The following is a 72089-nucleotide window of genomic DNA, read 5'->3' as shown; positions in this document are numbered from 1 at the left end:
ATAGTAAGTCAGACGGCATAAAATATATTAGCATCACTGACGACTCAATTGTCAGTATGCTGTGAAAATCTAAAATGGAAGAATATAATCAGTTTCAACCATTATTCAATCAAAATTTGTTTAGTAACTAGTTCTTCAAACCAGCAGTTTTATAATATATATATATATATATATATATATATATATATATATATATATATATATATATATATATATATATATATATATATATATGGATATTCTATCTTAAAAAGTCGAGTAAATCTTTGAAAGTAATTTCAGAATCAAATAATCTTTTTATTTTCAAAAGATTTTTGGTAATAAATTAAAGGCAAAAGTTGGACATTAATGAATAAAAAAATAAGGAGTTGATATGCCATAAAATAGATAAACCACCCTTCCCTGTAGATTACAAACTGGTTGTCTTCAAATCCAATGTAAACAAATATTTGTCGCAAATGAACCTTATCAGTAATTGAATTTTGGTCATTCCGTTCATCATTTATCGGGCTTTAATATCCTTCGTCATTTAATTGGCAATCTATCTATTTCTTACATTTTGCTATTACTGGTTAAACCAGATTGTTCACTGACAAAGGGCATTCTTATGACTGTTTTCTAAGCCTTACCACTTCCGTGCCAGTTCCTGACAAATTGAAAGCCGATGTTTTGTTTGTGACACTATCACTAGAAGATTGCCGTACAGGGCTAACAAACTCTTTGTATCCGGTTTTTGGTTTTACATCAGGTTCTATCTCCTAGATGGATTGCCTCCACTACGGCTGAGGAGCTTCATTTACTCTCCATATGCTGACCATTTGGAATATAAGATGGAGACTAATAGGTGACCTGTAACTGTATAGGGTATGGACATTAAGCTTCCTGAAGTATAATACCTACTTGCATACCTAAATATATACAGCATACAGTATTTATAAATGGTTACTCATCTTGAATTGGCCAGACTTAGCATTGCTTAATTTCAGTGAGAATTGGTGTGCCAACATGATTATACCATATATATTCATTAATCCTTATCTGCGAGTTGCTTTTAGCCTTGATAAGTTATGACGTATTAGTGCAAATGTTCCTGAACCATTTACAATGAGTTTGTACTGAAATTATCTAAAATAAATCGATATTCCACAACACAAACTCGGTGAACTTCTTTTATTATAGAGATGTATCGGGTTGAGAGATAAAATTCAAAACTCGATTGATATACAAGTTTATAGATTGTATAAGATCAATTTATAAAACGTCAACGATATTCGTTTTTAAATCTCATAACTCCTATGTGGCAGGGAGATCGTGTGAAATCAAGGGCGAACGAGATTTTTATGCTTACGTTGTGAACTCCGCTATTCAATTTAATTATTCACTATTTTTTGTAGATTTTCTTGGTTCAGGGTTAATATGTTTTTATTCAAATTTCGCTTTCTTTTTTATGGGGGTAGATCACTGTGCTCTTTTTTTTTTTTTTTTTTTTTTTTTTTTGACTTTTTTAAGTGCGTCCTTGCATTTTTATGGAAGGCTTTGTCAGTCAGTCGTTATATTTCAGTTCAAAATATGTTCAACATTAATTGTGCAGATTGAATTAACAGGCATATCTTAGATGCGTTCAAGCATTACATATGGTAATGCTGTTGGTTGTTTTTTTTTGGGGGGGGGGTCACTCTTACGTTTGAAATAGCATCTTGTCCCACTAAAATAACATTTTCCTGGTTTTAGTCCTGCTTAAGTTTGAAATTGCATTTTTCGTTTGTCTGTCCACTTAAGTTCGAACTAGTATTTTCGTCAGTCTGAAAGGCTTTATTTTCAAATAGCAGTTTCTTAATACTTCATGTTTAAGTTAGTAATAGCATTTTCGCTAGTCTTAAAACTTATGTTTTAAATAACATTTTCAGTCGTCTGTCATTCTTCAGTCTGAAATTGTATTTACGGAGGTCTGTCATGCTTAAGTAAGAATATCATTTGCATTGATCTTTTAGGCTGAAGTTAGAAATAATATGAAGTTTAGAATGCTTTTTGTTGATCTGTCACGCTTAAGTAAAAATAGCAGTTTCATTGGTCGGTTATACTTACGTTAGAAATAACATTTGTGTTTCTCTGTTACGCTTAAGTATGAATAGCATTTTCTGTCGCGTTTAAGTTTTAAACTGCATTTCTGTTCGTTTGTCACGTTTAAGTTAGAGATTGTATAATAGTATTAAGTAATATAGCATGCTTAAGATAGAAATAGCATTTGTATTGGACTTTAGTTTAAAATAGCATTTCTATTTGTCTGTCAACGCTTAAATTTCAAATCCATTGAATGGACGCATCTTAAAAATCTCCGTTCGTGTTTTTATAATTTTGAAGATTCATCTCAGTATTTGATGCTGAAATAAAAAAAAAATCCGCCGCGACATCCCGCTGCTCAGAAATGCCATTTTCTTGCACTTTTTTGCAGTTTATTTTTATTGCTTTCATGCGTTTATCTTTTATGCTTTTATTTTCCATCCATTTTTTTCTTTGTTTTCCGCATTTCTTTCTTCCGGTTTATCAAAAAAAAAAAAAAAAAAAAAAAAAAAAAAACAACTTTAACGACTTCTTGTAGAAGCTTCCTTTTTTATGTCTGTACACTTTGTTTGGCTGTTAAAGTGTACATGAAAACATTAAGAGGCTTTGGATCTCATCATTTCTCTGGTTCAACAGGGCCACACTATGGACCCCTGCCTCTTCCTCCTCACACTGATCACGACTCCCCCCTCCCCCAAGAATCTCAAAGCCATAACCTCTTTTGGTCGGTGAATTCCATCATTCATCTATCTTCCAATAAACAGAGCCGTTGAGTGAACAGAAGTAAACTTTAAGTTGAAATATAAAACAAAATTGATAAAAACGATATCTGATACAGAAACAAAGACAATCATATTAGAATATCAGGTTTTTGCAAATACATTCTCGTTTTTTTATATATATAGAGCTTTACTCCAATGCTTGTGATGCAATGTATACATCAAAGAGCTATCAATGACTCCATTATTCTGTTAATACCATTAAGAAGTATTAAAAGTATTTTGGCCGAGTTTACATTAGAAATGATGGGGGTGGATTACACAATGAAACAGGACACTTTATTGTAAAACACCCTTAATTTTATCTTTTATGTAACGAATAGCACGGCTATCCGACATCACTAGCGTATTATATATATATATAATAAGACAAGTAGTGCAAAAAGCAATATGTCCGTGTTAACGTTGTAAAGATTAATGGAAGAATATAAGTGTTTCAGAATTTTTTAGATGTGGATTAGTAAGTTGGGATATTTTTTATTTTTTTATAAGACTAGTGTTCTCATCAAGTGACGGTCTTCTAGGGATTAAAGGTTTAATCCTTAATACGGACGATAGTAAAAATATAATAACGTAAGGCTTCTACTTATTTATTATCTAGCATAGCTGGAGTACCTATTTACTATGCCTCCCCACAGGACAGAGTTAGACACCAGGGTCGTTTTATAACGTGGAGTAGGTGTTGTTTTGTATCAGTTCCTGATAATCAGTCCAACACTTTGTTATTGTCGGACTGAGGTATGGTTCTGTTTATTCCTAGGATATCAATCCTCCCAAGTGTTACCTTCTTTCTGGGAAGGAGGTGGTTTATTGTTTAATGCACCCCATGCCAGGGCATCTTTGGTTAACTGTAATGCACTTCACCTTGTCCTCAAACTTTTCAAAACCTCCACCTGGCATCGTGTTAATCTTCTGAAGCGGAGGTAAATAATATTTAAAATTTTACCTGCTTGTGACTGACGAAACGAACGCAAGTTACTCCTGGTGATTAAATAAAGTGTTCCACTCGGAATTTCCAAGTTTAACATGCAAACAAGGCGCACCCAAAAAAGGTTCCAGGTTACACCAGCTGAAACCTTACCCAAGATGAAAAAAATAGTCTGAATAATCCAATAATATAAGTAATTTGCATCACGCAATAATGTTATTTTTTATTTATTTATTTTTAATTTATTAGTTTTATTCTTTATTTATCCCAATAAATATTGCTGGGAGTCGGGCAAATAAATAGGACCGGCGATATTATTTTTTTATCTATTAAATTATATTACACGCATACTTTTATCACAAAACATAATATTTGTAATATAATAGTCTTATACGATAAGAAAATGTTTTGAAATAGTGTCAATCAACATTTTTAGGATTCCCCTAAAGTTAATATTAAGTATTCTATGTTTTCCATCAAATACTGCACCAGGAATATATAAAAACAAGGAAACTATTGTTGATTGACTGACTGAGAGGCCATTTTCAACATGGCATATACTTTTTTACATGGATACTAGTACGTTAAATATTAATAATTAAAATCTGAATAATGGAGACCGAATTATTAAAGTCTTTTTTCTTATAGGACAAAGAGGAGTAGATGCTGTTTCAGTTTATGCTCTACACTCTGGTCGTTGGTAAGCTTAGAAAATACTGAGCCTACTAAAACCTGATAGTCAAGATGCCAACACACAAAGACACGCAATAGCAGGCGACGTCAATGAGCACATCAGTTGAAATAACGAATCTGAGAACATCATGGGTCCTCATGAGTTTAATATAAAAACCACAGAAGGATTAAATGTACTCACTCCATGTCTCAGCCACGATCTGGAGTTTTTATATTTAGGAATGATTAGTTAAGTTTTGTCCTCGTTTAGTTTTTTTGGTTCTTTTTCCTTCATTCCTTCTTTCTGTTTTAACAAACTTTCTGAACTAAGACGACTCAACAAAAGAACTAAAGCAGTCTGGAAATTTACCAAAGAAACTGCCGTACCCAGCACCAGAGTGGGTCGAAGAAACTAAGTGGCAAGTTACAATGTGGAATTGGGTATACTTGGATTTTTATCCTAATCACCATGATTGCATCAGAGTTGGAAAATATACTCACCCGTGTTACCAGAATAATTGGTACTAAATACTGATGTGTTCTGCTTACGAAATTTATAAAAACAGACATTCTTTTTTGCTATTTCTTGAGAGCTGACTGTCTGCAAGTACGTCTGCATTCTGCTTTTAAGTAGCTGGGCTCAGCAGCAGCTAGTAGTTTCACCAGAACTTTGTTGCTTGACACAGTTTCATTTAGCATCGCTCATCAAATGCCAACTAGTAAAGATCATTTTGTATTGACCCAACTTAATTATCCTAAGATAGCCTGTAATCCTCACAACCGATCTTTTTCGACAACAAACCTGTCTTTCAACCACTACCGTAAATTTTATATAACTCACTCCATGCTGGTAGGCCGTTGGCTTACCATTAATTCTCGTTGATCATACTTCAGTCACACCTGATACGAAAAATCCAAAGTCAATAACAATATCACACCGATGCTGAGGGACCATCTATTCTATTAAACCAACATCACAGATCAATTTATATTATTTGAAATACGTCAGACATAAAACTTGAAATCCTATTTTGATGAAATTGAAATCATGTGTAGAATTTTCGTAAGAAGACAATGGAATTTCTATATGATTCTTTATGAGATAAATATAGGGATAGAACCACTCTAAAGTTTTAAATATGTATATTTGACTATTAGCCGCTAATTAAGCAAGTTTTCTAAAATTCTAGTTTTCATCGAGTATACTAGCGGTGAAACTAGCGGGGACAGTAACAAAAAGAAAGTAATATGGTGTTATGAACATAAAAGGTATAGGGCTCCTTATTAAACTCCAGACAGCATCGAATACTACTGCTAGTATTTTAAATAAATTTGAATGAAAAGGCTGAATAGGAAGCTATCAGGGATCTCATTAGAGATGCCCCATGGGGAAATATCTTTTCTTCCCCTGCTGAACAGTACGCAAATGAGACCACTGAATGGTTCAAAACATCAATTTAAGCACATGTTCTCACGTGGAAATTTTATAGGAAGCCCCACTCTCCCCAATGGTTTACTTCTACTTGTGCAACTGTCATTGCACAAAGTCAGCATGCTTACCACAGATTTAACCGACATATGTCCAATTCAAACAGACAGAAGTATATAGAAGCTAGAAGTAACTGTAAGATAGACATAGCGACAGCTAAGAGAGAATTTAAAATGCATCGAAGCACAAAAATTAGGAAGCCGTGATTTCTGGAAAATCTACAACAGTGTAGTAAATAATGGGCAATCAACAATTCCTCCACTATCCAACAATCACGAAGTTGTTTGCTTAGAAACTGAGAAAGCTAACATGCTTGCCAGTTGGTTTGCCTCCAACTTCATACTGGACCATGCTAACCACCCCTTCCCTGACTTTTCTTTGCAGACAGACGCCACGCTAGACGATCTGAAAATCACCCCTTCTCAGGTGCAAGTTATCATAAAAAACCTTGACACTTCAAAAGCATGTGGACCTGATCTCATCCCAGCTGTGCTATTAAAAAAATGCTCCGCCAAAGTAGCTCCATTTCTCTCCCAACTCTACAACAAATGTTTTAATGAATCTTTTTGTCTGGACTGCTGGAAAACATCTTCTGTGGTACCAGTTTTCAAGAATTCTGGCGAAAGAACTGACCCAGTAAATTATTGCCCCATTAGCCTCCTTCCACTTTTCGCCAAAATATTTGAGTCCATAATTAGCCAAGCTTTTGTCCATCACCTTACAGATGCTAAGCTTCTGACCGACCAACAATATGGATTTAGGCAAGCCCGTTCCACAGCAAATATCCTAACTGTAATCTTTGAACGTATATACCATTCACTGGACAAAGCGGGGGAGGGTAGAGCGGTAGCTCTAGATATATCTAAGGCTTTTGACAGGGTGTGGCATGAAGGCCTTCTCAGGAAAATCAGATTATACGGTATCACTCGACGAATACTTAACATAATTAAATCCTTTTTAGATAACAGAAAAATCCAGTTTGTCCTCGATACTCGTAAATCTAAACAATATGATATAAATGCAGGAGTACCTCAGGGGTCTATCCTTGGACCTTTATTATTCCTGATATTCATAACTGACTTCCCTGACGAAATTGTCTCTGAGATGGGTATATATGCTGATGACACCACGCTCTATAACACGCACAACAGGAAAACAAATGAACACGTATCTAAGGAAATGACAGAAACACGCGAGAATGACCTCCAATCTGCAGTGGAATGGGGACAAAAATGGATGGAGACATTCAATGCTACCAAGAATAAACTTGTTTCCTTCAATAATTACAAGAAACTTTCTCTACCACCAATAGCAATGACTTTATCTGAAAGTACTTCTTTTAAACTCCCCGGCCTAACGTTCACAGGAAACATGAGTTGGAACAATTACATTAAGAGCATTGCCAGGACCGCTACGAAGAAGTAGGCTCTCTCTACTGTGCTAGAAAGCTACTAACGCTCAAAAATATCCTGTACCTCTATAAGGCTATCATTCGCCCATGTATGGAGTATTGTTGTCATATTTGGGCTGGTGCATCTGCTACTAATCTCTCGCTCCTAGACAAGATCCAAAAGAGAGTCGCCAACCTAATGGGTCCTGCCTCTGACCCACCGACGAAATGTTGCATCCCTCTGCCTGTTCTACAAGTATTTTAATGGTGAATGCTCTGACGAACTTTAAGCACTTGTACCCCCACGATGTAAATACCCCCGACAAACCCGACAGGCAGTTAAATCCCACATCTTCACAGTAGAGATCCCTAGATATAAGAAATGTTTCTACTTCAGTAGTTTCTTCCGCAGAATCGTTCGACTTTGGAATTACCTTCCGGGTCCCTGCTTCCCCAACTATACCGACATGCAGAAGTTCAAGTGTGACATGAACCGACATCTTGCTGCTCAACTCCCTACATAGTACCCCAGTAGCGTATGTCCCTGATAGTAGCCCACTACACTAAAGTGAACTTGTTCGGGGTGAAAATGTAATAAAAAAAAAGAAAAAAAGCTTTTAACCCTTCGGGATTGTAGGTGTGCTGCTTTTTTTCATGCAGCGTATGTTTGGTAAGAATAAACTGGTGGTCACACCACTATCCAGACCACATACGGCATCTAGTGTTCTCAAATGATCAACATTTTTAGTACTGACGTTACTTAACTTTGGTCATTTCATGAGAACTGTTTATCAATATAATCATGTCGTATATATTTAAAGATATTAAAAATTGTCTTATTATTTGTTTCATTTTTTGCTTTTCTTTAACACATCTTATTAATATGGCAATGATTTATTGTGGTTGGTTCACGGTAAAACATCATTATTTGACTTTCTTTTAAATAAAAGATTAAAATCAAATTTTCATTTAAATTAAAACGAAAAAGATTTAGAGTACTTTGCAAGAATCGCAATTGGTTAGCATCGATTTCACTTTCAATAGGAGAAGAGCTAGAAAGAGCAGCACCCAAGCATTAACCTTTCTTTCACCTTTACTACCCAGTATGCAGAGGGCGGTTGGGTCAGGATTGGTGTGTGGCTTGGGTGCCGAAGGAGTAATGGATAAGTGTTAAATAATAAAAGAAAACAGGTTTCGATCATCGCGTTAAAAGTGCGACACGGCAAAGTCATAATATTTTATTTATGACTTCCCGACAAAAAAAAATAAATAAATAAAAGCGATTACTTTTTTCTTTTTAAAGTAAAACAACAAGAAATAAATTCTCTTTTTCCGTTTCTGTTTCTTTTAAAAAAATGATCGATCATAAAATAAAAGAAATAAGTTATTGGCATGGAAAAGCAGAAGCTGCAATATATATATATATATATATATATATATATATATATATATATTTATATATATATATATATATATATATATAATATATATATATATAATATATACATACACGTCCCTAAAAAATGGGGCAATATTGCGTAAGGAAGGAAACTATCAAATGCTCAGGAAGCAAATAGTATCAGCAGTACAGCTAATTATCACTGAACAAAACAATAAAAATAAACGACATACTATCGTATATATATATATATATATATATATATATATGTGGTGTGTGTGTGTGAGTGTGTGTGTGTGTGTGTGATTGTGTGTGATTGTGTGTGTGTACCAGCTGTACCCGGCCACGCGTTGCTGTTTAAAATAGAACACAAAAAATGGCTAAATGTATGTTTCTTATGTTAATGTCAATATTTGTGGATACACAATATTTTTAGGTGTCCTTTTTTAGTCAGTTTTCCATTGTGTTGTTAACGTCCCATCTTACGTAACAAAACAAACATGGTCGAAATCATTTTTTCGTTGAATCATAGAAGACTGAAATAATTGTGCCATGACAATTAGGTAGATAACATTGCTTATTGTTGAAATTGACAAAACATAGAAGTAGTTGTCATGTTTTGTTTTTTGTTTTTTAATAAATATCAACTTTTCGGCTAGCCGATTTCTTATCGGCCGACCCTTTTTTTTCACACAGTGATCACCACTTATCAAGACCCGGAATCACTCAGGGATAAGGGTTATTGCAAATATATTACGTTAGTGTGGAGACTTGATGAAGTGTTTACTTAAGGGGGCGGTTCATTAGGAATTTGTTAACGTTGGACTTGAAGACATCCAAGTTGTAGTCCCGGTGGGAAGCAGGCAGACGGAACATGAACACCCGTATATATCTTTTTGGTACTCTTTCAGAATTTGACCAGGATGCAATGATTTTTCATCAAGTTCGGGCCCGATCGGCAGTCACCAGATTAAGCCGAGCAAAGTAACAGATACAAACGAATTTTAATAAAAAAAACAAACCGGAAAAAATAGAAATACAATAAATAAAAAATAACAAAAACCTACTGCATATTTACTTAATATATATATGCATATATATATATATATATACATACATATATATATATATATTTATATATATATATATATATATATATATATATATATATATATATATATATATAGGTTTTATTTTTTATTAACGTATTTTTCTGTTAAGTTACATTATTGTTTCTGCTACACGACCGTTTTTTGGCCGTCATGTAGCTTCCTCAGACTTTTACAGAAATATATATATGTATATATATACATATATATATATATATATATATATATATATATATATATATATATTGCTCAAGAAAAATTGCATTTTGTTTATTTATTTTATTATGTTTTTTGCAATTTTTTATCAACAGAAGTTGGATTTTTTTCCAAGAAAAAATGAATTTGTTTTACCATAAATTGTTAAGTAAGAGTTTTATTCAGAAAACTTACATTTGGGGGGGGGTATAAAAAATTGGCAGTAAACCTTTTTGTAAACAGAATTTTTATAAGAAAAGATAATTGCTTTTTATGAAAATCGTAAATTCTTAGGTGCAAGTAGAGAAAAGTTTTTTACCAAGAGAATTAACAAATTATTTTGTCAACAGATGCTATAAAACAAACAGAAAAATACTCCCCCGTCATCCAAGAAATAATTTTAAAAATTACATGTTTATATACAAAATAAACAGAAAAAATATGTCGAGTTAGTGTTTCAACATTTGAACAACATTTGGCTTCATAAGGTGATTGCTAGCCTAGCAATCACCTTATGAAATCACCTAGCATAATTGACGAAGAATCCTGATTATTCCGGTCAAATTCCACAAGAGTACCATTCTTTTTAATTTCGGTTTTTTATTTTTTGTTTGGTTTTTGTTTTGTTTTATTCAAATTTAGAGCGGATTATTAGCGTTTACAAACTAACAAATTTAACCAAAAATTTCAATATGTAAAGATTTTTAAGGAGTGCTCAGTTTCTAATATAAAGTTCTAATAAATCCCCCCCTATTGGAAACACTCAAGGAAAACACGAAACCAAATTATTGCCCGTATGGGAGAGCTTCTTTTCGGTTTTTTTTTTTTTTTTTTTTTTTTTTTCAATATTTTCAGCAGTTTTAATTTTTTTATGCCAAAAATTCAATATTTAAATATTTTTAGCGGTCGCCCAGTTTCTAATATAACGCAAATAGATATAGAAGCTTGTGGTGGTTTCACTATGAAACTTGTAATAACTTAGTGTATTAATTTTAAATTTTAGTAAAAATAATATTTAAGTTTTTATATAAATTTCTAAACGAAAATAATTTAGGTGTCTGAAATAGAAATCTCATTAGTCCCTGAACAAATATACGTCAAATTCCATTTGAATCTTTAATTTCCTGAAAGTAAAAACATAATACACAATAGTCACCTTGCTCCTAATATCCATTTTCGATGAATAATTCACAGGAAAGAGACCACACGTGGTTAATTTGAATTAAATTTTAATCACATGATTACATTTTCAATAATCACGTGATTAAATATTACCCATGTAAAATTTGAGAAAAATTTCTAATATAACCATACTGTAAACAAATTCTGCTTATATTAAACGAGATACGGATGTTGACCGAAAGTTCCTTTTAGTGATGTCATCTGACTGGTGAATCACCAGCGGTGTATTTTCCTGTATAAAAGATGGCAAAAGAAAACCACTTCATTTATCAAATAAAAATTAAGTATTGGGTTATAATTAAAAAGATGGCACCTCTGTAGGACAACAACATGAGGCGAATGTGTGCATTTTAGTTTCAAGAAAGGCCGATAGAGGGCGTTTGTCAGCTAAAGGACAAGGGTCAATAACTCGTATTTTTCTAAAAGTTCGTGTAAATCTTTCTTCGAAAAAATGGAAAAGCACGCATTGAAAATAAATAAATAAATGTACAATATCATTAAAAAAATTAAATAAAATTGTAATACATTTTATATTTTCAAATCATATTCTGATACATTGGTATACAATCTTTCTGCATAAAAAAGACAAATTATTCTTAAACCTCTATAAATGTTTCATGGTTTTAAAAGCATATTTTGCTAGATTGACAAACAAAGTTATATTTAGATATATTTTTATACAATCTTATTGTGAAAAAATCCAAATAATTCAAAAAACAAAATGTTTCATGTTTTTAGCATATATTTTCATTTGGATCACACCATTGTCGATTTAAAAATTACATATTGCTACATTTTATACAATCTTACTGAAAAAAACCCAAATAATTCTAACAATCTATAAATGTGATTTATATGTTAAATTATTTTATTTTCAGTTATAAATCACTCATTGAAAAGAAATAATATTAAAACATTAAAATTATATTTTTTATACAATAAATGTTTTGCTTTTCATGTTTTTGTGTTATTTATTTTGTTTTTATATATTTTTGCATTCTCGGAGAAACTTGCTTATATTTGAGGTTCACAGAATGGCCAATAGAGGGCGTTTCTCATTTAAAAAACGGGTTGATAATTCGTATCAGTCGCCTTATGTTGTTGTCATGCATAAGTGCCAACAAATTATATATAAAACACGCATGGGTACGATGAAAATACTATATCAAAATGTCAAAGTAATCGGTCCAGAAGTTATTTCGATTATCGGTTATTTAGACTATCGGTTACGAACAAACATTCATTTTACATATATATATATATATATATATATATATATATATATATATATATATATATATATATATATATATATATATATATATATGCGTGTGTGCGTGTGTATTTTTGAAGACTTTAATCGCTTTCATATACTGTTCCAAATACAGAGTGTACACAGATGTGTTATAGTTGCACAGCTGTTTAAAGGAAATGCTTATTTCAATCATTCAATATGATATTAAAAACTTTAGAACATTTTTAGAACAGAATTTACATTAGTATCTAGAAAAACGAATCAACAATAATATCCAAAATAGTTCAATTATCATCAAAAATAAAGCAAAAATCGCAAGAATAGATTCGTAATTAAATACCTCGGAAAATCCTTATGCTAATTTCGCATAACGCAATGAAAGGAATTAAGAGTTACCAAAATTATATTTAGAAAATAGGGTGCTTAACTATAATCTACTTTTAATTAAGAGAGATAAATGCAGATTAAAAAGACGTATATATTTTTAAACATTCTCTTTACTTTTTTTATATGTTACGTCATTTATAAAATCATTAAAAATACTCAATAAAGTTGTTAATCAATATAATCGATCAACCAATAAACCCTAATATCCATGCATACGCATATACATATTATTGCATATGATTATTTTACATATTTGATATGATAGGATAAAATAGAATTGAGCAATTTTTAAGTTAGTGGGGTTTTTTTTTTTTTAAATATTTATTTTGCAATCAACACTGAAACGCTTTGGTTAGCATTTTTTTTTTTTTATTATTATTATTATTATTATTATTATTATTATTATTATTATCATCATCATCATCATCATCATCATTATTATTATTCAATTAAAAAAGTAATTAGCATTTTTTGTAGATGAAACTGCTGTCTGGTGATGACGAATAATTGGTGATGAAGAATAGAATGTTTTAACACAAAAAAATTCAAATTTATTTTCTTATATACTTATTATCATTATTATATATATATATATATATATATATATATATATATATATATATATATACATTCTCCTATATTTACCATTATACAATGGTCTTTATTATAGAGTAGAGGGTGGGGTAAAAAGTAAAACGATAATGTTCTTTTATGCCCCTGGAAATTACGAAGGATGTTCCAAAAGTAATGCCTCTAGTAGTTCTTTTTTTAAATTCCGCCTAAATGAATCAGAGGAAATTGCAAATTGCATTGTTATGATGACTGAACTTATGCATTCATTACCTAAAAGTTTCATCTATATGTTGGAGATATTGACAAAGTGAGACTCTAAGAAAGCAACCCCTGGAATGGCTGTGCGTTATAAGCAAGGATGTGTCATTAGATTCCTCCATGCAGAAAAAATTGAACCGATGAACATTCAGCGGTGCATCTTGACATTTATAAAGTCGATGCAGTTAATGCCAGCACAGTTAGGAGATAGGTTCGTTGATTTCAGAGTTGCGATTGAAATGTGAGTGGCAAAGCACACTCCACAGTTTTACGACTGAGGCATGAATTTATGGCAAAAAAATGCAGTGAGTATGGTGGAGATATGTCAAAAAAATAAATACGGAGCACAAAAGGTTGCTCATTTTCATGGCATCACCCACGTCTTTGTAGTTCTTTAACATTTTAGTTTCTGAGACAACTTATAGGAAGCTTTAGCTTTGGAACGACCTTCGTATAGTAATTATAATATTTAGACGAGAAAATAAAAAGAAACAATAACTTGTTGGACCCTGAAATTCCACATCTGAATGATTTACTTTAAATCTATTAAGAAAATGATCCCTTCTTTTTCCATTAAAATAATTGTTGCTTCAGCTAAGTATTATTTAAATAAATAAAACGAATATGTCTATCACCTTAAAAATATAATTGTTAGGTAAGCATTTTTTTTTCAAATCAATAAAACTTATGTCACTTTGTGAAATGTATTTATTTGAAATTGTACTGTTTTATTCGATGGAAATACATAAGTGTATTTTGGAACAATTCGTTTTAAAATGAGTAAATTTGATTTTTGTTAGTTTAGCAACATTAGATTAATAACTATCTTTGCTAGTTTTTCTTTTTAATGTGGTTGAAAGGCGATAACGTACGTACGAACATCAAGTGTATTGCTAGATTATTAGTATTGTTTATTCACTCAAATATATAATATCTATATATAAATTAGGAGGTTTGTTTGTCTCTTATCAAAATCAATTTGGTAGCAGACAGAAAATCCATACAATGGCATTAATAGAAATAAAAATTGTAATAGGAAGTTAATGTCATCAACATTTACGTCCACAGTAATTTGGTAGCAGGAGGATACTTTTTGGATGCTGGAAAAGCATGGAACAGCGTTTTGGATAAACCTAAAACAGAATAATGTTTGTAGAATAAAGCATTTAGATATTAAAATAAATAAATCAAATCATAATAAGTATTATATTATAAAGAAGACATTGGATTTTGAGTCCAATAATTAAAGATAATTGTTAAAAAAATGCCCACCAATCTGAAATATCACCACCACTCAAACAAAACGGAGGAAATTCAGGTTATTGAAAAAAATTATTTTTTACTAATTCGAGATTGAATCCATTCATGCCGTTAAGTATTTGCATAAAAAGATCATTTCCATAATTTCCTTTATATTTCTAACTACATAAACTCACATAAAAAGTTACCCTCCATTCCACAATGCACTTTAGAGTAGCGTTTATTCTGCATTTTGTAACGCTAACTGAATACTGAACTAAACTAACATAAACTTTAATATTAATTCGATACACTTCTAGATAGGAGTCACAGAAGTAGAATCATTTTTTCTTTTCTTTTTTTTCTGCAAAACTTATTTTGAATAGAAAAATAAATGAATTTCCTTTTTATCGCCGGTTTCCCTTAGCTCTATAGAAAATTTGCATAGATAGCAAAAGGTTGATATAGTTTGCTTGAAGCATTATGTATAATGTATAGATAGATAGTTTATAAAAGATTTCAATTTGGAGATGTATCAGATAGCAATACCAAACGAAAGTGAAGGTCAGTTTTTTTTTCATTTATTATTATTATTATTATTATTATTATTATTATTATTATTATTATTATAAAATATAATGTATATACTTATAAAAAAAACTGCAAATCTCTACTGTTTTTGGCAGCCTTCACACCCCTTATTGTAGGTACCTCTAATATCCTTAGGAAAGCCCTTGATCTTTGAAGCTCCTGGTTTGGAGCCGGGAGTTAGGGAAGTCGTCTGAGAATGAATCCCATCTCTTTCCAGGGAGACGTTGGTAAACGAAATCAGAATTATTATTATTATTATTATTATTATTATTATTATTATTATTATTATTATTATTATTATTATTGTTGTTGTTGTTGTTATTTCTTTACTTGCTTTGAGAGTGACTTGATAGTGGAATCCATATAACATATTTTGGGAAAAACTTTTTCATGCAAATACATTTCGTTTAATATGATAGCACCTGATATTCCCTACTAAGTCTGCTAGTAGACAATAATGGTTAACAAAGGTAGATGTTGCAAATCTGCAGAACTAAATAGAGGTATATATATTTTAAAGATTGTTCGGATATAACGTTTTCCCCAGTCAGCATAAATTCGACGTCAACGACTGAAATAATTGAGTGATATTTTTATTTGCAATTTTATGTTTGGAAGACGCAGCAGAAAATGGAGGGAAATAGTTTGTTGTGTTTTTTATTTGTTCACGATGAATGCAATTTTCTTGTCGTCGAATTAAAATGACGGAGTGAAGTAAAACTGCTCACTTTTATGACACTTGATCCAATGGAAAATGTCACAACTTGCAACAGTAAAAGGTGGAGGGTTAGGTATTAACTGCAGTAAGGGTTTATTGGGGATGAAGGGGCACAGTACTGGAGGGGCGTACAGAGCAAGGCAAGAGGACAGAAATAGAAAGATAAAGAGAGAGAGAGAGAGCAAGACAGATAAAAGGTGAGATGAAGAGGATGAGAGGATAGAGAAGGAGGATAAGAAAGAGAAAAATGAAAATCTAAAAAGTGAAACTAGAAAGTGTATTTTAGTTGACGTACGCACACAATCAATAGCACATGACGAATGTTTCGTTTTGTTTATCTGACCAAACTCTATTGGATTCTGTTGAATGCGATCTGTTATCGATTCTATACACACACTCTTGACACCTAGGTACGATTGTTCCTTTATAAATATAGCAATTTGCTTGGCAAAGATGAAAACCCCAAGAAACTCTTGCTCCTATCTCTAAATCCCCATATAAGTAGTTTTACTACCTCTGAATATTAGTAGTAGTATTCTGAAATTATTAGTTTATCTAAATGATAATGAACATTTAAACATTTGTATCATTTAATAACTAAGAAAGATCATCACAGCAGTAATGTAGAAGGAAGTGTATTCTGTAAAGCCGAGTATTGTTTGTGTTGTTTTATACTTTAGGTGAAGGGTATTGTAAATCATCGTGTCTATTCACAAACATTAGAAAGAAAAATGCTAATTTTAATAGAAATGCATAGGAATAAATGAGTAATTTTTATATGTATTATTTTAGTTATTTAATTATTTTATTCTATTATTTTTAATTATTTAATTATTTTATTCTATTATTTTTAATTATTTAATTATTTTATTCTATTATTTTAATTATTTAATTATTTTATTCTATTATTTTTAATTATTTATAAATGTATTGGTAATAAAGTAATTTTTATATGTATTATTTTAATTATTTAATTATTTTATTCTATTATTTTTAATTATTTATAAATGTATTGGTAATAAAGTAATTTTTATATGTATTATTTTAATTATTTAATTATTTTATTCTATTATTTTTAATTATTTATAAATGTATTGGTAATAAAGTAATTTTTATATGTATTATTTTAATTATTTAATTATTTTATTCTATTATTTTTAATTATTTATAAATGTATTGGTAATAAAGTAATTTTTATATGTATTATTTTAATTATTTAATTATTTTATTCTATTATTTTTAATTATTTATAAATGTATTGGTAATAAAGTAATTTTTATATGTATTATTTTAACGACCATCAGTATTTAATTAGCAAAAATGATTCTGGTTTGGAATAATAACAAAAATAAAATAAAAGTTTGAAAAAAAAAATAAAATGAAAAATAAAAAATATTTAAATAAAAATTTCAGTTATAAAAAGAAATAAAATGTACAATAAAAAACGAACATTGAAGCGCATATAATATATATATATATATATATATATATATATATATATATATATATATATATAACTCATTATTTCTGTGTGTCTGTGTGCTTTCATTTTTTCAAACTGCATCTTCTTCGAGACGCAAGGTCACAGAAGGACACGAGACGGGTCAAATGATTGCATATTTTATGGCTCATTTTATATATATATATATATATATATATATATATATATATATATATATATATATATATATATATATATATAGGTCGGTAAAAATAGCATCTAAGGGGTCAAAATTGACAAAAATTGGAACTTGGCAGGCTTAAGTCTACAAAATCCTCTTGCATGCATGAGCAATATATGTTTATATGGTAAAGTTGGTTCATTTTTTATCATTTCGTGTCAGTTTGACGCTAGCTCAAATAGTAACGACTAAGGCTGCTCTGCGAAATGTTTTGGTTTCGATTCTAGCTGACGACACTTATACGTGTGTTTTTTTTTCTTTTGAAATCACTACTACATAAATTAAAATATTATATTAAAGCGTACTTATAATCGGCAACGCCGCGCACCCTGCTAGTATAGTAAGAACGAATATCCTGAATCTACAGAAATTAACATACTTTTTCACACAACCCCTCGGCTACATCACGTTTCCATGGTAACAACTAGTATTTGTTAGTTCAAATCTGTTGACTTCTATTACGATCGTTCATCTTTTTTCGGAAGTAGACCAAGAACTGATATATATATGCCTAACAATCATTAGCAAAAAATAATGCATAATGTTTTATTAAGTTTGAGTTTAAATAAAGAATTCTAAGAGACGTTTTGTTATATATATATTCTAAGAATGTAACAGGAAAGAAGATTGTGTGTATTTTGTTATGTTTTGCCTGTGGACCCCCAGAAATATTCCATGAACCCCTAAGGTCCATGTGAACCCCGGTTGAGAACCCCTGATCTAAAGGATGATTAATTACCATTACTTTCAGGTTGAAATTAATAAGCAAAGAGAAAACTACTGACCACAATAACCAGTAAATTTGAAATAACTAAAAAGTTACTAACGAAAAATTTTCTAGGAGCAGTAGGTAACCAAACTGAATCTCAATGAAACGCAGACTGCAAGGAAATATCGACAGTAATTTGAAGAGATATGCACCAAAAATTGTAGTAAAAATATTTCTCACATATAACGTTATGGAAGTTTAAGAAATTGTACTATGAAATTATGCTCCTACAGTAGTCGACAAATCTTTCGCCAAGAGACTGTGATGCAGGGGCTGATGTTGGGGATTCGTCTTACAAGTATAAGCGGAGACAGAAAAAATGGCAATGACAAATAAGGGAAAACACACCTGTGCAGTAAAATATAAAGGTGGAATTTATTTCAAAGAAAGAAATTTGTGACTGCTTAAAAAAAGTTCATGGTTCAGCGAGTCGACATGGAAAGATGAGACCGTCAGATATTAGTGATGGTTATTCTATTTGAAAGGTCATTTAGTCTTTTTGGTGGGATCTAGTGTTTTTCACATAGCTGCTCTAGAACTTTGTCCGAAAAATAAACTGATCAGTTTTAAGTACTGTTTTTTTTTTTTTTTTTTTTTTTGTTAATAAACAAGTCCAATGGCAGTTAATGTTATGGTGTTGTAGAAAAAGGAGACGAAACTGCGACTCCTGATTATTAGCATCATGGCATGATAAAACGATACTGCTCAATTTGTCTGAGAGTAACCCTGGTGTTGAGCCTCGTTTGTGAGGCTGTAGTTGGGAAATGAACATTTTTATACTGTTTTGTCAGCTGCTACTGATACAACGCTTTTTATGGGATAAGATTGGTCGGTTTCAGTGACTATATGTTCAGTAAGAATGAAACTGCGATGGTTTCTGTCGCACGGAATTAATATGAGTTTATGCCGAGTTGTAAACATTTGAAACTAGAGATCTAACACCGACATGAATTTCTTCTATATATATATATATATATATATATATATATATATATATATATATATATATATATATATATATATATATATATATGGCGATTAAGCTACACTGAATATTCGGCGTTTCATACACACACACACACACATATATATGAGTGTGCGTGCGTGTGTGTGCGTGTGTGTGTGTGTGTGTGTGTGTGTGTGTGTGTGTGTGTGTGTTAGAGAGGGTGAGAGAAATATATCAATATATTATCATTTTCCACTCTTTTATAAAGTCAAACATTTTTTTAAGTATCGATTTTTTACGAATACAAATCAAACACTAAAATATGTTAAAGCTATATATATATATATATATATATATATATATATATATATATATATATATATATATATATATATATATATATATATATATATATATATATGTTCGCATTTACATAAGAAAATATCTTAATGCACGTACAAAAATTGATGGTTAAATTTTATTTTTCTAACCTTTTCAACATTTTCCATTTACATAAATAAAATCCATTTTTTCAGAAAAAAATATTTTTTCCTAATATTTTTACGACTTCTTGGTATTTTTTAGACAAAAGTAATTTGTTCCATCCTTAATCGAAACAGACATGAATTTTATCCACATTTAAAAGAATGTGCAGCGACAACATTTATTTGCTTTTTAAAACTCTCTTTTTGTGTGAGAACTGAAAAATATGGGATTTTATAAGAAGTATTACAAGTAGATAAAAGAGATTTGAATAAAATAAAACTGAAGGCAAAATGAATTTTAAATAATAAAAAAAGATGAGGAAAGAAGAAAAGGAAGAAAAAGAGAAGAATTCATGAAATAAAAAGAAACTACAAAAAGAAAAAAACAAAAGAAAAAAAAAGCTCGAAATAAAAGGGGAAATAAAAGAAAGACAGGAAGGATAAAGAGATTAAAGAAGGAAAGGATGGGGGGAAAGAAACGGCAAAAAAGTTAAAAAGACGGAAAGAAAGAGGGAATAGAAGAAAGAAAGAGTGAAGTCAATAAATGAACGAAACAAAGAAAGAAGAAGCATAAAATAGTTTAAAAGACAGGGAGCATGAAAAGGGTGGAAAGAATAACAAAGTAAAACAGAATAAAAAAGAAGGTAGGAAAGAAAAGGGCAAAAAACAGATAGAAAGAAAGAATGAAAATAATAAAGAAGTAAATAGAAATGAAAAAAAGGAAAGAAAGAAGCAAAAAGTATGAAACAAAAGAAATTATGAACGAGAATAAAGAAAGAAAACGGGAGAAAAGAGTATAAAACCTTTTTAAAATGCGTGAGAGAGAAAAATAAAAACTGATGTTTAAAAGAAAAAGAACGAAATAAAAGAAAAAGAACGAAATAAAAGAAAAAGAACGAAATAAAAGAAAAAGAACGAAATAAAAGAAAAAATCGAAAGACAAAATAGAAGTAGAAAGACAAAAGCAATACGAAGAATGGAGGAAAATAAAAGACAAAAAACTAAAAGAAAGAGAGAAGTGAAATACAAAAGGAGAAAGAATGACTTAAAAAAAAAAGGAAAAAAGAGATGAAAATAATGCGTAAAAGAATAATATGATAAATTTTGAGAGAAAGAGATAACGAGACATAGAAGAGAAGAGGAAAAATTGAAAAGAAAAAGAAGTGATAGAAAGTATAGAGAAAAATGCACAATAAGAAAGAGCAACAGAAATATAGAAACAAAGAAACAAAGAAAGGGAATATAAACTGTTTGAGACAGTGAGAAAGAGAGAGAGAGAAAGAGAGAGAGAGAAATAGAGAGAGAGGGGGGATATGTGGCGAAAGTTAACAATTAGGAATACAAGAAACAGAAAATCTACAAAGAGAAAAAGAGAAGAAAAACAGTGTAAAATGGAAAGACAAAAGGAAGCAATTAAAAAAATCGAAAGGTAAAATTGATAAAATAAAGAAAGGAGAAAAAGAACAATTGAAGTATGGCAGAAAGAAAGAAATTAAAAGAAAAAATCGAGAAAATATAAGTAAGGAAATAAAAAAGAAAGTAAATAAAAAAATTACAAAGAAAGAATGGAGAAAAAATAAGAAACAAAAAAAAAAGATGAAGAAAGAAATAATATTATAGATTAAAAACTAATAAAAGAAAGAAACGGGAAAAGAGAAATAAGATGGAGGAATTGTACAAAAAAAATCACTGGAAGAAGATAATAAAACAGACAGAGAAAAAAGGCGGTTGAAAAAATAATATAAACAGAGATAAGGATGGAAGTGCTGAATTATAGAAAGGACGACCAAAAGTGTCAAAGAGAGAGAGAGAGGGGTGACAGAAACATAAAAAAAGAAGTGAGGACAGATGTTGCAAGGGAGAAATGAAAAGCAAAAAGAAAAAAACCTGAAAGAGAAAATGAAAGAATGATAAAAAAGGAAGAAAACTAAAAAAAAAAAAAAACGCACACACAGGTAAATGAGAGCCATAAAAAGAGAAAAAAGAAAAGTAGAAAGAAAAATGTATGAAAAGATAAAGAAAAGAAAAAAAAAGATGAAAATAAAATTCCATGGGAGAAAAGAAAATGTAACAAAAAATCATATGAAAAAAAGGGTACTTTTAGTATTCGGACGGCCGCCATTGTAAGCGGGGGTGATTACTCCTTTTTTTTTGGGGGGGGGGTCAAATAACACGGCAAACAAGAATTTTTCTGAACAGAAAAATATTTGAAAACCAAAACATTTATTGTATACAAATACATTGTAAATAAATTTATTTAAAAGTCTGTGAGAAAATATAATTTTAATAAAACAATTTTGTAATGAAAGCAACATTGGATTTATAAAATAAATAATTTTATTTCGAACAAATAATTAATTAAAATGAAACATTTTTCCAATTAAAGCAACATTGAAGGGTCAACAACAAATTAATAATTTAAAATGAAATTCCCAAAAAGTACGAGTAATCGTCCTCTGTTCTTTGACCAAAAAGCGCCACTTAGCGACAGTCTAGTGAAAAAAGACATGGCGGCCGTCCGCATAATGCAGAGGTTATAGAAAAAGTAAATATTAAAAGATGTTTCAAACTTTTTTACAAGCGAATTTTAAAACTTGTGATGGAATCATTTTTGACGGTAATCATAAAAACGGATTTTTTTTCTTATCTAACCATTGTAGAAATTTATTTTTCCATAATCATCTTGAACTCCGATGCAGTTATGTTTACATTATGATAGAAGAATTAAAAATATATATGCATTTTAAAATAATTTTTCGCATGCATAAAATTTATAGAGGAATATCCGTTTTTTTTTTTTTTGCTAACAGCACAGCTTAATTTTAGCAAGGATCGCATTGTTTGTATTACGTTTCTGAATTGTTTTAATGAGGATTAATTACTCGTATTATTTGTATTTTATATATATATATATATAAATATATATATATATATGTGTGGGTGTGTGTGTGTATGTGTGTGTATGTGTGTGCGAGCGCGTGTAGTAGTAGTAGTAGTAGTAATAGTAGTAGATAGTGCTATATAATGATAAGTAATAAAGTTGTATATCTTAGAAAATAAAAGTTTAAGGTTTCTAAAATTCATACTAGAATTGTCTGCAAAGACCCGTGGCTAGAGTACTTGATAAAAATTCAGCTGTAAAAGTTCACTTCGGGAGGTTGACGGTTCAATCTTCAGTGTGGGCAACACTCAAAATACAATTGCAAATTACTTGGACTATCCCTCCGACGGATTGCTACCCCCATAGGTAAAATAAAGGGTTCTGGTCGAAATTCGGAGCAAATTCCAAGAGTTCGACAAGACACACCTTAAAAAGGCCGGAAGCTACATCAATCAATATAACACTCAATATGAGAACTCATCTGATTACACGTCATGACATATCTCAACTGAAGCTCTTATAAAGCCGACATCATGAGGAAAATGGGAAAAATAAGATTTTTTATATCATCAATTGAATAGAAATACTTGATAGATGCAAATGTATTTTAAATTGAGATTTCAGAAATTGGTCAAATCTTAGTATGCGAAGGGAGTTTACTTTTTACCTTTGAAAGATTTTATCTCCCGCAGATATACACGCATACACATACGCACACACACACACACACACACACACACACACACGCACGCACACACACACACACACATACATATATATATATATATATATATATATATATATATATATATATATATATATATGTATATATATATATATATATATATATATATATATATATATATATATATGATTATTACTATAATTATTTTTAATAACTACAGATACATCATAGGTTCTTCAGCGAGTTTCGATTAAAGACGGTTGGGAGATTCAAACCAGGCCATGAAGCCATTTCTGACTCCATTAGCAAAAAACAAACCACATGGCCAAAGTGAATTGCTAAAAATACAGTTGAAATTAATATTTATATAAATGTGAAGACGGCGAGAGTGATCTTATGATTATAACATCATGATCTGCACACGTGAGCTTAACTGACCAACTTTAATTTCGACTGAGAGTGATCAACAATAAAAACAAAGTTTTTAAAGGGACTGACATAATTATTACCATACTATTCGTCTAGTTATACCTATATATATATATATATATATATATATATATATATATATATATATATATATATATATATATGAGCAAACAGTTAATAAAATATGTTAAAAAACACTTTGACATGAGTTAAAAATATATTTAATCTGAAAAGGAAACACTAGATAAATGGATAGTCCTTAATCCGCGGAGTTTCGAAGAAATACTCTTCTTCTCATCAGAGGGTAGGAATTAGCAAAATGCGGGATCGGATTTTGCATGCAGAAGTATTTGATGAAATAACAAATAAGTCAAAGATCTTACTTGAAAACAAAATAAGTTAAGCAGAGGGAATATGGTAAAGAAAAAGGTGAATACACATTAATGGATAGTCTGGTGGAAGATAAAAAAAATCCAGTGACGGTAAAATCCAAATGTAAAACTTCAAGAAAGTTAAAAGAATTTCCATTTGTACAAGTAAATATTAATTCTTTAATATTTATAATTTACTTTAATTTTACCATCTTGGATCATTTTGGTAAATTCAATTGTAATTTTCATTATATATATATATATATATATATATATATATATATATATATATATATATATATATATATATATATATATATAACTAGAAAAATACTCGTCCAATGATAATCAAAATTAATTCCTTGAACAAAACAGTTTTGCACCACTTTATGTCACATGCTGAAGATTAAAATCAAGATACAATGCTACTAAACCTTATGGATAGAATCCTTATTCCAAATTTGTCATTTCATACACAATCAAATTTATAGACTAACATAGATCATGAAAGCCGTGATAAAGAACGAACAGTGTAATGTGCCTACTCCTCTTACCCATACTCTTTTCTGTTATTGATGTAATCTTTTTCAACTGCAGCTTGGTGAATCACTGTCTAAAGTTCAATTACTTTTGTCACTACAGTTACAATTTGTGCTATTTATTATGTTTTGATATTTTAGATATCCTTAGAAGCAGACGATATAGATAAAAATATCATCTCTGCTTATTTCTCTTTCTCTGTCTATTTTAAAAACTTATTTTCTATTTAATTTCTTCATCTTTTTCTTTCATTTCTTCTTTTTCTTTATATTCTTTGATTCTTTCTTGTCATCGTTTCTTTCACCTCCTTTAGTCTCTGGCTTCGTTTGTATCTTGTTATTTTCCTTTTTTACTTGTCTTTTTTTTCCTCTGTATCCGTCGTCGTCGTCGTCGACTTCTTCTTCTTCTTCTTCTTCTTCTTCTTCTTCTTCTTCTTCTTCTTCTTCTTCTTTATCCACTAAATCCCTTCGTGTTACATATAATCCAAAGGACATCCTGCAACAAAAACTATTTTTATTTCATTCACAATGGCATAGACGTAAAGAGATAGTCGAGGGAGTAGACATCTCAAGTCATGGGGGAGAGTAAAAACTTTTATTAATTAGACACGCACAATACAAAGAGTACACACCAACCAATGTAAAGCAAGAACATCTGGGCACCTGTTTCACCCCCACCTCCTCACCATATTCTATTTGAGCTTCCATTAATACATCTGTCCAACTTTCAGTAGATTTTAAGTAATTTTTAGCAAATTGATTTAGTTTCTCCAAATTAATCAATTAATTCAAAAATAGAAAAATGGTATGAATTATTTTTACGTGGTGGAAACTTTTTTTCCAGAAATGTTTGTAAGCATAACATTTTTTTAAAGTTTATTTTTAGTAAAATAACACCTGACATGAGAGCTCATTTTTCAAACTCCTCGATCTAAAATATTCACAGGGAACATAAATTGGAACAAATACTTTGAGGACATTGACAAAGCTGCTGCACAGAAGGCGGTTTCCCTCTACCAAATGATTCACACCAGAGAACATCCTATATCATCAGAAAGCCACAATCCATGCCTTATTGTTGTCACATCTGGGCTGGTACATCTACTACTAGTCTTTCACTTTTAGACAGGTTCCAAAATAGAATCTCAAATTAATAGATGCCATCGGGCAACCTTCATCCAATTGCTGCAATGTTGTATCTATGTGCTTCACAAGTACTTTAAAGAAATGTGCTCTGCTAACCTCATAGCACTTGTGTCCCCTTGGCATACTTATTCCCTACTAAACCAACATGCAGCATGAAGTTCCTAGATGCTGGAAAGCCTTTAATCTAACAGTTCTTTCCCTCTTACTGCTAGATTTTGCAATGCCCTCAATCTCCTGCTTCCCTGACTGTACTAACTTGCATAAGCTGAAATGTAATGTGAACAGATTTCGCTGCTTCACTCCCCATAGTTCCATATTAAATACGATCCCAAATAGTAGCCCCTTACGTTCCAGGTGGCAATCTGCCTTGTCTGAGTGAAAAAGAATTACAAAAAAAATAATCTCTAAATGATTTATTTTACACTGGGATACATCAAAGTAATATAGTCTCAATTTTCCAATGAATTAAGCACAAGAACACAAGTCAACCATGAGACTACCTGACAATATAAAGATTATAATAGAAACATTGAAATCTGAAAACCTATTGGATCAGGCTTTTACATGGTGCTTACTCAACGAGCATCAGATTGTATATCAACAAGAAATTGTCACAATCGGCTGTTTATTAATAAACTCAACATTTAAATTATGCAAAAACGTCAAACTGCTAAAAATCAATTTTAAGTTTCAATGTAATTTATATAATTTTATTTAATTTATTCACATGCTGAACGTAATAATTAATTTCTTGTTAATGTATATTGTTTTAATCCTTTTGGTTTAGCATCATAAAATAACAATGTATTTCTTTATTTTTTATGTTGTGCAGCGCGAATTCTAGAAGGTTTATGTAATCTTTTCTTTCATGCTTCTTTCGATTGTGGGAGCCATTGTTTTAGTGTCAGCGATACTTACAATTCACAATTGAAGATGAGGAAATTGAAGATCTTAACAGAGGAAATGATTCTAACTTGGTCTTGCCGCCATCAACTAATACAACCCAGTGGTCTCCATTTTTAATAGCCCGGAGAAAGAAACACCTCAGCTGACCGGAAGACATTTGTCTCACAACTTTGGAGACATAATATCGGCACTTGACTTTCGAAAGAAATCCCTTGTTTAGCTAAAAAATCAAAACAGGATTTAAATAAGATGCCTACATTCGAATTGTGTTTGTAAGAATGAAAATCTACGTTCAAACTGAAACATGACAAAGCGATCTGAGAACGAACACACTTATTATTTACACCTAAAAGAAAATGCTATTTCCAATTTAAGCATGACAGATAAAAGAAAATTCTATTTTAAACTAAAGCATGACAGACCAAAGAAATGTGATTTACAAACTTAAGCTCAACAGACCAAAAAAATGAGATTTCAAACCTAAAACTGACAAAAAAATGACAGTCTATGCACAGATTTTCTTTCCAAGAATTGTGGAAAACAATACTGCAGGATTGCTTTTCATCTGACTACAATATGATCATTTGCATGTGTAATGTTTACAAATAATTGTCAAGTTATTAAATTCTCCCCATTTCACCCATTGTTTTCAGTCCTCTCATCATCTTAATCATCAGATGGACAATCTCATCAAACTTTATCCTTGAGTGGCGTTGGATCTTGATAACTAGTAACTTATTAGTATGACAACCGAAGACAAACGAAAATGATATTTCAAATTTAAGCTTAACAAAAAAAAAAGCAAATGCTATTTAAAACTTAAGCACGTCAGGTCAAAGAAGATGCTATTAAAACTGAAATATGACGATTAACAAAGGAAATTTTTAAATTTTTGTCAGTAACACATTTAAAAGTCATGAATATTGAAACAAATTCATAATCTGTGATATATTGAGTGCGTTATCCTGTATCCATATCTATCTATTATTCATTATTATCAACGTTTATTGCGATTGAGTTTTTTCCTATATATTTTCCATGCTAAAATATCATTTGTTCTGGAATTGAGTGATGCTTTAAAAAAAATTAGCCATCATTGATATTTAACTGAATAAGGTAGGAATCTCTCTCTCTCTCTCTCTCTCTCTCTCTCTCTCTCTCTCTCTCTCTCTCTCTCTCTCTCTTATTGTATTTCTATCCCCCTATCTCTCACTCTATATCTATTCAGTCACTTTCTAATGTTCCTTAATGTATCTGTTAGCATTTTGAGAAAGAATGATGCTCTTTGTTTCAGTATGTTCCTTTGATTTACATACGTACACACCAAATATGTAAATTAGATGGAATACTAATCAGTCTATTTACTTATATGCAAGAATGATAAATAATGTTTTACATAATGATGACAGTGATAATAAGTAGGATTATAATACTGTTAAGGATAATACAGGGTAGAACGATAAAATTGCCACCATAGAAAACACGACATGATTCCATTTCCGTTTGAAGACCATCTATTTGTTAACTAGTTGTGTAACAATCCCAAGAGTGATAGAAGCCTTCTATCATGTTTGAAAGGGGCACAATGTTCAACTCATGCTCTCTACCAATCCAAGTTATGACAACAGGACCATTTCCAGCACCCTCATAATGCACATCCGGATAGTTTAACGCTTGAGAACACAGCTCAACAAAGTTTATGGTTATAGTCTTTGGTGTCGTTTCAAGTGAGGGCCACATCATGCCACCTCACATCTTCGAAGTCGGCTTGAAAATAAACACCAAAATGCACCTCGATGTGCTGAAGAATGTTGTGGTCCCCTGGTGCAATGAGGTGGCTGCTGGCAGACCCTGGGTGTGGCAGCAGTACTCAGCGCCAGCCCACAAATTCAAAGAGTCCAAGCCTTGGCTTCAGAAGGAGTGCTACGATTTTGCACCCATCTCTCACTGGGCCCACTCCTCCCCCAAGCTGAACCCGTTGGACTACGTCGTTTGATCATATGTTGAGAATATCACCAACATGACCTGCCACAACACCACAGCCAGCCTGATTACCGCCGTCTGCCAAGTATTCGCCGAGCCCCTGCCAGTGCTTGTGGAAAAGGTATGCTTCAAGTTTCGCACCAGTATCAAGGCGGTGATCGAGGCTGAAGGTGGCTACATTGAATTAGACGCCAGCTTTACTACATACTCAAGTTACCTGAATTGATTTTGTTCATAAAAGTCTTAAAATAAAGGTATAGTGTTGTTTTCTTTAGGGCGAAAATTTATCGTTCCAACCTGTATAAAAGTATGCTAGAATAATGTTTTAAAATATATCTCACAGTTTATGAAGTGTTGAATAGAATCAAAAAAGAAAAAAATAGTGGTGACTCAACAGTTCACCAATATATATATCTATAGCGTACGCATATACATACACATATTATTGTTTAATGCAAGAATCGTTCCAAAAGTAAAGTCTCCTATTTAATTTCTTAACTCAAAAAATTGAAGAGCTACAAAGACGCGAGTTGTAAATATAAACGATCTTTATTTTTCTACATAGTCACCACCAGTCTCAAAACGCTTTCATCAGGAATTCAATGATGCATATCTGCTTCTGACACACGTACATGACAGGAGTTGCTATCTTAGTCTCACACCATCAATATCTGCAACAAAGAGTTGAAACTTTCAGCTCATGGGTTTAGTCATCATAACAAGCAGTTTACAATCCTCCATAATCCATTTGGGCAGACAAAAAAATAGGAATATATGTGTGTGTGTGTGTGTGTGTGTGTGTGTGTGTGTGTGTGTGTGTGCGTGCGTGCGTGCGTGCGTGCGTGCGTGCGTGCGTGTGTGTGTGTAATCATGTTGACACACCGGTTTCTGTCAGATCACTAAAGTAAAGCACCGTTAAGCCTGGTCAGTACTAAAATGGATGACCATTTGGGAATTCTAAACATTTTGTTTATTTCGGCATTATTATTAAATTTAAGGACTGCGAAAAATTATTAACTGTTAAAGTTGAATCAGCTATTAGCTGTAAACACTTTAGAGCTTATGCATTAAATAAGATGTAAAGAACAAATAGCTATTCCCTTCAATGTAATAATACTACGATCCATAAACCCTCATTCACCATATCTTAATTAACAAATAAACCAATGAGTCAAAAGGATACAAAGTGGTTCCAGTATACGTCTAATTAATAACTACAATAACCAGAAACGTTGTAGAATTAGCTAACATAAGCAATTTAGTCAAATGAATGGTGGAACTTGACACCATCTCAATCTATACTGATAATTACTAAAATAAGCGAATGAAAACAATACGCCATTAACTGGAAAAAGGTGAGTGCATGTGTATACTTACTAATAAAATACCCAAAAACGATTAACTAAAATAATAATTTAATTTATTTAGAGTAATATTATTCTATATAAATAAAAAAATCCCTACATTATTTTATATTAAATAAATTTTATTTTAATTTTATTTACCTATAAATGGAATTTATTAAATTGATAAATGGAATGTTGATATATACCTACTGCTTTTTTTACGATAATAATTCTTAACAATTGTTTTGATAGGTATTATTTTTTAGATAAACCCACAGATAAAAATCTGATGGAGTTATGGTCCAGTGAGTATAAAGCCAATTCAGAACCTCACTTCCTACTGATGATACGATTACCAAAGTGCGGCCTATATCAAGGAATTATGATAAAGCAAAGACTGTTAGATATTTATGACTGCATCTTGGTGAACAAGTTAAGCATAGATTGGAATTTATTTGTAATAAATTGTAGTAAAAAAATTCACAAACTTGATGTAATTCAATCATATTTATATGATTGAATTACATCAAGTTTGTCAATTTTTTTACCAATACTATGAAAAGCTAGCACACTATGATTAGTGTGCTCTGGCTTACAAAAAATGGCTGAGCATCCCCATCGGCATTATCTGGTAGAGGTGCTTCAAGCGATTATCAATAAACTAACACATTCCCAGAACAGAAGGATGGACCTTCTGACACTGTACAGGATTGATGTTGAGGACAACTCCCTACTAAAGCTGTACTTAACAAGAGACGATTATTTTACCTAGGAGCAAAGTGAAGTATCTCTATTTTCCTCATTCAGTGAAGGAGAAATTCTGCTAGACTGAGGCAAGTTTAATTTTTTATCCCAATTCAGAGTGCTTGTTTTGGGGGAGCTGGTTTTCCCAACATTAAAAACCAACCTTGTGTCTTACTTTGCCCTCGTGGGGAGGCAAGTAAAAAGTGACTTGACTTATATTCACAAATTCGACTTTCAATTCACTGTATGTCTGATAATTGAGCGATTAAACCGACGCAAGTGGTTCATCTTCATAGGTATATGTTCAAATCCTGATCTGATCTGAATTTTTTCTCTATTTTTAGAATTTCTATGACATAGATAAATAAAGCGTTTGATTTAATAATGGTACTGCCCGAGCAAACACATGTGTCCACCAGAAAGAAGGATTATGCATAGCATACACATAATACACATAAATTAAGATTGATTGATTGCTAAATAGAGAGACGGACGGGCGTAGAGCTGCTTGACCAATACACCTTTCAGCCTGTGCACATGTCGAAAGAAATATTACAATATGACACTTTGCTCTTTTAATATGACAAGGGTAGAAAATGATGGACGCAAATGAACACGGCTTGCTCAGTTGGAAAACAAAGCAGGTGTTCCTTTGTATTAGCCGGAAAGCAAAAAAGACAAACGCTAAATTACAAAGAATCGGACATTTTGTTTCAAAAGGTTATTGTCAAAACGGAGATGAGCATTGCATAATGATTTAACAATCTTACCTGAAAATACCATTTTTCATCGCAATGGATGGCAGAGTGCACCTCACAAAAACATGGTACCATATGCGCATCGTTTTCTTTTCTTTTTAATTATTTGTTTTTTAACTTTTCAATTTTAAAATGTTATTGTTTAGTATTTATTGTTTAGTATTTAAACCTAAAAAGTTTTAAAGTGATATTCATAAAATTACATCTAAATAATAATAATAATAATAATAATAATAATAATAATAATAATAATAATAATAATAATAATAATAATAATAAAATCTGTGTAAACCTCTTGCCATTCACACCCCAGGGAACACTGTCAACAAAATTGGAAAAGACAACCGAAGAACAAAAAACTCCTAGAAACTAAATTATATAGTGGTAATCTATTAAAATGTATCACATGGGCAATATCACTAAATGTATAAACACATGGGCAATATCACTAAATGTATAAACACATATGGAATATCACTAAATGTATAAACACATACGCAATATCACTAAATGTATAAACACATGGGCAGTATCACTGGACGTGGCTACGAAAATGGCCCTTAAACAAAGAGACTGAATTACTGTTACCAGTTGCACAAGATAATGCAATGAGAACAAATTATATGAAAACTAAGATTGACAAAACACAAGAAACAAGAAATGCAGACTCTGTGGACAAAGAGACGAAACAATAAATCGCATGATAAGTGAATGCAACAAATTAGCCAAAAAAGTATATAAGAATGGGCACGAACCGGTGAGGAAGGCAATACAATAGAAACTATAAAAAACAACTGCATCTGGAACACTAACACCAATGGTACACATACATACAGGTAGAAAACAAAAATCATAAAATTCTATGAGACATGGACGTACAAACAGATATACCCATCCAAGCAAGGAAACCAAGTGTCATAATAATTAACAAGAAAGAAAAATCCTACAGATCGTAGATTTTGCTGTCCCAGCAGACCACGCGGTGAGCGTCAAAGAAAAAGAGGTAAAGTAAATACACAGAACTGATCAGAGAGGTGAAGAGGATATACAGCCTAAAGAAAGTCAACATAACACCAATAATGATAGGAAATTGTTTGAAATAGCTTAAGCTTTGAAAAAAAATGTTAATGACCGTTTTAGTAAAAATTGTCCATTGATGACGGCCTACTGCTAGGGATTGGAAATAGGGACGTGTGAGCGAGAGAAAAAAAAAGAGTAAAAATAGAGATACAAAAAGTTCATGAAAACCAAAAAAAAAAAAAAACGCAGCTTATATTAAAGAAAAAACATCTAATGTTTTTTTGAAATGCTTAAAAGTATAAAAAAAAAAAGAAGCGAAATTGAATAATCGTACAAAATGAATTTATTTTAAAACGAGAAATTACTCGATAGACACCATTTCTACGTTCGTTTATTGAAAAGTTTTGTTTAATAAATGAAAGACCCCACCACTAAGAAAAGATGCACCTTACATAAAAATATATCCCCCCTACATTTTCTTTAAATATTTTCTTTATAATTAAAATCAACAAATAAAACAAACAACTCAGGTTGTATATGTTTGTTTACAGATGACACGTGCGTTGGCAGTCAACTAGTGTTGATTGAGAAGTACCCCGTTCGAGTCTCTTGTCTTCTGGGGTACTTCATCCGGAACAAATTGTTTGCATTCACACTAATATTAACATTTATAGAAAATAACATCTAAATCGATGAAATTAAAAAATTAAGAAAGAAAACGTCTCAAATTGAAAAAGAAGAAAAAAAGAACGGAAACACATTATTATGGAATATAGTGAATAGTACATTAATTTTATTTGTTGCGGACAATTATCCTCGTGTTTTATTAGTTGTTTCACAACGTTTCAGCCAACTATTCCTCGGGCCTTCGTCAGGTGGTAACTGCGATGGATAGGAACTCCGAATCTCCTAAGTGCATTCACAGCAATTACTGCCTTCAGTAGTTGTTGTCGTCTCACCACGTTTTTGGCCAAGTAAGCCTCCGGACGGCTTTGGGTAGGATTGAAACCGCTATCTTCAGACAATTCTCACCTGGAACCGTAGAGATTCAACGTCTCTATACGATAGAGACGTTAAATCTCCAAGCCAGGAGATTCAGAGTTCCTATCCATCCCGGTTAACACCTGATGAAGGCCAGAGGAATAGTTGGCTTAAACGTTGCGAAACAACTAAGAAAAGATGAGGATAATAATCCGCAATAAATAAAATTAACAAAAATATTCATCTCAATGAATTCCAACTAAATAATATATAGTGAATAGTGCTTTTACAAATTCATTTGGAGTGGCGGATATTTGGCCTTCTCCTAAACAGTTGAAATGGTTTCGTTCAGTATGAGCGAGACCGAAGTGAAAAAAGTACATTTACTTGTGTGGAAAGACATAAGTACACTCACTCACGCACACACACATACACACGCACATACACATGCATGCCCTTATTTTTGAGTGCTTGTAATTTATTACTGAAATATAATTCTGACAAGAAATGAATATAAGAAAGTGTATTAAGTTTAATTTAGAATTCAATATGGGTGCGAAGCTTCAACACTAGATTTTCCTAGCAACCGCATCAATTGATTTCTAAAAGAGCTTTACTTTTTTACTAATGAGTCAACACTTATTAGTGCTAAAACCCATTTGGAGATTAGGATTAGATTCATAGATGAATGATGATGAATACTATGAAGGGATTTAAAATACCCATATATCACAAACTTAAAACAATAGCTAACTCAGAAAACAGGATTTTTCCCATCACTAAAAATATTTCGCTCTCCCCCTAATCATTTCTTGTAATACTTTAGTAGGAAACTTAAAGTATAAGGAGTTACTTCTCAAACGTCCTATGTATAAAGTTTCTTTAGTTTGTTTTTTATTTTGCTTAATGAAATTCTTAAAAAGTGATATGGCGATCTTCTGACGAACTGCATAAGCGAAAGATCTTAAAATTAAATGTTAGTTTTTAGTTGTTTCCATGAAAAACAATTGTCAAATTTTACAGTGATTTTTAAAAAAATTAGCCAATAAAAAATGAGTAATTACTTGGTCATTGAAATTTAGAATACCATTGTTTACTTATATCTGCTGTTAAATGTTAACATGCATCAAGATTTTACATTCAACAGTTCTGGGAAAGTTTTCTTAAAATATATATACATACACAAATATATATTTCCATATATGTGCGCATATGTGTGTATGTGAGCGTTATATGTAAATATAACATCAACGAATTAATTTCATGTTGTATTTCTATCTTTGTTTGCATTAGTCAGAGTGAACATTCCTATTTTATTTCATCTAAAGTTGAATATATATTGATAATCGTTATGACCTAACGGATTGCATGCGTCCTTTTAGAATGTAAAAATCGTGAATAAGTGTGTTGCGCATTTTAGCAGGTACCAAAAGAAGGTCGGCGGAATGATCATCTAAAACATCGGTGTGGGAATGAAGTCTAAAATGCAAAATAATCAAAAAGTGTAAAACTAACCCTAAAACCCATATCACCTCATCTTTGCCTCTGCATACATAATTGTTAGCCAATGAGATGACAGACTGTCAGTAAAATGCCCACTTTAGAGATTAGTTACATTATTGTCCCTCCTCACCCCAAACCTCCATTTTGGAATTTGACAGAGAAGCAGGTGTTGACGGTTGATAGCTGAGTATCTTCTCAGAGGAGCATGACTTTGATGAAGGTGACCTTTTAGAAACAAGCAATAGAAATTAAAATACGCTACTAATTGACCTACAAGTACCAGTTGACATGCTAAATTGATCCTAAAATTATTGAGTCAAATATCTTTTTTTCGAAATCCTCACTAACGTAAATTATATAAAAAAATACTTTGTTAATTCCTTTATTCAGTCATCCACAAATCTGACAAATGAATAAATCCAACGAGCTCTAAATTTTGTTAACTTTAAACAAGGTTCCTGTAATAAGAGTCGTTGCTACCTACCCCAAACTTCCAGGCTTACCATAAAAGGTGGTCCCTAATGTAGTAATTGCCAAGTGATGGTCTATAAACCACTGGTGGTTCATGAACCACTGGTGGTCAGTGTAAATCAAATATGATATCCTTTCTCCTTTCCAAAAAATTGGGAAATTATTTCAATTTTCCTGAAGCTTCACATAAAAAATGATAAGTAGCAAAACATTATGGAGAGTATAAAAGTGACAGACCTTATATCAGTGTGAAATAAACACGCACAGAATGTGACATCATCCAACCATAGCATAATCTAAAATGAGTTGCAAAGTTCAATACGTGTTATCGAATGGTTTCTGGCCATATTGAACGCTTTTTTGTTGCTGTTCTAAATTCATTCAATGCTAGTAGGTGTAGGTGAAACTTTCACAATTTTGAGCTACAGAGTCATTGCCGACAGCATAGGCTATCATCAGAGTCATTAATAGTGATTTTCTGGTGGTTACTGTCACTTATTCACGGGGACGGGTATTGACAAAAAGTGACACACAAATTGCTTACCTTCAATTGCCGGGTATAGTCATTGAGTGGTTGCCACCTTCATTCATGTTGGTCATTGCTCTACTGGTACTGACCGGCAATGGCTGGCACAATTGTTTCAAATCTATTACTGTTGTTTTATGCAGTAACTGCTGTTTTAAGGTGGTTACTTGTGGTTATTGGCGTTTACCCGCGGTCACTGATTGGCACTGGCTGCCTTAATAATTGTCGTTCAGTGACCGTAACCTGATTTTCTGCGTCAGTGTAAATATCTTTTTGTACTTATGCAAAATATAAACTGTGCTACGTTTTTAGCTATGATGTTCAAATTTAATGTAACTATATATGGTATTATTTTTGTATGAAAATGCAAGTTGAAAATCTACAATAGTTACCAAAAGCTGTCGTTATTATTTTAGCACGATCGGTATTTTGCATAAGTACCCGTTTGTGAAGTGATAAGCGACAACCACGATGATGACGACAGCTACGAGGATGACGACTGCTGCTACAATATCGTTTTATGAAATTGTTAGGTGAAAGTACAGAATAGGTTTAAATGGAGCAATGTGTAGATTAAAAATGTAGTGACTAATTTTTACCTACGACTTTTTAAATAATGGATTTAAATATAAAAAAGGATAATTATTAAATTGTTAGGTGAAAATACTAAATAGTTTTAAATCGCGTAGTGTGTAAATAAAGGTGTCGTGTAGCTAATTTGGTTTTGTTTAATTATGGGTTTATGCATAAAAAGTCGAAAATATAAAGTATGAAAAGTTAGACCAAGAATGTTTTGTTAGGTTAAATATTCGAAAGCAACACTGTGAATTTTTTTTTTTCATAGGATCAGTTTTAAAAAATATAGATTAGGTTAGGTTCAAGTTGTGGAGAAGCATCTCCCTTCTTTTTAATCTGTTCCGAAAAGGGTGACTTTCACAAAATTTGGACCGAACTGTTTTGTTAAAATGCAAATATAAAGTAATATTTTCATTGAAGTTTAGGTTTATTTGGAAAAAAGTCGATTCTATTAGGTTCAAATTATCCGATTGTTTGGTGTTGAATGATGCTATTTTGTTTAGTTTGTCAGCTTTTTTTAATCATTCAAAATTCTCTTATTCCGACATTGCCTTGATCTGATAAACGTATATGAACAGCTAACGAAAATGAACGGAAAATGTGAAGGAAGGGGCCCTTATTTCAAGCATTGTAAACGAAAGAATTAATGTTAAATTCATCAAAATAAAACGAAACATGGACGGATCTTGTGTAAAAAATGTTACATATTAAGAAAAGTTTCTACTCTTGTTGGGGGGAGAGGCAAAATAAAATAATTAGTAAACATTGCACTACCATCGTTAAATATGACTTATTTGGAATGTGACTCTTATGAATTATTATGAGAATGTATGATAGCGAATGAACAAAACCTATATACGATATTTGCTAGTAGTCTGAGCATATTGAACTTATATGTGGCGTCTGCGTTTGAAACGCTATAATGCTTTTCCTTAATGGGAACAGACCACTTCGTCTTATTATATACCAGAGCAAGCCCCTCGTGTATTACATAAAGGATCCTGTACAAAATTCCATAATTTAACTGCAGCTCAATGCTCCTTGAATTCCTTGCGTAAGCTAGCGAATTGTATAGTATTTTATATTTTACCAAATCGGAAGCAGATTAGTAGAAAAACACATGCACACAGCAGCCACCTCAATAGTTTTCAATTTTTCATTTTTTGTTTTTCTAACAGCTGATATAGAGAGGAAGTATTTGAAAATTACGAATGTGAATACCATTGCTTTAAAATTAGTTACCATTGTTTTAAAATTAATTACCATTGTTTTAAAATTAAATACCATTGTTTTAAGATTAATTACCATTGTTTTAAAATTCATTACCATTGTTTTAAAATTCATTACCATTGTTTGAAAATTAATTACCATTGTTTTAAAATTAATTACCATTGTTTTAAAATTAAATACCATTGTTCTAAGATTAATTACCATTGTTTTAAAATTAAATACCATTGTTTTAAAATTAATTACCATTGTTTCAAAAATTAATTACCATTGTTTTAAAATTAATTACCCTTGTTTTAAAATTTATTACCATTGTTTTAAAATTAATTACCATTATTTTAAAATTAATTACCATTGTTTTAAAATTAATTACCATTATTTTAAAATAAAATACCATTGTTTTAAGATTAATTACCATTGTTTTAAAATAAAATACCATTGTTTTAAGATTAATTACCATTGTTTTAAATTATTTACCATTGTTTTAAAATTAATTATTATTGTTTTAAAATTAATTACCATTGTTTTAAAATTAATTACCATTGTTTTAAAATGAAATACCATTGTTTTAAGATTAATTACCATTGTTTTAAAATTTATTACCATTGTTTTAAAATTAATTACCATTGTTTTAAAATTCATTACCATTGTTTTAAAATTCATTACCATTGTTTGAAAATTAATTACCATTGTTTTAAAATTAATTACCATTGTTTTAAAGTTAATTACCATTATTTTAAAATTAATTACCATTGTTTTAAAATTAATTACCATTGTTTTAAAATTAAATACCATTGTTTTAAGATTAATTACTATTGTTTTAAAATTAAATACCATTGTTTTAAAATTAATTACCATTGTTTTAAAATTAATTACCATTGTTTTAAAATTAAATATCATTGTTTTAAGATTAATTACCATTGTTTTAAAATTAAATACCATTGTTTTAAAATTAATTACCATTGTTTTAAAATTAATTACCATTGTTTTAAAATTAATTACCATTGTTTTAAAATTAATAAAATTATTTTGTAAACTAAGAGAGTATGTTTGGATTTATTTGCTTCCAAAATTGTTCAACTTATGCCTCGACAATTTGACTAAAACGTAACTCTCATATTCATTCTGTCTGTTGGTTTTAACATATTGGCTGATTGATGTACAACCAAAATTATGCCCGATCAATGTATGACTGACTGGTCCTGCTCGTACCTTGATTTTATTAATTATGCGCGACTAAAAATTAAACACGATTTTATGTAAGTTTAATTAAATTTAACAGACTGAGACAAATATTTGGCACATTGTATTGGAAAAAAATAATTGTCTTAGTCATTATGGGTTTAATTAGTTAAAGCAACTTCGACAGTTTCAAGTTTAATTTAAAAAACAAAAAACAAGCAATAGTCGATAATAATGATATGGATTTCTTCTACTTTTTATAAAGATTTTCTAGTATTACATTGTTATTGTGTTACAAAATTCAAATTTAAAAAAAACGGCCATTTCTTGTAAAATTTAATTTTCCAAAAATAAAGAAACAAAATTGTAACTGTGACTAAATTCGTTTTGTTTTTTATTTCAATAATAAAGAAATAAATTTGTTTATTATTATGTTTGTTTTTTTACAAAGTAAAAAAAGAATGTAAAAAGTGGCACTTGCCAAAAATAATCAATAAGTCATTTTATTGTTTATTTTAATAACAATATTTTTTGCACTAACAGACTCAGTAGATCATCCATGTAAGAGGAATATTTAATAAAAATCTGAAGTTTTCTTAAATAAATATCATTTTAGATATAGACTTAAAAAATGTTTTCCAAAAATAATGGAAAATACATCTTTTAGTAAATATTCGATATTGGTAAAATGAGTGACAAGAGGAGTAGATATAAATTACATGGTGAGAATCTACCCACCTTTCTTTATTTATGGTTACAAAATGAGCAGGACTAAATATTTAAAGTGTAGAAATAGTTAACATAAAAGTTTAATCCTTTTAAGCATGAATTTAATATTGGCTGAAATCGCAGATCGATATCTACACCTTTGTTATTAAAGCTATTTTGGTCATCGTCTTTACGAAAAAGATATACAAGATAACCGAAGTACCCAATCAACGTCGAGTTTCTTAAACCTTTGTCAGTTAAAGTTGTTTGGTTTTTACTTTAAATTATAATAGAATAACTTAAAAAAATAATAAGCGATACTGGGTGAGAAATAACTGGAATATTGTAGCAACAAAAAGAAACTATTGTCTAGTAATTGATATTGTAGTGACTCCACAGCACACATACAGACAGCTTTACTTTATATGTTTGAATTGATAGATGCGAAAGTGTTTTTTTTTTTTCATACACATTTTTGTTTTAATTAACTCTGAAGTATTCATCTCAATGCTTTCTTTCTATCTACATCCATTTCTTCTAATGTTCTTCCTCAGTATCTCATCAGTATGTGTGAAATAATAATAATAATAATAATAATAATAATAATAATAATAATAATAATAATAATAATAATAATAATAATAAAACATTGCAAAATATAAATATACCAGAAAAAATCTGAAAGCACTTTTAAATTTTATAAAGATTAATGAAACCGTTTTCTGGGCATTTGGGGAGATTAAGAATGGCAAGCCAGTGTTCCACATCCATTGACTCATTCTGCATCTTTTCAGCCGTTAAAAGTGCATTTCTATTTTAATGCAGTGAGACACTTAGCTCCTTTCTTAACTTCGACTTATTCAATGTTGTACTGGCCGGAAAAGAAAGAAAATGGCGTACTCGCCTTTTCTTTTTGTTGTTCATTCTGTGATTCCTTTAGTTATTGGGTTCGAGTGTGGTGCGACATTTTAGGGAGACAAAAGACACCTGTGGCCAGCATGGAATTCTAAGACCCTTATCCGTCCATTTCGTTTAAGTGATAAGCTTTCTCAGCCTATGGATGACCAATATATCTCAAAGAATCGACGGGAAATGAAGTGAACAGTTACGTCTGCATATCTATCTAAGTCTGTTCATATATATCTATTGACTTCTGCATATTCATATATTTCTCTCTTTCTCCCATTGTTCTGTTTCATTATCCTTCCCTTCTCTCTTCCCCTCTCTCTCTTAGCACGTATATATATATATATATATATATATATATATATATATATATATATATATATATATATATATATATTTAAAAGAGTGTAGCCATCAACAATTGTGGGTTTTTTTTAAAGGTTTTCATCATATTTTTATTTTAAAATATTTTTATAACGCGTTTCGAGCTTAGGGTGTGCTCTCTTCAGATATTTTCGTAAAAAGTTTTTCTTTTTTTTGAAGCATAATTATCAAAGTATACTTACGCATATAGATATGAAAAGTCTTTATTAAAGTTTGTGCCTATTTCCATTCTATGGAGGCCAGGCGCGAATGCAGACCCCAAAATTTTATTATACCATCCCTATTTAAGTTAAAACATACTTATCAAAGTATTCTTATGTACATCTATATAAAAAACACATGTAAAGGTTTTTTTTTTAATTTTTAAATTTTTTACTTCCATACTTTGTGGACCAGGCGCGAACGCAGACCCCACAATTTTAATGAACCACCGTTCTGCCAGATCAAACATACCCATTCCTGTGTCTCGATACATCGTCTATCATTATATGTAATCAGTTTTTTAAAATAGTAAACCATGTAGGCGCCTATTCGTGACCACACACATACACACAGACGTTCAGCTTTATATTATATATATATATATATATATATATATATATATATATATATATATATATATATATAGTGAAGGCTTTATAAGCCGAGAATTTGAAACTTTAAATAAATAAATTTTGTTTATTTAAAAAAAATACAGATACGCACTTGGTCGTTCTTTCTAACCTCATATTTTGAATATATATAATGTGTGTGTAAGCGTCCTTCAAAGATACATCACTGTGTAGGAAAAATATGAAAAGCTTCTGACTAAAACAATATTGCGAAGTTCACCCTCCACTAAAAGCGGATAGACACTTTCTAGAAGCTTAATATATTTGTGAATAAATGAATAATGGGAATATATTCCTTGTCTTTCATATAGCTGTCTCAGTGGCAGTGTGGACAAGGATTTCGGATAACAGTTAAAGGTGATTTGAGCCTGTCTTTGAATTCTGCGATTTGTGCTACAATTATAAATAGCCACTCTGATAGACCATGGTTAAGATGAAACACATGTATGTTGGTATCGAAAAATATTCATTATGAAAATAATACAGGGTGACCCCAAAAAAACAGGGGACATTCAATTGTTTTTCTGAGCATTTTACAGTCAACGGAGAAAAAAAGGCCAAAGACCCTAGTCTTTTGATGTGATGTTTTGAATATAATAAACTAGTTATGATCAAAGTTTTATTTCATTCGAACAAAACGCTAAGAAATGGGGCCTAATTATAGTTGGGGCCCTTTTGGGGGGGGGCACCCTGTATATGTGGGGTGGGAGGCATGATAAATTAATTTTTAAACTTATGTCATCACAAAATCAATATTGAATTTGTAATAACTATTGTCTTATTTTTTCTTGAACATTGGCTCATTTTAGAACACTAAAATTAAATCCAATTTAACTATTTTTAGAAAATACTTAATCTACTGTGAATTAAAAAGGACGCCATCTAAATAGTATTAATTATCATTAACACTTTATTTTCTTATATTTGATCATTGTTAGAGAGCTAGAGAAAGCATGCGACTGCATTAGCGCGCATGATATAATGAGCACTAGAGAAAGAGGGGAAGAGAGAGAGGGAGAGAAAGCGAAAAAAATGAATGAATCAGATTAATTAATGGAAGAATGCGTTGCAGTGTTTCCTCAAGAGAGGGAAGGACAAATGCCTTGGATTTATTAAAACAATATTAATTCACATTATATTTTCACTTTCGCAAATTTTTAAATCATTAATAATTAATACAATTAATACAACTGTATCTGATTTGAAAATCTCATTGAACATTGTGTAACCGCATATTTACTGATACAAGCGATTTCCTGTTTTAAAAGTCGCTGAAAATATTACGCTCATCCGAGTTAATGTCACGGATAAACTTGCTGAATGAGACACATTTTTTTTTCACCAGTATTATCTATAGATCTGTGTTAATTACATTTGGACAAATGCCCAGGTTTTAGTACGTTTATTTCAATGTTTATTATATGTAAAAAAGAAAATCATATTTTAACTGTATTTAGTAGACATCCATTCATTTTTTCCATAATTTTAATTTATTTTTTATTAAATTATTATAAAATTTACTTTCAGTATTATTTAAATAATATACATATTTAATTTATTTTAAAATGTTATATTTATTTTAAAAATCTGTAACTTTTCAATAAAAATATCCTTATATATTGATCTTCATTTTCGTCGGGGTCATCAGATTAAGTTACACCATTTACTGTGGACATCTTTCAAAACAAGAAGTCGCTTATTATACCTTTGCTTTTGTAGGTTTTAACCCCTTCTTTGTAAGTTGCTAACAATTAAATTACTGTTGATATGCCGTAGAACATACAAGGAAAATGAATATCTCATTTACAATGGGTATTAAGTTTTGGATTGATTTAACAAGGGTTCATATATCATAAAACATACAAAGAAAATGTATTGCTTATAATAAGTATTGGGTTTTCGACTTTACCTAAAAAAAAAGGGTTGGTTGATATACCGTAAAGCAATCAAACCTAATCAATAAATAAATCCCTGGGGTAGGACTAGGTTTTTTAATTATATCACCTCTCCAAACGGTTGATATGCCGTAAAACAGAATACCAAACCGGAGCTTTATTAGAGAAACAAGCACCATCTGCCGGGTCAATCGGTGAGGGTGTGGGCAAGAAACGTTCTGCAAATTCAACGAAATGATGAAGAACAAGGGCAACAACAGCGCCGATGTCAAAGAAAACACCGATGACAAAGGAGTCACTTTATGAAAAATAATTCAATAATAAACAGATTTTGCGCATCAGGACTTTTATTGTAGCCGTCATCGTTTCAGCAATATTGGCGTTGTCGGATATTTTGGGGGCGGGGCGGGGATAGTTGTTTGGGAGAAGGACGCCATGTTGATTCGTCTCCCTGCTCTTTATGCTCTGTGTGCTTGGAACATACAAACTGACTCCTTAATTGACAGCGAGTGTCGCGGCCTCTGCCTTTTTTAATTGGAGTGGTCAGGTTGGGAGAGTGATAAGCGGCGATGGGGGTAGGAAGGGTACACAGCAGTGATGGGATGTGTGAGAGACCAGGCAGAGAAGGCGAAGACGGGAAAAGGCGGAGAATTTAGCGATGGTGTCGGATGGAGACTGAAAAGATAGGAGGAAGGGTTGGAAGAAAGAAAGATGCTGACGATGTCGGTGGATAGGGGAGACAATGTTAAATGAAGGGGACAATCTAAAAATATGGAAGCCGCGAACTCTGGCTCTAGATTTTATGATGTTAAGCTGCAGGTCAGCTGGTAATGTAGAGAAGTGAGATGAACAAGATTGGATATGTCATGGTTGAGACAAGCGGTAACAGCTTATTACTCTTTCTATTTGGGAACATGAAGCAGTGGTAAAACACCAATGCAAGATGCTATTAAATCACTCGTTTTCAAGAGGCATTTTTTATGCTCAGTAATCTATTATATAAAGGCTAGTTATGTGTATGCTTGTATATCCAAGTAAAAGTACAAATCTACCAAACAAAGACCCACAACATTGGTATATCTTGATCAGCCTTGCTTTGGATGAATAATTAAAATTTAGAAAAATCATTCATTCTCTGGGGATGAACTAGGCTGGGTTTCGTTGTGGAGTGGGGTGGCAGTTTATTAGTGTTATTATGTACTAATTAGGAAATAAAATTCCGATGTAATCCGGGAGCAATCTATTATATGAAGAGGAGCTGTCTGTGTATGTTCATCTAGAGAAAAATGGATGGAGGAGAAAGGGGAAGTTGGAGAGAGATAGAAGTTTTAATAGAAATAAATTACACTTAGACGACGGCTAGTCCTGCTAGCTAAAATATACATTAGCACTTTAAATAGTTTATTCTTTAAATTTTAATACAGGGTGAGCAAAACCACACCAGCAAAATTCCACTCATGGAATCGTTAATAAAATTCACATCTCTTTCTGCAATTTAACCATATTTAGCATAAATAAATTTCAGTCTATACGTAACTTTCCACCAAGTTTCATGCATGGCTGTCCAACAGTCTTTGTTTATCATCGTTCAATTATAAGCATACTCAGATATCACGTGCAAATAATAATTCTGATGCATATATCTCCGTATTACCTTTTCGGTTGTTATGTTTTTTACTTTTTGTTTTTACTTGGGGATCACCCCTGATAAAGACCTGGAGGCCACACCAGGATAAAGGTTAATAATTGTAGATGATGAGGCAACATGATCAGTAATGGTGGAGCTTAATTATTTAAGAGCACGGCTTAAGAACTTATTTACATTAGATTTGAAAATCACCATGTTCTAGTATGCTGGGAAGTAGTCCCACGGTACATGAGCGTTGGTAGTGAAAAGATAGAAGTTTGGTTTTGAGGGTATTAAAGGTAACTTAGCCATTTTTTACCCATTGTATTACAAATTCCAGCTTGAAAGTCGGAGAATCAAAAAGATCTTGGTCATTGCCAGCCTTTGAAGTGTTGCCGTAGATGGTAGTATTACCTGCATAAATGTCGAGAAATGACCATAGAATATGATTTAGGAGATAGCTGATAATCAGGAAGAGAATTGGGTCCAGGATGAATTCCTGAAGCACGCCAGCTTTAATACTGTGAGATTCGGATTTCTGCCCATAAACGACTACTTTAATAAATCTATCGGAAAGAAAGGATTTAATGGTTGAGAGGAAATTTCCAGCTATGGAATAGCTGGAAATTTTGTGAAGTAGACCTTTATGCTAAACCCCATCAAATGTTTTTTTCTGCAGTGGGACTTTGGCATTGTTTTGATGGATATTATCATTGATATAATTCAAGATACAAAGATGAGTGTGAAGTCGTTCATGATAACAAAATATTTATCAAAGTGTCCCCAGCTATTGAACGCTAATCAAACAAAGATCGTAGAGCATCCATAACTGCATAGACTGAAGTTTATTTCTATCAAATGTTTTTTTTTATTTTTTTTATTACATTTTCACCCCAAACAAGGCACATTGCCACTGTTGTGTAGGGGGCTACTATGAGGGGCAGCAGCTACTGGGGCACTATGTTTGGATTTAGGTAGCAAGATGTCGGTTCACGTTACACTTGAACTTCTGCATGTCAGTACAGTTGGGGAAGCAGGGACCTGGAATGGAATTCCAGAGTCTAGCGGTTCTGGAGAAGAAACTACTGGAGTAGAAAGATCTTCTACATCTAGGGATCTCTACTGTGTGGGGGTGGGATTTAGCTGCCCGTCGGGTTTGTCGATGATGTCTACGTCGTGGGGGTACAAGTGTCTGCAGTTTGTCAGAGCATTCACCATTAAAATACTTGTAGAACAGGCAGAGGGATGCAACGTTTCGTCGATGGGATAGAGGCTGAAGCTTAGATGCCAGTTCAGGGCCTATCAGATTGGCGACTCTCTTTTGAACCTTGTCAAGGAGTGAGAGACTAGTAGCAGATGCACCAGCCAAAATGTGACAGCAATACTCCATACATGGGCGAATGGTGACCTTATAGAGGTACAGGATATTTTCAGGTATCAGTAGTTTTCTAGCACGGTAGAGAGAGCCTACCTTCTTTGCAGCGGCCCTGGCAATGTTTTCAATATAATTGTTCCAACTCATGTTTCCTGTGAACGTTAGGCCAAGCAGTTTGAAAGATGTACTCTCAGACAGGGAGTCACTGGCCATTGCTATTGGTGGCAGAGAAGGTTTCTTGTAATTATTGAAGGAAACAAGTTTAGTCTTGGCAACATTGAATGTGACCATCCATTTTTGTCCCCATTCCGCTACAGATTGGAGGTCATCCTCTAGTGTTTTTGCCATTTCTTTAGTTACGTGTTCATTTGTTTTCCTGTCATGCTATTATAGAGTGTGGTATCATCAGCATATATACCCATCTCAGAGGCAGTTTTGTCAGGGAGGTCATTAATAAATATTAGGAACAATAGAGTCCAAGGCTAGACCTCTGAGGCACTCCCGCATTTATATCACACTGTTTAGATGTACGACCGTCGAGGATAACCTGGATTTTTCTCTTATCTAAGAAGGATTTAATTATGTTAAGTATTCTACCAATGATACCGTATGATTTAATTTTCCTGAGGAGACCCTCATGCCATACCCTCTCAAAAGCCTTAGATATATCTAGAGCTACTGCTCTGCCCTGCCCCGCTTTGTCCAGTGAATGGTATATACGTTCAGAGATTACAGTGAGGATGTCTGCTGTGGAATGGGCTTGTCTAAATCCATATTGTTTGTCAGTCAGAAGTTTAGCATCTGTTAGGTAACGGACTAGAGCATGGTTAATTATGGTCTCAAATATTTTGGCGAAAAGTGGGAGGAGACTAATGGGGCGATATTTTGATGGGTCAGTTCTTTCGCCAGAATTCTTGAATACTGGTACCACAGAAGCAGTTTTCCAACAGCCCGGGAAGCATGATTCATTAAGGCATTTGTTGTAGAGTTTGGAGAGAACTAGAGCTACTTCGGTTGAGCACTTTTTTAATAGCACAGCTCGGATGAGATCAGGACCACATGCTTTTGAAGTGTCAAGGTTTTTTATGATAGCATGTACCTGAGCAGGGGTGATTTGTAGATCGTCTAGCGTGGCGTCTGTCCTCAAAGGAAAGTCAGGCAGGGAGTGGTTGGGAGGGTCCAGTGTGGAGTTTGAGGCAAACCGGCTGGCAAGCATATTAGCCTTGTCGGTTGCTGAGCAAACAACCTCGTGATTGTTGGTTAGTGGAGGAATTGTTGATTGCTCATTATTTACTACACTGTTTTAGATTTTTCAAAAGTCACGAGTTCCTAATTTTTGTGCTTCGATACGTTTTTTAGTTGTTATTTTGTGGTTTCTGTCGCTTTTTGTTACTTCCAGCTTCTATATACTTATGTCTGTTTTAACTGGACTTATGTCGGTTAAATCTGCGGTATGCATGCTGCTTTTGAGCAATGGCAGTTGCGCAAGTCGAAGTAAACCATTGGGGAGAGTGGGGCTTGCTATAAAATTTCCGCATGGGAACATGTGCTTCAATTGCTGTTTTGAACCATTCAGTGGTCCTATTTGCGCACTGCTCAGCAGGAAGAGAAAAAATATTTCCTCATGGGGCATCTCTGATGGATAAGATCTCTGATGGCTTCCCAGTCAGCCTTTTTATAATATCTCGTTGTTTTGAGCACTGGCTCTTCAGTTTTGGGTCTAGAGTTTAGGGCGATTTTGACCATTATCACTGCATGATCAGCATTCCCGAGTGGGCTGTCAGCATTTGTTATACACTCCTCGGGAACTGTGGTCAGAAACAGATCTATAAGTAATGCGTGTTGTTCTTGCTGGTCAGGGAAGCGGGTTGGAAACGTAACCATTTGTGATAGGGAGTGAGATATAGCCAAGCTATGTGTTGTGCTGCCTGCTGCATCTGTGTGAGTAGAGAATCCAAGCCAGTCTTTGTGATGGACATTAAAGTCACCAAACACATGTACTTGTGCGCTAGTATCGAGGGAGAGTGCTGTGTCTATGCTGTCAGATACTTTGTTTATTATGGTGCAGTTCTGGGTCGAGTGAGAGCGGTAGAGAAAATAAAAGTAGCTAATGTTATGTTGTATGTTTAGCCTAAAGCACATAAAGGCTTGATCGTCCGTTTCTAGGTTTGTTTCTCTAGTCAGGGGGAGGGTGTTACGAATGTAGACTCCAAGTCCGTGCATATGTCTGTCAGAGTCCTTACGGCAGAGTGGGAGATATCCAGACATGTTAAAGTAGTTAGAGGGGATAGAAGAGTGTATGTTAGTCTCGCTTAGTGCTAAGATATCCGGGGTATTTGTTAGGAGAAATGCTTCAACATCAGCTAAATTAGTTCTAAGCCCACGGATGTTAGTGAATGCAAGTCTCAAGGGAGGAGGCAAGTTGGATTTGTTTGTCCCTAGGCCTGGTTTAAGCTTATTTTTTTTATTGTACTGTCATCATGTTTTTAAAGAGTTTCAGTTAGGTAAGGGGGGGCTGAACAAGAGGTTATGCAGGGTATCAGACATGCAACACAAGTAGACCATTAGCTGACCTTTCTTCAACTAGGACTGTGGCCTCAGGAAAGCCCATCAGGGATGAGTGCAGGGTCCCTCTCCATGCGCGACATGGCACTACAAACATCCCGATATTATACAACTGTTGATGGAGCAGCCGCTCTAAGTGCTACCAAAGAGTTAGGGCCCTGTACTACCAGTCAGAAACAGCAGCCAGGAACTGTCAATCCGGTACCCTCAACCCATCAGAAGAAGGTCACCCCAATCTAATTGCACAGGTATGTGTGGTACTCAAGCACTCCCAGTTTGAATTATAGAAAGGATTGGATATTTTATTAACGATTCCGTGGATGACATTTTATGGTCTTTAATTCACAGATTTCAACATTTTCTTTTGAAGGCCAAAACAAATGCAAAACTTCAAATTTTGTTTATAAGAACGATTGATTGATAGAAAATTTCTCTTAAATTAGAAGAATTCTCTTGGGGGTTAGAGTTGCGGTTAATGTTAGGGTTGAACATTTGTTACAATATTAAGCAACATATATTATATTAAATAGACAATCTTTTGCAATCTTCCATTATCGGACAAAGTAGATAGAAATAATTAATGTTATCTGTAAATTATCATTATTTGGTATAATGGTTAGAGTGTGTCCTAATGGGTTCAAAGATCGGAGGTCAATCCTTGGCTGAGTGTTACCAAAGACTTAAAAACTGATACTTGATTATTACTTGCTAAACACTCAACATTATAACGTGTGGGTTAAGGATAATTACAGCATTCCAAGGAAAATAGTGGTACCCGCCTCTATATCTCGGTGTAGTAATTAATGAAAACTGGATTCTTTCTACAGTCGATCTATTTATATAGATATATTTTTTATTACATTTTCATCCAAAACAAGGAACCATGCCACTTTGATGTAGGGGGATATTATCTGGGGCATAATTGCAGGGACACTATGTAAGAAGTTTAGCAGCAAGATTACTTTACATTACACTTTAATTGCTGCATATAAGTACTGTCGGGGAAACAGGAACCGAAAGAGAATTCCAAAGTCTAGCAGTTCTGGGGAAGAAACTATTAGAGTAAAAGTCTTTCTGGCATCTGGGGATCTCTATTGTGTAGGGGTGGGATTTTGCTGCTTGTTGGGTTTATCGGAGTATTTACGTTGAGGGGGTACAAGCAGTTCATACTTGTAGTTCGTCGGAGCATCTACCATTAAAATACTTATAAAAAAAGGCAGAGGGATTTCGTCGATGGGACAGAGGCTGGAGCCTCGCTGACAATTCGAGTTTATTTGTAGGTTACCTGTCAATATAAAATTTATAAAAATCGATTTTTGTTTGCTTCATATCAGAGTAAGATTTTATCCTTTTATTATGAAATAAAGAAAAAATTTCTCTTAAAAATGTGTGTATTAAGAGCAGTATTTTCTACATTAGGTTAGATTAAGCAAAGAAGTGAAAATCCCCATTAGAATTAGGGCTTCTTGTTAGGATATGATGTTATAGACAGGAATCGCCTGAGACACATAGCAGATAAGTTTAAAAAAATCTTTCTGTTTTTCTAAACCACAAGAGAGAACGGTCATCTTTGAAACAGCTATTTCTCCCCTTGTGGGTGAGGGATTAGGTTAAGTCTAATTAGGTGTTATGTGGCATCAAGATATACATGTAAAAAATAATTCATCTTCAAAAAATAATTGTTAAACCCCAAAGGATTTTGTGCTGTTGATTTTTTAAAAATTCTTTTCAACTTCTACTATTAAAAATAAGATTTAAAGATTAACACGAATCACGACAGGCATATGACTGCTGTTGACAATATATGGTGAGCCGCTATTCAGATAATCTGCTGAGATCAAAGTAACTCTAACGCTATATAAGTGCAATTTTCCAAAAAATATATAAAAGAAAACTAGCTATACTTATACAGCATTGCCCGGGATAAAGTAAATTCATTTTTGTTTAAATTTTTATTTGTTTTCATATTTCTTGGACTTATACAGAAAAAGAAATAAAATTTTAGTTGTAACAGAAACAAATTCTTTATAGTTATCAATAAAAATCTGAGTTATTTCCCTTGCTGATTTTTATTTTTGATTATTATGGAAAAATTTTTCCATGTCACCTGTTTCTGGGCAGGACTGCATAATTTTTTAAATAAACTGCAACTTATGCAAATAACATGGTACCCCAATCACAAATATAAATTGGTTACTCAGAATCAAATTTGTATTTGTCAGTTTAAATGCTATACAGGTCCAACGTTTTCTTATGTAATAATATTCGTAAGTTGTTTTGTAATAGTGGCAATTCCTTTAAAGTTTAAAGTTTTAAATATTACCCCTAAATTTATATCACACATATTTATTAGTTTATATCTTTTACAACATATAAACAGTTTGGAAGGTTATTTACTGCTTACTATAAAGGGTAAATATTAATATCATTTAATTTAATGGTTGTGTCTGTAAAAATATTTAATTAAAAAAAATAACTTGATTTGCTCAATTCTTGGTTTTAATTAATAGAAAAGGAAATTCTTTAACAACCTTCATCTATTAATGATGCACCACAGAAATCATTGTAAATTGACTTGGCTCTCTGAACGCCTTTCCATACCCATTATTCGAAGAAACGCTTGGCCTGATAAGAAAATATCTGATGAAAATTCCTGATGTTCTAAATATAGGCTTTTTAAATTTGGTGGTTGGAAGCAATAGCTTTTTCTGCTATGGTTGACAGTAATGGGTGCATAAGAGATGCAGTGGACTGAGAAGTTCGGTGGGGTATCCAGGTTTTAGATGTACAAGTTATCAAGGACAAGCATATACTCTTGACGGAAGACCAAAAGCAAGTGTCCAAGCTGGCCCTGATGAGTTGGAGGTGGTAGTTTCTCTCTGGGAAGCATGTTCTCAGCTTCTGTGGGCTGTGAATTGGCCATCAAAACACGAATCAAAATTATCTGAAAGAAATTTTGCAAACTGCAGTCACTTACTCACTTCACATACAAGATCTGTAATGAATAGGAGAAAAAGATTTTAGGTTCTATTAAGATAGCTTTAGACTGTTAAAAAATCTTGCATAACTAAAAATAAATCACTTTCTATTATCCATAAAAGACAAGTTTGCATTCAAAACGACTGGTTTGATATCAGTTAAGAATATGTCGGTGGCACTATCCCTTGTTGGTGAACAGAACTCTTTTGTCAGATTGAGTTATGGTTCAGTTTGGTCCTAGAAAATGCAAACTCCCAGGTATTATTTATGTTTTAAAAAAATAAAATGGTTTATTGATAATAACCTGAGGCGCCTTTGCTGAGGAATGCTGACAGGACCCATTCATGGCTATTTTGTATCCTTCAACGAAGTTGATTTTCGCCACCGTTTTTACTGATATAGAAAGCAAAAGCAAATAAATCACATGATGGAAATTAAATTATTAAATTAACAAAGAAAAGGATATGCAAAAAATATAACAACCAAATCGATGTGAAATAACTAAACCAATTCATAACAATCAAATCAAAACATAGCAAAAACCAAAGCATAATCTCCTAATAAAATTGTGACAATTATACCAAAGCAAAACAACCAAACGCTTGTATGCAACCAAACCAGAACATAACAAACACAGCATGATAACCAAACCAAAACAATATAATCAAATCATATCATGACAACAAAAACATAATGACAAAAGCATAGCAAACAAATCAATTAATAGCAATCAATCAAAAGCATAACAATCAAACAAAAGCATAGCAATCAAATCAATTAATAACAACCAAACAAAAGCATAGCAATCAAACAAAAGCATAGCAATCAAATCAATTAATAAGAACCAAACAAAAGCATAGCAATCGAACAAAAAGCAAAGCAATAAAAAAAAGCATAGCCATCAAATAAACGCATAGCAATCAAACAAAAGCATAGCAATCAAAGAAAAGCATGACAACCAAACAAAAGCATAGCAATCAAACAAAAGCATAGCAATAAAAAAGAAGCATAGCAATCAAACAAAAGCATAACAATCAAACAAAAGCATAACAATCAAACAAACGCATAACCATCAAACAAAAGCATAACCATCAAACAAAAGCATAGCAATCAAACAAAAGCATAGCAATAAAAAAGAAGCATAGCAATTAAACAAAAGCATAACAATCAAACAAAAGCATAGCAATCAAACAAACGCATAACCATCAAACAAAAGCATAACAATCAAACAAAAGCATAACGATCAGACAAAAGCATAACAACCAAACAAAAGCATAGCAATCAAACGAAAGCATAACAATCAAACAAACGCATAGCAATCAAACAAAAGCATGACAACCAAACAAAAACATAGCAATCAAACAAAAGCATAACAATCAAACAAACGCATAGAAATCAAATCAATTAATAACAACCAAACAAAAGCATAGCAATCAAACGAAAGCATAGCAATCAAACAAAAGCATAGCAATCAAACAAAAGCATGACAACCAAACAAAAACATAGCAATCAAACAAAAGCATAACAATCAAACAAACGCATAGAAATCAAATCAATTAATAACAATCAAACAAAAGTATAGCAATCAAACAAAAGCATAGAAATCAAACAAAAGCATAGCAATCAAACAAAAGCATGACAACCAAACAAAAACATAGCAATCAAACAAAAACATAGCAATCAAACAAACGCATAGAAATCAAATCAATTAATAACAACCAAACAAAAGCATAGCAATCAAACAAAAGCATAGCAATCAAACAAAAGCATAGCAATCAAACAAAAGCATAACAATCAAACAAACGCATAGAAATCAAATCAATTAATAACAACCAAACAAAAACATAGCAATCAAACAAAAGCATAGCAACCAAACCAAGACATGACAACCAAAACCAAACTTTCTTATTTCTAAACTAAAGAACGTGGAATTAAATTTATATTTCCGTTTTCTTTGTTTTAGATTTTGCGTTAACATTGTTGTCCATTTGCAGTTGTCAATGTGTCATCTAGGCTCAAAGTAAATTTGTTTGAAATGATTGGTGAAAAAAAATGACATCTTGGCGATATCTTACTGACACATGACGTTTATAATTTGACAACATTCGTCAACGGCATTTGTCACCACGAAGGAAATAAAACCCAAAATTAATAATACTTGGAATAACGCTTGCTTTACCAAAAATAGAAACAGCATTGAATTAATGAATAAAGAACGGATAATCTTAATATGTGTTTCTAAAAATTACACGTTTAGCAACAAAATGTCTATTTCAAAATGAAACAATGAACATGCTTATTCAAAAAAGAAATAGCAAAACTGATGAAAATACTATTTCAATAAGAAACCCGACAGGTCAATAAAAAATTAATTTCAAAAAGAAACAGGACAGGCTAATGAAAATGCTATTTCACAAAGAAACGGTACAGATCAATAAAAATGATATTTCAAAAAGAAACAGTACCGGACACTGAAAGATGCTACTTAAAAAAAAGACAAATCAAAGACAATAATATTTCAAAAAGTAACACGACAGACTAATGAAAATAATATTTCTCAAAGAAACAGGGCAGACCAATGAACTTACTTATTCAAAAAAAAAGGACAAATAGCGAAAACTATTAAAAAAAACAAACAAGCAGAACAAACCGATAAAAATGCTATGTAAAACAGACTCTAGGTAGGTCATAAATATGCTATCTTCAAGAAAAATGGGACAGGCCAATGGAAATTTTATTTCAAAAGAAACAGGACAGGCCAATGAACATACTATTTCATATCAAAACATTACGGTGTAATAAAAATACACTTTTTAAATTGGCACATGACAGACTAATGAAAATATTTTTTCCAAAAGCACAAGAAATATCAATGAAAATGGTATTTCGAAAAGAAACAAGACAAGCTAGTTTTTGATATGAGGATTAATTATTCGTATGATTTGGATCCTTCGGGCAACTGTTCTCATGTTGATTTTTATTTTCACAACTTTCGATTCATTGTAATATCCGACGTTTTTTATATGATGCCGAACTCAGGATTATGCACTGAATTCCAAACGAAATCCATTATTTAATCCATGTTTTCATTTCATCAGCCATGACTGAATAGAAGTCCTAAGTAATTCACAATTGTATTTTTTTGGTTGTCCACACTGGGGATTGAACCTTCAATCTCCAAGAATGTAACTTTTACAGTTGTATTTTACTAAATACTCTATCCACTGTAGCATAAACTTTGCAGACCGCAAGAACCCATGGTTAGGTTGATTGCGAAATAGAAACAAAAAAAGAAATATGACAGACCAATGAAAATAGTATTTAAAATAGAAACAGAATGGACACATGAAAATACTAGTTTTAAAAAATAAACAGAACAGATATCTAAAAATACTATTTCAAAATCAAACAGGATAGACCAATAAAAATTTTATTTCAAAATGAAACAGTACAGGACAATGAAGATGTGACTTAAAAAAAAACAAGACAAAGTAATGACAATGACATTCCAAAAAGTAACAAGACAGACCAATGAAAATAATATTTCTAAAAAAAAAACAATACAGACGAGGTAAAATACGTATACTAAAAGGAACAGGACAGACAAATGAAGATGCAATTTCAAAAAGAAACAATACAGACAAATGAAGATGTTATTTCAAAAAGAAACAGGACAGATCAATGAAAGTTCTATTTCAAAATGAAACAGGACTGGCCACCAAACATGCTACTACATAAAGAAATAGGATAAGCCAACGAAACTGCTATTTTACAAAGAAATAAAACAGACTGATGGGAATGCCATTTCCAAAAGGAAACAGGATCAGCCAATTAAGATGCTATTTCGAAAAGAAACGGGATAAGCCAAAGAAGATGCATTTTTAAAATGAAACAAGACAGGTCACTGAGGATGCTATTTCAAAAAGAAACAGGACTGACTAATGAATATACTATTTCAAAAATAAACAGGACAGGCCAAAGAAAAAACTATTTCAAACAGAAAGAGAACTAGTCGATTAAGATGCTTTTTATATAGGAAATAGGAGAGGCTAATGAAGATACTATTTCAAAAAGAAACCGAGCAGGCTCATTAAAATGCTGACTCACTGGCAGATGGACTAAGCAATTCATAAAGATACATGCACGCACCTTACAAATACTTACTTTCATGGGAGGCGGCGTTGTGAAGTGGATAATTATGAAACTAACGAATTTGGTCTGCCAAGTGCGAATCCAGTCGGTTCCACAGCTTTACTTTCATATGAAGATGCTGGCAACCTAAACATGGTCTCTTATGTAAGACTTGGCTCTATAAAGAATCGAGAAACCAATCCCAAAGCAGAATCAAGCTGGTCAAAAATTTGCCATACGCCATTTTATATATATTTAGTGTATTTTTCCTTACTTTCTTCTCTTCCTCTGTCTTCTCCTCCTCCTTGCTGAATTTATTCAAGCTTCATGTGAGTAAAATGCTATTTTAGATTTAACTATGACAGACAAACAAAAGGGCGGACAGAGAAAATGTTACTTCAAAATTAAGTATTGCAGACCGACTTGACAGCTGAATGACAACTGAAGTTTCTTTAGACATATTTATCCTAATAATTTGATTGCAGAAATTCCCCACTGAACAAAATTACCGTAGGTTTGCAAAAACACATGTCACATGCACATTTATTACATCAAACCTGTTAGCCACTATCTTATGTAACTTTAGAACAACAATATTTACACAATAAGGTGCTACATTAAAGTCTTACGTTATTTCCGAGGAGCAACACGATCACTATCTCACCATCTTTAGAGGAAGTAGTTCCTATTGTTCTCTCTACCTATTCTGTGCTCCCACCACTCCCACTAGACACCGGCACCATCTCTACATATTCCTACTATGCTGGGTTTTCGCTGCTCTTAACTGATTATTTGACACATACACATACCATAACCTTCACATTTTTCTTATTCCTAAATAATAATTTCCCCCTTCCAGAAATCCGGCACCACTGATTGGCTGCGACATAGACATTCTCATATTCTGCTATTCACATCTTCCACCGTTAAACGAACAGTTCCACACTTATAAACATGCCACCATTTATTTACCTATCCATCCCTTCCTATTTTTTCTTAATTATCTTTGCATTTCAGGACCTTACCGATATTATATTAAATCATTACTTTTGTTTGAAATTCAAGACAAAACGTATACAAAACTATGTAAAACTGCTTCTTTCTTCACTCACTCCCATCATTACTAGCTTTCCCCCTTACTCTCACTTTCTCCCTGTTCATTTATCAATTGCTCTATTCGACGCTGCATCTGTTAGCTCATTCATATAGCAGTTTGCTAGAGTTGTTCATTTAAATCAGGAGCATTGTCTTCATCTTTTATCGTGACTGTTTCATGAAGTTACGACCAACTACTCCCTCAACCTTGTTGATAATTCAATCATGAGATTCATTATTCCTACACCATCGTAGTTAACAACCAGACAAAGGCCAGAGGAATTGGTGGGCCGAAATGTCGTGAAACAACAACCATAAACGTTGAGGATAACAGTGCGCATTTATATAAATAACTAAGCTGTTTTCTTTATTTATTCACTTATACCTATCAGTTTTCCCGTGACTTTCTGCTATTAATTCCTTCTTATGAAAAATATACCCTTTGTCTTCTTTGGGGTTTTTTGTGTTTTTTTGTTTGTTTTTTTTTGTGTTTTTTTTTCTTTGGTGTTTGGTTTCTACTTAAACAATGTCAGCCACAACAATTCGGTATTTTGTTAATTTTCTTATAAAAAGATTTCATTTTTTGGGGTAGTGAGGAGCGGGTGGTGTTACTTTATATTACATAAATCATTTATCTTTTCTTAGATAAAAAAAATTCTGTTTACACTAGACAAACAAACGTTCATTGCCAATTTCTGTTAAATAAACAAAAGAATTGTATAATTTTCGTTGAAATACACTGTACTTTACTCTTAACATTTGGTGAACAAATTATTAATACAATGTACTTATGTTACCGCGCTAATGTGTAACATAGTCTCCTTAAATTCACTTTTACAATATCTCTTTTATTAAATCGTTAGGTGAAAGTACACTATAATTACAAAACACTCTACACTACTCATGTTTATAATGTATTTCTAAATAATTATTCCAGCATAAGTGTAGTAGTACCAAGAAATATGCATCTTTTATAGAAAAAAAATTGCTTCTTAAAAGATTTGGGTATTTTTATGACAGTACCCACCGTGTTATAAACACCCCCAACATTCACATGTTAAAAACGTCTCTCAGAATAAACACTCCCAACCTCCACATGTTTCGACTTTTGGGGTTGTTTACTCCGAAAGCCCTTCTTAATATGGGGAGGTTGAAGTGTTTATACTACGCTAGGTACTAATAAATTTGTAAAAAATTACCCAATATTTCACAATAGTACAAAGCATAGTGTAAAAACCCTCAACATTCCCATGCTGGGAACAGCTTGGGGAATTAACACCTAGGTTGGAGTGTTTTTCCGAAAACCTGGAGGTGTTTATACTATGCTGGATATTGTCGCAAAAAAATACCAAAAATTGCAAAAAAAAAATAAAAATAAAAAAATTTAAAAAAGAATAATAAAAATAAACTATACTAAGGGCAAGTTTTCTTGAATATATATATATATATATATATATATATATATATATATATATATATATATATATATATATATATATATATATATATATTCAGTAAGTTTACAGTTGATCTTATTATTAATTTATTGTATTTATACTTTTATTTGCTCTCTCTATTTGGATATTGGATATTCGTCTGCATTTGTTACTTTGCTAGGCTTTATCCGGTGACTGCCACTCGAGCCCAAACCATAATTTACGCAAAATCCCAAGGGTCCTTGTCTAATTCTGCTAGAGTGCCAAACTTTTCGTATACCTAATATGAAAGTAAAAATTGTCTTAATACTTAAATTAAAATTTTTTCATAACTCTTCTTGCAACGCAGAGAAACGGGTCCGGCTAGTATATATATAAATAGAGAGAGAAATGCCAATGTCTTTGTGTGTTCCATATAGAAACAAAGTTTAAAGAATGTATATAAATCTAAAGGTGTATTCTTATATGAAATTTTTCAGGGAAGACAATGGACGTGGTCCTAGATCTGTAAGTGCACCTTAAAGGTAGTTATGACTGCTGACACCCTATTTAAACTTAAAATATAAATTCTGGAGAAGACAATTGAAGTGATTCCGAATTTTTACATGCCTTTTTGTACGTTGAACCCCTATGTTTTCCCCTAAATAAAGTCAGGATAGGGAAGAACCTTCTTAAAACTACAAATACATTTAATGAAATTTAAGCCATATGTATGCGGATCATTCCAAGGGTAAAACCACCAATTTTTTTTTAAACTTAAAGAGCTATAAAGACAGAAGGGATACCATTAAAATGAACGAACTCCAGTATTTATTTTTCTACATAGTCACCACAATTCTTAATGCACTTTACCATAAATTCAGTGATGCAACTTTGCTTTTCATGCACGTCCATGACAAGTGTTGCTTTCTTAGAGTCTCACACCGTTAATATCTGTAACAGGAGATGAAACATTCAGGTCATCAATGCATAAGTTCAGTCATCATAACAATGCAATTTGCAATCCTTTCTGCTACATTCAGAATAAAAAATAGGAGGCATTACTTTTGGAACGCCCTTCATATCAACTTTTCCAAAATATCAGTTTCTCTAATGTGAGTGCATAAGTGGTGAGAGATAATTAAAACAGAATAATATGGTGTTATTGCAGAGTGAAAAGGAATACGCAGCCTCATTCAATCATTCAAATCTTTTTCAGACCAATGAACGGTCCAACAATATATCATTTGAAAATGTAAGCGTAACAGGACATACAGACAGAGCGTTTTATGAAAATGCATGGATGTACATTATAAAATTACTTTTAATATCTTTTTCGCAAATTTCATTCAATCTGCATATTTATTGAAGAAAATGTTACAGGGTGACCCCAAATAAATGCATCCATGGAATCGTTAATAAAATTACTTTCTGCAATCCAACAATTTTTTTCATGGAAATAGCTTCGGACAAGGCATGAAGCCAAAAGGAGCAAAAAAATACTACTTCAAGGTAAAAATCTAACCAATGATAACTGTTATACTAATAGATTTCAACCCAGAAAATACCAATTTTTTCCCCTTTGTCAGAAACATTACTCATGGAATTACATAAATAAAAGAAACAAAAGGAAGCGAAAGTTGTGAGGCTACAAAGTAAACCGAAGGTCCACTTTCTACTCTCCTGGTACAAATAAACTTCAGTCTATGTCTGACTTGTCCTCCAAGTTTCTATCATAACTGCCCAACAGTCTTTATTTTATTGTTGTTTGATGATGAGCAAAACTGAATATGACATATGTTCAAAAATAGTCTAGGGATTAGTTTCATAGACATTATCTTTGTAATAATCCCACCGATAATAATCTTAAGAAAGTTATGGTTCGATGATTGTGGAACTCATTCAGGATCACAACTACTACTGATAAGATAATTATCAAAGTGCCCCCCGCACCTGAATTTTTAAATGTAGGTGTAAGTGTGACATACTGACTGACTGACTGGCCTATTAATCAACGTGCCTTCGCTTTAAAGAGGTTTTATAAATATTAGGTTGTCTGTGAAGTTCTGATCGATTTTGACAAAAACAAAGCATTAAAAATACAAGAAGAAAGAATTGAAGAACGAAACAGAACAGACTTGAAGAAAAAACGGATAAAAATACAAAAAATACTTGAAGAATTAAAAAGAAAGAAAGACCTGGTGAAAAGGAAGAAGAAAAAGAAAAATCCTAAAAGAAAAGATTTTTAAAAAAAAAGACGTCAAGAAAAAGAAAAATAACAAAAGAAAAAATTTGAAAAAAAAAACTATAGAAATAGAAGAAAGTGTTAAAGGAAAATTGAAAGTGGAAGAATAATAAAAGATGAATTAACATGAAAAAAAAAACACAGTAGTAAATAATAATAATAATAATAATAATAATAATAATAATAATAATAATAATAGGAACTATGTGTAAACACTCAACATATTTGAACAGCTGAAAGGTACGTGTTTGACATCACACCGTATCTAACGGCATTAAAACGCCACAGCTTCCCAAAAGTAAATAAATATGGAATACCTATTTTGAAATCGATGGAAACTAATTGGGTCTTCCTGCAAGTGCGATATGAAAACAGGAAGCAGGATTAACAGATTAACTAAAAGCAATGGAAAGTTGATGGAGGAGGGGGTGTATGCTACGAAGAAGAACTAGTCTACCCTATTATTTCACACATAATAAGATGTTAATCGAACGGATTCATACATTTTACGAGGATAGAAGAGAAAATCACTTTTTACAGAGAATTTCATTTAAAAATTTACAACAGCTGGTATTTTCAAATGGTCACCACTCTAAATATCTATGTTGACGTAAAGTAGAACTGATATTGTTCTGTTCTAATTTTTCTGATAGAATAGTTGCTCTACCAAGGGTTGGGAGTAGTGTATCCTATTTAGCCTATAGCTAAGATAAAGACACGTTTATACTTTACCAAAGAATAATAGAGAAATTAACTTTCCTACAGTCATTTTTTTTTACTAATAGGTCACAACTTATCAAGCCACTGTGTGATAAGAGTTAATGAGATGGATTTTTAGTTAACTGATGAGGAATATCATGGGAAGACTGAAAATAATAAATGGATAAATAAAATTTAATTATTAATTAGAACGGTTTATTGTAACATTAATTAATTAATTAATGTTAATTTATTGTATTTCCCTGTTTTTATCAATTGCGACTCATTTGTTTGTATCATTTTTTTTTTTTTTTTTTTTTTACACAGTGATCACCACTTATCAAGGCCCGGAAGCCACTCAGGGATAAGGGTTATTGCAAGTACATTACGTTAGTGTGGAGATTTGCTGAAGTGTTTACTTAAGGGGTCGGTTCATTAGGAATTTGTTAACATTGGACTTGAAGACATCCAAGTTGTAGTCCGGAGGGAAGCAGGCAGACGGAACAGAGTTCCACAGGCGCGCAGTTCTAAGAAAGAAGCTTTGTTCATGGAATCCGCGTTTTGATTTAGGCACAGATATAGAGTGGGGGAAATTTTTCGCAGTGGATTCAGTTAGACGGGTGTTTCATGGCACAACAGACAAGAATAAGTTGAGATTCGATTTGAAGGTTTGAAGATTGAGATTCGCTTTGAAGACAACCATGTTGTCGCCTGCAGGGATGTAATCCCATAATAATGTATTCCGCTCCCATTTCCAAAAGTACCGACCAAACTCAAATTTATTTTGGTAATATGATAAAATCCAGTTTTTCAATACAATATAGGCATAATTAATTGTAGGATATTAATTAATAGTAAAATAGACTTTCTAACTTAAAATGGCAACTAGACTAACAAGAAGGAACATTCTAAAATAATCGCAATAATTTTTCCCCCTTATATTTTGTCATTTCCAAGTTTAGAGCATTTTGTTTGCTCAAATGGTTACCCATTTAAGTACTGACCACGATCAACATTGCTTAATTTCAGTGACTGAATGAGAACCAGCGTTTCAGCATAACAGCGTTCTATGTATTGATATGGTGGTTAATAAATGACAGAAGGTAAACTGGCATTCAGAGAAATCTTCAGAATATCTGCAGTCATTCGGAAAGTTAAGGACCGGCTATAAAATCAGGCAAGTCCGAAATATTTTCGCAATTCTGCCTCGGTAAACCTTACTTGTTCTCACACCTCATTACGAGCCACTTCCTGTGTTCTATTCCGCCACAGCGCCCCTCCTCTCCCTTCTGCTCCCGTGATCAACAACACTGCACGCGCTTTTGCCTTGGTCAACGCTTCCTTCACTTCCGTTTTTAATGCCGTTCACAATGCCCATCTCAGCATGAAGACATTGTCCATTATGCACAGTGCCAGTGCCAGTGGTCAGTCTTATTTTGGTGGCCAGATCCAATGTTAAAAAGACCCCGTGTATCGTAGCATGCTCATTTGGTGCAGAGACAGAAAGGGAGGTAATATACAGGAAAGGAGAGAGAAGAATGAAAAGGAACATGTTGTTGGGCAAACAAGCCGGTTATATCCAGTCGACCTAATAAGGAAGTAAACGAGGCAGTGTATGTACGAGGGAGGGTGGCCCGGGAAACGGTCAGGATTTGGTCAGAGAGAATGCAAAGCAGTATCAAGGCGAGTTCTAAACGAATTTGAAAAGCTGCAAAACAATAGATATACCTTAAATAATGGTTGAGTATTAAGACCTTCAGGGTAGAGGGGGGCAAATAAATTGAGGTAGGGGGTCTGCATCAGTAAGGTGCGGGTGTTATAAGTTGAATTTGCTTAATTCTGTTTAGTCTTGGCAGTTGGTCAGAAAACAATTAGTGAAAGAGGGAAAATATCCAAAGGAAGTAAAACGATACTTCACCCTCAACCCCCACTAAGCATTGTGCTTTATTTTCTCAACAGCCTGTTAATAAAATGACCACACAAAGATGTGGCTACGACAAAAGACATTCCTATTACTTCAGGGTAAACAGGAGAATGTATTTGATAGATCCATATATATATATATATATATATATATATATATATATATATATATATATAGAGAGAGAGAGAGAGAGAGAGAGAGAGAGAGATGTATGTGCATATGTATATATATATATATATACATGCATATGTATTTGGGTATAATTATATATATATATATATATATATGTATACATTGATACACACAAACATCTCTCTCTCTCCCTATCTATATCTATATCTATCTATCTATCTATCTATCTATCTATCAATATATATATATATATATATATATATATATATATATATATATATATATATATATATATATTATACAACCTCATTCAAATATGGGATAGCATCTTACGGAATAGTATATTAAGGAAAATTTACTTTAAAGCAACCTTGATGTTTTCAGCATGATATTTTAATCACTAGCTGTATATATGTTGATAATCATTAAATAATGCTTATAAATAAATGAATTTTAAGATGCAGAAATGGACATTAAGAAGGCAACTACAGGCACAAGATTATTTCTCTCAAGTTTATAGGGAAATTTTACACATAAAAACTTACATTTAATGTATAATTTCCAGTTTTTCTTCATATTTAGGAATATACGAACACACAGACAAACACACAAACACACGTTGTCATTTCTTATATATATATATCCCCCAACAAACCTGACAAGCAACAAAATACCACCCCTATACAGTAGACATCCTTAGATTTAAGAAAGCCTTCTACTCTAATGGTTTAAGAAAGCCTTCTACTCTAATGGTTTAAGAAAGCCTTCTACTCTAATGGTTTAAGAAAGCCTTCTACTCTAATGGTTTAAGAAAGCCTTCTACTCTAATGGTTTTAGAAAGCCTTCTACTCTAATGGTTTAAGAAAGCCTTCTACTCTAATGGTTTAAGAAAGCCTTCTACTCTAACGGTTTTAGAAAGCCTTCTACTCTAATGGTTTTAGAAAGCCTTCTACTCTAATGGTTTAAGAAAACCTTCTACTCTAATGATTTAAGAAAGCCTTCTACTCTAATGGTTTAAGAAAGCCTTCTACTCTAATGGTTTCTTCTGTAGAACTGGTAGACTTTGGAATTCCCTTTCGGGTTTCTGCTTCGCTGACTATACTGACATGCAGAAATTCAAGTGTAATGCAAACAGATATCTTGCTGCTGAACTCCCTGCATAGTACCTCTGCAAATTACGCCCTAAATAGTAGTCTCCTTCATCAAAGTGAAACTGTGCCTGTTTGGGGTGAAAATGCAATTTTAAAAAAGGGTTAATGAGTTTATCAGTGAGTCAACACTGCTTATTTTTTTCGGTAATGATGGTTAGAACAGAGGCGAATTTGAACATTTAAGGGGATGATTCAACAAGAACTTGTTAGCATTGAAAACAACTATGTTGCAGTCAACTGAGAAGCAGTAACACAGTATTGTGTTTCACAGACGGGAATGAAAAGGGAAGAAAATTTGTTCATGGAGGCTAGGTACTTGGAGGGTGAAATGTGCATTATTGGCAGTTGATAAACATGTTTTTGTTGTGAATATTTTACGAGGGGGGCCATAGATTAAAAACCAATCAAGCATCTACCATGAAAATAACGATGGAGCAGAAAAAGACTAGCAATATTTCTTCGGTGAGATAGAGGATAAAAAAGAAAAGGATATTTCCCACTAGATTTCAAAGTCGGCTTTGTAGTCTGTCAAGGCAGGAAAAGATATTCTGAACAACACTCTCCAAATGTGGGAACAGTATTACATCTTAGAACTATTATAAAGGAAGAGGATTGGTAGAATGATCAAACAATTTTTCCAGTTACCTTAACAACGGAGTGACGTGCTCTGACATAGTCGCGAACCCAGATCGTCGCACGCATGAAGAGTGCAATACTGACGACCTAACCACATGGGCCACGGCGCAATCTATTGGCGATGCCTCGATTTTTTGATTCTTATATTTTTATTGTGAAAGGTGTATGTGAACGGGTATTTATATATTTATTTTTTTTTTACATAGGCGTCACCATTTATCAAGGCCGATAGGCCACTCAAGGATAAGGGTTAAAGAGTGTACAGTAGTCAAAAGGCCAATATAGTAATCAATAGTAATGGAAGTTTGGTAAATTTGTTAACTTAAGTGGAATGGCTCATCAGAAACTTGTTCACATTGGACTTGAAGACAACCATATTATAGACGGCTGGAAAGCAGGAATACGGAAGACAGTTCCACAGGCGCGCAGTTCTAAGAAAGAAGCTTTGATCATGGAATCTATGTTTAGGTTTAAGCACGGATAAAGAGTGGGGGGGGGGAATTATTGATAGTGTTTTCAGCTAGACGAGTGTTTCTTGTGAAAGTTTGGCGAGGGGGGACCATAGATTGAAGCTCAGTCGAACACTTTCCATGAAAATAACGATAAAGCAGGGACAAACTCGCAACATCTCTTCTGTGAGATAGAGGTTGCAGTGAAGAGAAAATGACATCTCCCACCAGGCCACGAAGTATATTTTGAACCCTATTAAGGCAGGACAAGTCTTTTCTCGCAGCTCCTGCCCATATGTGGCAACAGTATTCCATCCTTGGACGTATCTGGCTCTTATATAGATAGAGAATTGCATCAGCAGTGAGATATCTACTGGATCGATAGAAGGATCCGACCATTTTTGCAGCGGCCTTGGCAACAGATTTGATGTACGTATTCCATTTAAGATCAGGAGTAAAGGTCAAGCCCAGAAGCCTGTCAAAACTTGAGGCCTCCCCAAGACAAGAGCCATTCATTTTAATTGATGCCAGATGGGGATTAGAACGTTGATGACATAAAGATAGAAGTTTGGTTTTAGATGCATTAAAAGTAACTAGCCACTCCTTTCCCCATTGTACTATGTGATCAGAGGAGAGAGAATCAGAGAGAACTTGGTCGTTTACTGTCTTAGATGTGCTACCATAGATGGTGATGTCATCAGAAAAAAATGTCTACGAATGTTGTAAGAATGTGATTTGGAAGATCATTAATGTAGATCAGGAAAAGAGTTGGGCCCAGGATGGACCCCAAAGGGACTCCAGCATTAATACTGTGAGCTTCTGATTTTTGCCCATCAACTACTACTCTTATGAACCTATCAGAGAGAAATGATTTAATAATTGAGAAGACATTTCCAGCTATACCATAGCTGGAGATCTTGTAAAGTAAACCTTTATGCCATACCCTATCAAAGGCCTTTGATATGTCAAGAGCAATTGCCCTAGAAAGGTTGCCTTTGTCGAGAGATTCGCTAATCCTATGAGATATAACTGTAAGCACATCTGCTGTAGATCTAGCAGAACGGAAATCATATTGTGTGTCGCTAAGAAGGTTATTTTTGCTGAGATGGTTGATTACTTCTCTATTTAACACAGATTCCAGCAACTTACTCATGACGCACAGGAGACTTATTGGCCTGTACTGAGAGAGGGATGAACGATCACCTGAATTCTTAAATACAGGGCATACTGATGAGATTTTCCAGGGTAATGGGAAGCAATTCTCCTTAAGACAACGTTTAAACAGTTTTGTAAGGATGGGCGCTAGTTCTGGATATATCTATCTATAATCTCCTCTTAATGTCTAATATGTGTAGAAAAAACGGTTCATCCTTCGTAGGGACGTGATGTCCCTCAACAAATAGGTTGTTCCAAAATCGTGTCGGGGGAATCATCTAATTTCGGTTAATATTTGTAGATGTGATATCTACTGCCTGCATACCAGCAGTAACTATCTTAGTTGTATAGGACGCGTTGCTTTTCACATTGTAGAATGTAGAACTGGATAAAAATATAAAAATTAAAAAATCGAGACATAGCCAATTGATTGCGCCGTGACCCATATGGTTGGGTCGTCAGTATTGCACACTTCATGCATGCAACGACCTGGGTTCACGACTATGTCGGAGCACGTCACTGATGAGATGCAGTATATCGAAACCCACTTTGGGTCTGGCATTGTCCGTTGTCAATGCAATTGCTCGATTCTATCTAATTCTGGGTTCTAGCTTTATCGTGAAAGGTGTATGTGAACAGGTATTTATATATATATATATATATATATATATATATATATATATATGATTAGTTTTTTTTGGAAAAAGAATTCCAGCAGAGTGCTCCATTAAAAGGAAAATCCAAATTGTAAGAGCGTATTTATATTTTGTGTACAGAAAGTTGTTAGTTGAGACAGATCATTGGTACCGTCGGTTTCAAGCCCGATAATAAGGCCTGTTTAAGATATCCTTATCAAGCTCTCTTCAGCCAATATTCGTCTATATATATATATATATATATATATATATATATATATATATATATATATATATATATATATATATATATATATATATATATGTGTGTGTTTAAGTTTAGGCACAGAAATAGAGTGGGGGAAATTATTGATAATGGTTTCAGCGAGATGGAGTGTTTTTCATGAAAGTTTGGCAAAAAGGGAAACATAGATTGGAGATCCGATGAGCACTTGCCATGAAAATAACGATAAATCAGAGACAGGCTCGCAACGTCTCTTCTGTGGGAAAGAGGTTGCAGGGAAGAGAAAAAGGGTCAGTAGTGATCTAGTTAATTTTCTTTAGAAGAGAGATGGAGAGGGAAATTGATAGAGAGAGGAAGAGCATATAAGAAAGATTATCAAGAAAGAAATTGCATTCTATATATATATATATATATATATATATTATATATATATACATCCCTATATATATATATGTATATATATATACATCCCTATATATATATATATATATATATATATATATAACAAAAGAGGCGCAGTTTTTTCAATCTGGATCAAAATACCGTGAGTTTACAGCAACAGATTCCACATACAACTTAATTATGTTTGCACTGTTAGCTTATGTTACTATAGGACGAAATTTTTGCCACGTTCATTCGTGATATTGAAACCCTATATTATATCCCAGGAGTGACATCATCACTTCCGCCATTAGCATTAGAGAAAGTAGTTCCTATTTTCCTCTCTACTTCATAATTGCTCCCACTTGTTGTGTTGGGAGGATTCATATCAGGAGACTTGTTTAACAGGGGATTCATAACACGATAACGATGATGACAATACTGAGGGAGACAGTATGAGAGAGATGAGAATTCATTATTGAAGGAATGTGTAATACTGTTCTTTTACATCAGAGGGGAGAATCGTTTCTTATGATGGAGGAGGGGGACACATTACTTGGAAGGGGTTTTATAGAAAGTTCGTCTACAAGATGATGATAGACAAAACACATTTGTCTTTCAGTTGCTGGAATGACGACATGAAGAAAAACAGTTACAAAATATTGATGGTGATTCTTTATTCATTGGACCGGTCGAATGCTGATGACGTCAGGAATTCACGTTTGTATCTACATGGTTTAATCGTCTACCCTTCGCTTCGAAAGGGTCAGCTGACCACTGATTGCCAACTGACTGACTTTCAACTCTCTCTCTCTGACTGAGTAGCAGACTGACCCTGAAATTCGAACTATATGGAGAATCATCCTTTGTCTATGACGTCAGAAGTGTTTTTTTTCAAACGTGACTAATTCATGTGGCTATGCATATTTGTCCAAAACACACTTCTGCAAACAAAGAATCTTCTCCTAACCTATTTTTTTTACCTAATCTATTTTTAACAATGTATTTTTAATTTGTATTGTTCATTCTTCCGAGCTGACATTTTTAATATTCAGTTTTATAAAAGAATGAACAGTCAATTCTTTTTACGATATAAACAATATCTATTTCTAATAGAATTAAACAATAGACCTTTTTAACATTCTGATTTCTAACATTCTATTTCTTAACCTTGCTTACAAGGTTCGAGTCTCAGCTTATCCTAATCTCATTTTCACTTATCTAATGTTCTTCTTATTTACATGTAAAGGGGGCAACCTTTTTCCTGCCACCACTAAACACCGTGTAAAACTACACACAGTAGCTTTATATTGCCCCTACACCCTTATTAACTGCCTCATAACCGCATGAACATAGTGTTGACTTCGAAATCGTACATTTACAAAAGAATGATTGCTCCCTTCACAAGTTCCACTCCTTTTTCATTGGCTGCCAGTTGTAATTCTCTCATTCCAGATTAAAAACCTTACACAAAAAAACGAACAAAAACGACCAACATGGCATCTACAAGCGTTACCCCAATTTTATACACATATGACACCACCTTCACAGGTAGATTGATTACTTTTTTTTCGCTCATATACACTTAGACAGAACGCAAATTGAAAAATTATTGGTTTGTTATAGTTTACTTTGCTTTTAGTTTGTCATCTACTCTCTCTCTCTCTCTCTCTCTCTCTCTCTCTCTCTCTCTCTCTCTCTCTCTCTAAATTGTCGATTAAAATTTATATTGTACTCATCCATTATGGAATAAAAATTACACTTGATCAAGTAGTGTTTTTTTACTTTTTTTTTTGTTGTTTTTGATATCGTGATCAAATTAAGTCATACGCTTCTACAAAGTCTTTTTTTAATTTTTATTTTGGCAGGGCGTGGCAATTTTTAAAATTATATCAAACCCCTCAAATTCAAGAGAATGACGAGTTTTATAAGTTATTCAGTATACTTATTAAGACAAAGTCATTTATATTTGGCGTAGACATATACGTTTCAAGACATAAATACCTGCATTTGCACTGTAATTCACTTATGGAGGGAGAGGTGTCTATTCCGATAGCCGTTCTTACCATGCAGGAATTGGGGAGGGGTCTATTCCAAAAACCGTTTTTAAGATGGGGAGGTTGGTGTGCCCACCAACAACAACCATACTTTACTTTTTTACGTGAAGGGGGGTATGCTTCCACCAGGCAACGTCTATTAACGGGTCATGCTAGTATCTAATAATAGGGCAAAGACTGGCCCATCGAGTCAATAGTGATTTAGTATCATTATTTAAAACAATTTTCTTTAAAAGAGAAACAAATACTACTACTACACCCTCATTAAAAGATACTACAATAATACATGAGTTAATAAATCAGTATTTTCAATCGTTAATCTAATATATAAACGACTATATGTCTGTCTGTCTGTCAGTCTGTTTCTCTGTCTGTCTCCATATTTTCAAACTCTATCTCCTCCGAAACTAAAAGTTGCAGACCAGCGCTATGGGTCTCAAATGATTATTTTTGTTGTTGTTGTTTTTTTGTTTTTTTTGCGGCCAATTCTTTTATGGGTCTTTAGTTAGAATAGTTTTTAAGGGGTCAAAATTGAAAAAATCGTTAAACATTTTATACATTCATCTTAGTTTATTTCTAATTTTTAATCGGTTTTTATGCGTGTCACATTGGTACAGTGGTAACGTCACTAGCTTTGAATGCTACAGTTTAAATTCTAGCTAATGGCATCTAAATACTTTTTTCAATTTGAAATCGCGACTCTATAATAATATATACGAAATCTGGACAAATTAAAATATCTTATTCAAACGTATTTTACGTCAGGGCTTAGTAATTCATAATGAGAATCAATATTGTATTTTAATTTTTGCCAAGAGATCAAAAAGCAAAAAGCATGTCTGCCTAAAACTTTCGATAGAGGCAACAGATTTTATCGACAATGGTATCATTTTGAAGTTTGAAGTCTCGAACGACAAATATAAAAAAAATTGGCCAAAAACATTAATTCCTTCACCCTAAACCGGGCAGATTTCTACAAGGAGGGGTCGATTTTTTGCGAGCCATTTTTGCAAGTCATCGTATCAGTTGAATTGACTTTGCCTAATATTAACGTTCTGAACTCCTGTATGCGTCATGGAGTAGCGGTAAGACGTCAGATTTTCTTTCACCTTCTTTTCTGCCTTCACGTCACGGGTTCAAGTCTGCCTACCTACTACCACTTTTTTCTTTGCTCAACACACACCTCCGAGTACCCGAGCAACGCTGGGCACCCAGGCTAGTCTAATATATAAAAGGCAAAAAGTTTGTCCACAAAGGCTTTTTGCGTTTGGGGTTCTTGCGTTCGTTAAATTCTGGGAAAAGTTTTTGC

Source organism: Euprymna scolopes, chromosome 35 (genome assembly GCF_053919585.1).
Source record: "Euprymna scolopes isolate OS-2025 chromosome 35, ASM5391958v1, whole genome shotgun sequence".
NCBI classification, from domain to species: Eukaryota; Metazoa; Mollusca; class Cephalopoda; order Sepiida; family Sepiolidae; genus Euprymna; species Euprymna scolopes.
The sequence above is the reverse complement of the archived record's forward strand: the minus strand, read 5'-3'. Positions refer to the sequence as shown.